The sequence below is a fragment of the Rutidosis leptorrhynchoides genome, chromosome 11 (assembly GCF_046630445.1).
Source record: "Rutidosis leptorrhynchoides isolate AG116_Rl617_1_P2 chromosome 11, CSIRO_AGI_Rlap_v1, whole genome shotgun sequence".
Classification (NCBI taxonomy): domain Eukaryota; kingdom Viridiplantae; phylum Streptophyta; class Magnoliopsida; order Asterales; family Asteraceae; genus Rutidosis; species Rutidosis leptorrhynchoides.
In genome coordinates this window covers 156,125,303-156,197,391 of record NC_092343.1, presented here as the reverse complement: position 1 = coordinate 156,197,391, position 72,089 = coordinate 156,125,303, and the positions used below count along the sequence as shown (strand labels likewise).

The following is a 72,089-nucleotide window of genomic DNA, read 5'->3' as shown; positions in this document are numbered from 1 at the left end:
TGGTTATTGAATGTTTAAGCTGATCTACAGTGTATGAAATGGTCTGTTCGTTACGTTATGCAGTAACAAAGTTGTTGTTTTGACTGGAGCTGGGATAAGCACAAAATTGTTAGAAATAGGAGGTTATGTGTATATTATTTATGGAAGAGAGGATTGATAATTTAGAAGTTTGATTGATCTTGAAAACTCTTCTTTTATTGCTTATTGAATTGCTTTGTTGCTTGATTACAAATGAGGGGTGAAGCCCTCTATTTATACTACTCAATGGAGTAGTCTAGATCACTCCATCATCTACTACTATCTAGATATTTTCTAGTATTTCTAGACCTAGATATTTTACAAGATTATTCTACACACATTCTAGACACTTTCACTACTACATATTACAAGAAGTTTCTACATAATGGGCTATAATCTTGATCCAAAATAGTTGTATACTTGCAAGCCCAAATCCAAAACAAATAGCCCACAATCAAGTTTAGTTTCCAACAGCCCCCCTTAAACTTGATTTCGTTACTCCGAGCATTTTCCGTAATCTCTGAAACGTCTCGTGTTTTAGAGGCTTTGTGAAAATATCAGCAACTTGGCGTGTTTTAGAGGCTTTGTGAAAATATCAGCAACTTGGTCAAGTGACTTCGCGTACTTTATCTGCATCTCTTTATTTGTAACACACTCCCTGATGTAATGGTATTTAGTATCGATGTGCTTGCTTCGATCATGGAAGACTGGATTCTTTGCTAGAGCAATCGCAGACTTGTTATCCACATATATCTCTGTAGCTTCCTTTTGAAAAAACTTAAGCTCATTTAGTAACTTCCTGAGCCATATTGCATGACAGGTGCACGATGTTGCTGCTACAAACTCGGCTTCACACGTTGACAGAGTCACAATGGGTTGCTTCTTCGAGCTCCATGTGAACGCCGTATCTCCCATATAGAACATGAAACCACTCGTACTCTTACGATCATCTATGTCTCCAGCCCAATCACTATCACTGTATCCAACTAGCTTGAAGTGCTCAGAAGGCGAATAAAACAGGCCATAGTCAATCGTACCTTTGGTGTAGCGAAGTATCCTCTTGGCTGCCTTCAAGTGATTTATTGTAGGTGCTTCCATGTATCGACTTACTAGTCCAACTCCGTAGAGAATATCTGGCCTCGTGCACGTTAGGTACCTCAGACTTCCAACCAAACTCTTGTATTGTGTTGGATCCACCAAGTATCCTTCATCATCTTTTGACAATTTGAGATTGCAATCCACCGGTGTGTTCATTGACTTGCAGTCATTCATCTTAAACTTCTTGAGCACCTCATTCGTATAACCTTCTTGGGATATGAATATTCCTTCTTTCTTTTGTTTTACCTCGATCCCAAGATAGTAAGCCATAAGTCCAATGTCGGTCATCTCGAACTCCCGAACCATTGCTTTCTTGAACTCCTCAAACATTTTGGGATTACTACCGGTGAATATCAAGTCATCCACATATAGGCACACAATCATAACATCTCCTTCCTTGCTTACTTTGGTATATAGAGCATGCTCATGTGGGCATTTTGTAAAGCCATTCTGTTGGAAATACTTGTCTATCCTGCTATTCCATGCTCGAGGCCCTTGCTTTAACCCATATAAGGCCCTTTTCAATTTCAGCACCTTATTCTCTTGGCCTTTCACGATGTATCCCAAAGGTTGTTCTATATAGACTTCTTCTTCTAAGTAGCCATTAAGGAAGTCGGATTTGACATCCATTTGATAAATCTTCCAATTATGCTGAGCCGCAAGTGAGATTATTAATCTTATAGTTTCTAGACGAGCGACGGGAGCAAATACTTCTTCATATTCTATGCTAGCTCGTTGACTATATCCTTTCGCCACCAACCTTGCCTTGTATCTTTCAACTTCACCTTTGGAATTCTTCTTGGCCTTGTACACCCACTTTACACCAATAGCCTTATGCCCTTTTGGTAGTGTAGCAAGATCCCACGTATCATTCTTCTCGATTGTTTGAATCTCCTCGTCCATGGCACGTTTCCACTTTTGGCTTTTTACTGCATCTACGTAACTTATTGGCTCACAATCGGCAAGAAGGCAGAACAATGATAGATCCTCCATAGGCTGGGTTACCTCGTACAACTCCCTAATGCTCCTTATGTGATGTTGTAGCCTACTTGATTCTCCTCCTGATGTTGGTGTCACTTCATTAGGTGTAGTGGTTGGAGTACGTGGAGAGTGCGGAGATGGTGTACTAGAAGGTTCTTGAACTTCTAGATATTCTTCATTCCTTGCAGTACTTTCGAATGGATAAGGGAGAAAGTCGTAGTTCTCCTTTTCGGGAACATTCCAATCCCATGTTTCTTCTTCATCGAACACCACATCTCGACTTGAGATTACTTTACCGGTCTTGGGATTGTATAACTTGTAACCCTTCGAACTTGAGTCATAGCCCACGAATATGAGTTTCTCGCTTTTATCATCGAGCTTCGTCCTCTTCTGATCTGGCACATGAGCATATGCCACACTTCCGAACACTCGAAGGTGTAAGATGCCGGGCTTCCTTCCACTCCAAGCTTCAATGGGTGTTTTGTTCTTGACGCTTCTAGTGGGCGAGCGATTTGCTAGATAGATCGCACAGTCCACTGCCTCAGCCCAAAACTCCTTAGGCATCCTTTTGCTCTTTAACATACTCCGGGCCATATCAAGAATGGTCCTATTTTTTCTTTCCGCAACACCATTTTGTTGAGGTGAATACGGAAGAGTTAGAGGACGTCGTAAGCCATTGTTGTCGCAAAATTCCTTGAATTCCTTGGATGTGAACTCTCCTCCACTATCGGATCTCAACGCCTTTATGGTGAGACCACTTTGATTCCCCACAAATGCTTTAAACTTCTTGAACATTCCAAAAGCTTCCGACTTCTCTTTTAGAAAATAGACCCATGTTTTTCGACTAAAATCATTAATGAATAGAAGAAAATATCTATTTTTACCAAAAGATGGTGGGCTGATGGGTCCACACACATCCGTGTGAATAAGTTCTAGAGGTTTCTTCGCTCTACTAGAAGCTTCTGTTGGAAAACTGTTTCGAAAGTGCTTTCCTAGAAGGCATCCCTCACATATTTGATCCGGATGATTAATTGGAGGCAAACCCTTCACCATTCCTTTACTTGATAATAATTTTAAGCCTCCAAAATTTAAGTGCCCGTATCTCATGTGCCAAAGTCAAGAATTATCTTTGAAACATGCTTTTAAACTTCTTGGAATGTCATGTTGAATATTTAGCATGAACATCCTATTCGTTGACATTGGCACCTTAGTAATCAAACCTCCTTTTTGGTCTCTTAAAGAAAGGGTACGATTTATCATGTGAATATCATAGCCTTTCTCCAAGAGTTGTCCAATACTCAGTATATTCGTCTTCATATTGGGCACATAATACACGTTAGAGATAAATTGATGCCTTCCATTTTTCAAGCGGATGAGAATCTTACCTTTGCCTTTAACCGGGACTTTAGAGGAATCTCCGAAGGTGATATTTCCACTAATTACCTCGTCTAACTCCACAAACATGTTTTTCTCACCGCACATATGGTTGCTTGCACCCGTGTCGAGATACCATAAATTTGATTCTCCGTTATCTTCACCTTTGCATGCTAGTAACAAAGTGTTTTCCACGGCTTCAGTATCTTCTTGTGCAAAATTTGCTCTTTCTTGCACGTAATTGTTTGACTTCTCGCATTCCGAAGCATAGTGGCCAAATTTATGACAATTATAGCATTTGGTTTGAGAATTGTCATACCTTGGCTTTCTACTTGTGTAGCCTCTCCCGCGACCTCTTGTCGGGTGAAAATCTTGACTTCTTTCTTCATTTTTTGTAAGAACTATAACCTCCACATTTGATATATCCTTGCCCTCGTCCTCGGCCACGTACTTGACCACGGCCTCGTTGACTCGTTTGATGAGTCTTTTCACTGTTCTCTTCCTTGAAAGAGAGTTTTGCTTGTAAAGCTTGCTCCAAAGGCTCCTTATTTTTCTTATTGAACCTCTCTTCATGGGCTTGTAGTGAACCCATGAGTTCATCGATAGTCATTGATTCTAGATCTTTAGATTCTTCAATGGCTACGACTATATAGTCGAATTTTGAATCTAATGATCTAAGAATTTTCTCAATGACCCTCACATCACTTAAAGTTTCGCCATTCCTCTTTAATTGATTGAAAACCGCCAAGACTCTTGTAAAATAATCAGAAATTGATTCTGAGTCTTTCTTATTTAAGGATTCGAACTCACCTCGTAGTGTTTGTAGTCGAACCTTTTTCACCTTATCAACTCCCTTATAAGAATTCTCAAAGATCTCCCATGCTTTCTTGGCGGTGGTTGCACTTGCAATTATCTCAAAAGCTCCATCATCTACACTTTGTTGGATGATGGAAAGAGCCTTTTGATCGTTCGTCTTCATTAATTTTTTCTCCTTGCCGAGAGGACCTTTTTTTGCAGGTTCCTCATAGCCTTCCTCCACAATCTCCCATAAGTCTTGTCCACCTAGGAAGGTCTTCATTTGGATGCTCCATCGATCATAATTATCCTTTGTGAGGCGAGGAAACGTGATGACATTGTTGGCCATCATCTTGTCGAACCAAGCTCTGATACCAATTTGTTAGAAATAGGAGGTTATGTGTATATTATTTATGGAAGAGAGGATTGATAATTTAGAAGTTTGATTGATCTTGAAAACTCTTCTTTTATTGCTTATTGAATTGCTTTGTTGCTTGATTACAAATGAGGGGTGAAGCCCTCTATTTATACTACTCAATGGAGTAGTCTAGATCACTCCATCATCTACTACTATCTAGATATTTCCTAGTATTTCTAGACCTAGATATTTTACAAGATTATTCTACACACATTCTAGACACTTTCACTACTACATATTACAAGAAGTTTCTACATAATGGGCTATAATCTTGATCCAAAATAGTTGTATACTTGCAAGCCCAAATCCAAAACAAATAGCCCACAATCAAGTTTAGTTTCCAACAAGAATGTGGTATTCCCGATTATACAAGGTAATTCATGATTGTTATGTTTTCCGTTCTGTGTTCTGTAGATGTGAGAGTTTAGATCAATTTATTTGTAACTGAATCAATTTAGGTTACATTATATTTCTCAACGGGGCAGAAGGTAGCATATCAAGTACTATCTTAATAGAGAATGGATCAAATGAGTTGAAAGACACCCAACGTGTATATTCGGTCCATAAAAACCACCTAAATCACTTTAATCAAAAAATATTACTAGTTTATTATCAAAGTCATATATTTTGGATATGATATCCTGGTTATTTACATGAAAATTTGGACATAAAGTCTTTCAGGTCAACGCAACCTCACACGTACCTAAGTTACCCACCACTTAGCTACCCTGCCCATTTTACCACCTAATAGTCTGGTTTCATAAAGGGAGTAAGGGCATATCCTGTTTAGTAGTTGTCACCTGCTGATAATCTGCATGTCTAATTATATATTCTGTAATCATATTTGATGAGCTAGTTTGTACAAAAGTTTGGTAAAAAAAGTGTTCCAGGGTAGTGCAACCTTGTACATACTTGATCAGCAACCCACCAACTACCTAACCTTCCCATTTTAACCACCTGATATTTTGGTTTACAAAGGGACATATTCTGTTTAGTGGTTGTTATCTGCTGGTAATCTGTTTGTGTTTACTCATTATATGTATCCCTGTTAGTAACATCATTCATCTCTCCTGTCTAATATCATAATTGGTGCAAAAGCCCGAATGGAGCTTACAGTACTGGTTTCAAGCCAATCACTCATCAGGTAAATTCAATACATTACATTCAGTTGATACTATCTGCATTTTTCTATTTGAGGAATCCTGATTTGTACTTCTTTTTTATAATTTTTCTGGGTGTAGCAATTTAGTTGTTCAAGCCGTGCATGAAGGCAGTATTGGGCTAGGAGTTATGCAGGATGGAGGAAATTTAACGAAGCTAACCCTAGTCCACCTCATACTGCGTTAGCTTCTTTATAATAAGCCAACCGGATTAGCTTTTTGAATACACAAAACTTTGACATGACATCCTTTTCTTCCATTTGTACGCCCATTTTTTTTTTGATAAAATGTGTGACCTCACAGCATCTTTTAGGGAGAGCGTCTCTAATCGATTCAATTAAAGTCTATGTCAAGCAACTGATTCTATACACTTCACTCCTCTCAGTATTGTTATTATGACATTACAAGTATATTAAGTATATATGTTGACTGCAGTGGGCGGCAGCAATAGAAGGTCCGGATTATGATGTTATGGACTTTACTTAATGGGCACAGGCTCTGCACGTGATGTCAAAATAACTGAAGTTGCGCAACAGTGTAAGAATTCGGTTTTGGAAATTATAGATCGGTTAATTCAATAATCAATGGATTACTTCTATTGGTTTTATGATACAATACTTATTCTTAATCTTGGGTGTTCGTCACTTTAGCTTGTGATCTTCTCCAATTAGTATTAATTCGGAAGATCCATATCATATTGAAATCGATGAAAAATTCTGGGAAGAAAATTTCCACATACCAACATGTTCAAAGTGTGACGGAATTCTCAAACCCGATGTAACCCAAATCTACTAATAACTAGTATCAATACATGAAATCCGTTATTACTGGATCTAATTGACTAATAGGTTTAGTTTGTCTCTTTTTAAAGGTTGTTTTTTTTGTGATAATGTACGAAAAGTTTGAGCGATTGTCGCTAACTAGCTATGGAAGCTTCTGCCGGGTGTGATGCTTTCCTCGTTTTTGGTTCATCGGTTATGACGATGTCTGCTTTCCGACTTGTCCGGTACAAATGTTCATGCAAATTCATTTGACGTGAATGTTACTATGTTTTGGTATTTTTGTGGGGTTTTTTTGTTTAATTGGGAAATGTACATGAATTGTACAGAGCAGCTCATGATGCTGGTACAGCTACTTCAATTATAGATATTGGCAAAACACGAGTGGATGATATTGCAGATTGAATATTAACGCAAGACTAGGATCAGCCTATTCTTAAAAAGGAGTAATTGGGGAGCGTTACAACAGTGCGTGCATGAGAATAACTATTATGGACGTTACAAATTAATTACACGAGTTGACTGCAGTGGGCAGCAGCAATAGAAAGTCTGGGTTATGACAGCAGCAATTCAGATAAGAGTTTTGGGAATAACTAGTATACCCGATGGTGATATTGAAATCCATTAAAAATTCTGAAAAGAAGATTTCCACATACCAACATGCTCAAAATGTGACTGAATTCTTAAACCCGATGTAACCCAATTCTAGTAACTAGTATCAATATTGGCAAAACACGAGCTGATGATATTGCAGATTTTAAAATTAACGCGAGACGGGGAGAGGTCTGTTGTTCCTGAAGGCCATTTAAATGTAAGTTTAGATTTACCTGAATCATGATTCCAGTTGGCTGTTACTGCAGATATTACCACGAGTTCTAAACACCACATCGCTCAGTGTTCCTGTTTTTTAAGACTACAAACAAACAATACGTACTAATTGTTTGTTGTGTGGTTGGAATCTAAAATTAATTAATCCATGATGCTGACTTCATCGACTTCTCCTAATGGGTTACTGCAAATATTGAGATCCTACTATTTGCATGCTGTATGGTACAACTTATCTGTGCCACATGTTCTTGTTTGTTAAAACTGATATATGTTCGTGTAGTAAAGTTATTTTCCCTTCACAGTAAATATGCAAAGATAAATTAATGTTTGTATAAGCACTATTTGGAAATGGGTATATTGTATTCAATCAAATCAATACCCAGTCATAAAATTGCTGTGTCTTTTATTTGGACCATTTCTAACCCTTGGCAGTGATATCACGGTCAGTTGTGCACTTTTTGGCCAAAAAGTGCAATAACGGGCAACGGGTCAGCAGAAACGAGATTGTGATTTGCTAATTTCAGTTTCTGACATTTTTTTAACCTCAACTATCAGTTTTGTTTTTAAACATTAGGTAGACACTACAACAAATTTATCAATTGTTCACGCATATTTTTACACACTTGTAAGAAAGTGTGAGCTTTTTTCCAAATTCCTCACACTTATAAATATGTATAAGTTTGTTACATTTATAAATGTTGAATGTTAAAAAAAATTCACACTTAGAATTGTAGGAAAAGTTTGTTCACACTTATCAGTGTGTACAAACACAAATTTTATGTGTGAAACTATAACGATATTCAACACTTATAAATGTATTACATTTACAAACATTTACATGTGTGAGGAATTTAATAAAAAAGTACACACTTCTTAAAAGTGTGTAAATTTATGCGTGGTTAACTAGCAAATTTGTTGTAGTGAGAGTGATGTGGTAAAATCCGATTGAAAATTGGGTGAAAAATAAATTAATTAATAAAAAAATATAATTAATGAAAAATTATGATTGGTTGGGAGAAAACAAACGCACCTTCACATTTGTGTCACTTTGGTGCCTGACGGATGGATACAAAACTAACTGACGCCTTATAACACTATAGTTACAATAACAAGAATATCCAAACATTACACTACAGATGTGATATGTATATTTTAGGGATTATAGTCAAAATGCCCACTCCCATCCATATTATTGCCCTGAAGCCCAAAAAAATATTACCAGAATGCCCTCGCAAGGTGCAAGCTTGTGACCTTGCGTCTTGCGACCGTGCGTCCTTATCTTATTAGAATTGGATTTTCTGGATAAGATTTCGTTAGATTTCCTAGATTTTTTCGGATAAGTTTTTGATCTATATATAGAATGACCCTGGAACTTTGCATTCACAGTCTCATTACATTTAAAAACATATTCAACTCAGAGATTATAGCCACTCTTTTAAGCATTTTTTTCACTAATTTTTGTATTTATGAATTGTGTTAATGATGATAAATTTGTTGTTCATATATGTCGCGGTAGTTCTTTTGAGTATATTAACAACATACCCACGTATATGCCACAAGATTGTTTTAGAATTCGGTTAAGACTCCCAATTGCGCCCGTAAGACCAATGAATCAGAGAATATTGTTAAAAATGTTCTTAAAAAGATTGAATTACCACCCAATGCAGCTGTTTCAATGAGATACGTTTTTAATAATCATGTTTTTGATATTACTGATGATGATGAAGACTTTCATGAGTTTTTACAATATGCAATTGTAAATGCTCCTATTGAGATTTATATTGTTGATAGAGTAAGAAAGCATCAGCCACAACAAAACCCAGAAACAAAAAACTCGACAAACCAGCCACAACGAAACCAAGAAACACTCCCACCAAAACCAACAAAACAACCAAAATCACCTAAACACCAGCCACAACATTTGTTACCTTTGCATGATACCGAAGAAAAATTTGCAAGTAACAATTTAGAAATGGAACAACCTGAATTGCCACCTCCAAACACAGAAGATTTTGATTTTTTTAACTATGGTCTTGAAAACGTATGTAAAATTAAAGAAGGAAACCACCCGTTTGAGGCACCTGATGTCAAAGATAGTGATTCAGATGGAGCAAAAGACGGAGAAGAAGAATTCCAATATGAAGAAGAAAAGCAAGAGCCGTTCTGGAATATGCCAACGCTTTTGAGTCAGCATGAGGAAGAGCGCGAACATACGACTGAAATACCAACCACTTATAGGGTATTAGATTTAGTTAAAGTTCATCAAACTGTTTTGAACAGAGAAGGGTTTATAAACACTCTATTTACTAAATGTCTTGAAGAAAACTTCCAAATAAAGCTTGTAAAGTCAGACAAAACTCGATACACCACTAAATGTGTGTTGCCAAATTGTGAGTGGAAATGTAGTGCTTACAGAGTACGATTCACTGAAAACTTTAAGGTAAAGAAACTGCATGACGTACACACATGCTCACGCACACTAATTATGGGAATCAATAAACATGTAACCAAAAAGGTGTTGGGTAGTATGCTTGTGGATTCATTCAAATCTGCAAACCGGGAATATAAAGCAAACGATATACGTGCGGATATAGGCAGCCGATTTGGTGTCAGCATATCTTACAATAAAGCATGGAGGGCCAAATGTCATACATTACAGATGCTTCATGGGAGTAGTGAAGACTCGTACCGAATGCTTCCCATTTACCTATATAACATTAAGATTCACAACCCGGAGAGCGTAACTAATTTGGTCACCGACAAAGAAAATAGATTTCTGATGTGTTATTATTCCCTTGGTGTAGTTGTAAGTATCACTATTACCATTTACTAAAATTATAAAGTATGAACGATGTGCAAGGGTCGCAAGGAAAAGCTTGCGTATAGGTTCAGAAGACGCAAGTATGCAAGAAGTACCTTGTGACTCGCACGTCAACTGTATGCAAGACGCAAGATTAGATCTTGCGTCCTTGCGTATTTGTTCAAATTAACATTTTTATTTAACCTTTTTCATTCCTGCAGGTTCGATCATTTATTCAACATTGTCGCCCGATAATCATCGTCGATGGAGAGCATTTGAAGGCAGGATACTTGGGTACAAATTTAGTTGTTGTTGCGATGGATGGCAATAATGGAATTTTGCCATTGGCTTATGGAATTGTTGGAGGCGAGACAAACGAGTCTTTGGATTGGTTTTTGGGAAACCTGCGAGACCATTCAATGTCTTGTGGTATGGGTGATAGTATGTCAGAGCTTACTTTTATTTCCGATCGAGGGTTGGCAATAGCACACGGTGTTTCAACCGTGTTCCCCGAAGCGTTTCACTATTTCTGCGCTCGTCATTTGCTTAGAACCATTAAAAGTAAATCTAGAAAATTCAAATATTTTGAATGGCATTATTGGAAAATGGTTAAAGCTTATCGTGCGTCGGATTTTGAGGATCATCTTAATGTATTTCGAAGAAGATTGAAAGCGTCTTACAACGTTTTAAATGAAGTTGGTTTCCACAAATGGTCCAGAAGTAGAGCTGAACATTTTAGGTATTCACACCTTACTAGCAACAGTGTAAAGTTTGTTAACGCACTATCCGTACATGCTCGAAAACTACCTGTTTGCATGTTATTGGAATTTTTTCGCGCTTCAGTAAAAGATTGGTATTTCAAACATCGCAACCAATCGGTTAGTCTTACTTCAACGGTTACTCCATATGCTGAACATAAACTAGCCAAAAGGACGAAAAAATCAAGAAGATAGCAAGCAATTCCATCGAAAAACAATCTAGTAGAAGTGCGCGATGGACGAAAAAATGGCTTCATTAATCTAACAGATAGAGTTTGTTCATGTGGGCAATGGCAGGGATTAGGCATACCTTGCAGACATGTTTTTGCAGCAGCACGACTCTTTGGAGTGGCTGATGTTACTCAATTTGTATCACATTGGTTCACGACACAAACTTATATAAATACATATTTGGGACACATCCTTCCTTTGCCCCATCGGTCTGAATGGTCGGATCCAGGGCCCGACGTCCTACAAATAGTAAACCCTCCCATTAAGCCGAAAAGACAACCCGGGCGCCCAAAATCAACAAAATGTATTCCGTCAACGGGTGAAGACGCTGAAAAAACAATAAGAACATGTACTCGTTGCAAAGAAGCAGGTCATAGTAATAGTAGGGATACGTGCAGAGCTTCAGTTGATCGAACTGGTGAACCAACTTCTAAAAGGGTAGTCATCGGCCTCAACATCAAAGTCGAAGAAGGGTAAGGAGAAACTCACAGAGGCTGAAGCGTTTCATGCTTATCAGTCTCAGTTTTATGCAACGTGCAATCTAGCGAGCGATAATTAGTAACCAATATCCAAGTTTCTGTTTATTTTCCTATTTAATGTCATATCGACTGTTGTAACAAATTCTCGAAGTTTATGTATTTTATGTGTGATTTTCTTTAAATAACCAGGACAATACGCAAAGTTTCAAGAAACACCCTGCGTACGTAAGACAATACTTACATGTAAATGCAAGGTCGTAGGAACAACCTTGCATCCGTTCATGAACCGATACGCAAGGTCGCAAGATAAACCTTGCGACCAAAATCACAAATACGCAAGGGCGCAAGTCCAACGTTGCGCCTATTCCAGAATACAAATATGAAAAATATTTACAAAAATACACAACTAACAACTTAATGTAATACAAAATAATTAATATTTAAATAGGAATAACAATCATACAATCTGCTTCTCTATTGGAGCATCCTTTTGAGCATCGTTTTCCTATGGTGGATTAGGTGGCGGCGGCGGTAGTGTATCAAAACGTGCACGGAAGAACGTCCTTGCCATTTTGTTCCTATATTCCTGTGCAGCCTTTTTAGGATCTCCAAGGTCATCACGCCCCTCCTGTGCAAACACCAGCGTCTCTATATGGATGCACACCCAAACCCCATAGTCACCGGTTTCACCTATTTGCACCGGCACATTACCAGCACTTTCAACCATCAACTCCAAAGTCTCATTGTTTTGGTAGTAATCAACAATTTGTAACTCTGGCATCTTGTTATAGTAGTCAATCGCATGTAAGTAGACGTGAAAGTTTTTACACAACATTGTAACAACATGTTGGAGTGCTGCACTGGCAATACCGGGTAAACTGTCGTACACATAAAACTTCATTTCTTCTAACTTTAAACATAGTAGCAGGAAATGTTATGGTTCTGTAAAGAGTACTGGGATCAAGATCTGAAACAGATAGAATGTTTAGTCACACAACTAACCATACACAAGGACGCAAATTTAACCTTACGTCCAAACATGTAACAATACGCAAGGACACAAAATAAACCTTGCGTCCAGAAAGTCATTAAGACGCAAGGACGCAAGAGTGACTTTGCGTCCAAACACCTAACAAGACGCAAGGTCGCAAGAGTGACCTTGCGCCTGTTCCAACTTTTAAAAACCTGTTCTAATTATAAACAATACCAGATTCAAAGTTTTAAGAGTGTACGTACACAGACCAAGATGGATAAAGTTCATCACTACAATCCCCGAGAGAAATTATATACGTGTAATTTGGTTCCTTAACGGTAGTGATTCCTTCATTTACTTGCAATTTTGGATCTTTGGCCTTGGCCTGCTTCAACATCTCCTCCTTCTGCTTCAACTTCTCCTCCTACTCCTTCTGAGTTAATTCATAGAAATCTTTAAAATTTGCAAGCTGAGAAAGGAATGCCGATGGCATAATCGTCCATCTAGAACTTGCTTTAACCACCTCATGTGGAAACACAGGAGTGTTAAACATCTGGCTTCTTCTGGGGAGAAATCTCTGACGATATCTCAAAAGAAATGTAGCCCAACCATCAATGTGCTACAAAAATAAGAAGATCAGGTTAAGATATTAACGCAAATTAATGATTCATGACATAAACACAAAATTAAGAAGATCACTCACCAAGTTCTCCAAATACCCAGCATCTCCTAATCCCAGCAGGCGAATCCAAAAGTTCGTACTAAGGTAAATGAACTGATCACTTTGAAAGATGAACATGCAACGGGTCTCTTGCTTGCTCTGTATAATTGACTTGGGATCTCTTGCAGGGGGTTCATGCTTTCTCTTATCTCTCCAGGCTCCCGTTGGTGGTCGTTGAAGACAACCTTGATCATTTATAAGTTTGTCGATCATGGCCCAGATTTCTTCCTCACTAGCCCAGTCCTTTTCCTTCCTTTTTCTCTTATTACTTACCTTCACAAGAGGCTTACCATCCTACAATAATTCAACATAAAAAGCCAACATTAGAATTTTAAAATAAGACATAAGGATGCAAGACACACCTTGCGTAAAGGTTTTTTACGAGACGCAAAGGCGCAAGATGGGTTTTTCTACCGACCAACAAGCATACGCAAGGACGCAAGACCTTATTTGCGACAGAATTACAACTTACCTTCTATGGTCCTTCTGTTTCAGGTACCACATTATCAACTACCATAGCATCAGGTTGGCCATCAACAGCTTCCTGATCAACAACTTGCGCATCAAAAGCTTGCTCTTCTGTATCAAGGTTGACAACGTTCATGTTTTCCACTTTCTCAATGACATGTCTGGACAACTGTGGAAAACATGAAATCTAGTTAAGAAAAACACAAACATTAGATGCAAGGACGCAAGACAACCTTGCGAACACTAGATGCAAGGACGCAAGAAGAACCTTGCGTCCACATAACACAAGGACGCAAGGTTGTATCTTGCGTCCACATCAGATCGACCATCACCGACCATCAGTAAAAACCACAATTTAGCACAAACATAATTTAGTCATTTGAAATAAAACTAATATAATAGTTACGTACCTTCTCAAGGGGTTTTCTATATCCAGGTGAAGTAAACGGGGACCTTAATGCACGCGTGGGCCTTCTTTCTCTTATTCCACGTCATATTTGCATATGAGAAGGCTTGATAATCTCATTGTCAGACAAAGATTTATCAAAATACGTATCGTCCTAAGCAAATAAAAAATAAAAATATATAAAATCAATAGAGAACTATTTAAAATATTCAAATGCAAAAAATATATAAATTCAAGGTAAATTCAAAATATACCTGATACTCTTGCTCTGAAAAACCCTTTTCGCATTCCGATAATTTACTTTTACATTCTCTTAATTCATTTTCAACTTTTTCCATCCGCTTGCTAAATTCATCTTCACTTTTGTCTATCCACTCGGTCAACAACGCTACCAAACGATGTAATTCTCGTACATCCGGATTTTGATGTTTTTGTGTCTGCTCTGCAGTTTCCGGAACTTCTTCGGGATCATCATCTTTCAGGATCTCCTCTTCAACTAATGTTCCAACAAAGAACGCGTCACTATCAATCCACCATTGACAACCCTTCTCAGTATCACTGGGGAACTTACCACGTAGAGGTTTCTTGTTCTTGGGATAATCATCCTGCATAATTAAACATAATATTAAACGCAAAATTACAAGAAAAATCTTGCGACTATTCTGGTCAGCGAGACGCAAGGACGCAAATCTAGATTTGCGTCTCCTATGCAGCTAGTACGTAAAGACGCAAGTTCAACCTTGCGTCCAAGCTTAAGGATAGAACGCAAGGTCGCAAGAATGGTCTTGCGCCCTTACCATATCCTCTCTGTTAATAGCAGTTAAATATGAATTTAATTTAGTTTAAAAAAAATTAATGCAACTAACCATAATATCTAGGAGTTTAATGTACTCAGAGATTCCAAAAATCTCCGCTGATGACCACTTCAAAAAAAGAGCCATCGGTACTCCATTCTTGTCCGTTTTTTAGCAAAGGCATTAATGGTACGACGGTAAGCCTCGAGTATCCAAATCTACAAATCATTTGTTTTAACAATATCAAATATATATTTAATAATACAAGTATTTAAAATCAAACATGTTGTTACCTTAAATGCCCACATAAACCCCGCCAAAGTGTACGCCTTTCCGCTCTCTAATTGGCTTTCCCATATACGAGACCCCCATGAGTACTTATTAACACTTGAAAAATCTTCGACTAAATATAAAAACTTCTTGTTCACCACATGGGCGGATTGTTTACCCATAAAAGCTCTCTACAACCAAGATGATTGCTAGTCGCACCACATCATCATTCGAAATACCAACCCGACTAGTTTTTAGAAGCATCTTTTCAATATCACCAAACAAAATGTTTGTGCTATCTTTAATGGTCGAAAATAAATGTCGTCTAATTGGTGCGGTCTCATTTTCATAATTTTTAGGGATATAATGTGCCATGTCCGTACGGGTACCAAACAAAAACCCCGTTACTAGACAAAATTCACGCCGACCAAATCTAATTGAACAATTAGGCTTAAAAGTAAACCAAATGTCATCACGCTCTTTGGGGTACTTAGCAGCATCTATTCCTTCCGGCTTTACGTTGGAGCATAGCATGTACAAGTCCGGGATCATTACCCACGTATTCAAGATCTAACCATGGACCAAAACACGTTTCTTTAAACTTTTTATTTGATTCTCTGTCATAACTTTCTTCACATCACTTATAACACTAAATTTATTCTTCATCGTCAATTTACCTTCAACCCATCCCAGTAAAAGTAAGAAGAACATCAGCAAACGGAACGCAAGGACGCAAGAAACTACTTGCGTGTTAAACCATCGGGATGCAAGGGTGCAAATTTGGTCTTGCGACCTCTTTTTTTTTCAGTACGCAAGGACGCAAGATGATTCTTGCGCCTATACAGTGAAGTTAATTTGATGAGCAACAAAGAGTTGTTTCACCATCATCATATACAAAAAAAACATAACATATACTCCATTATTCAAAAAAAAAAAAAAAAAAAAAACCAATTATAGTGTTAACTGTTGATGATTATCATAGAGACATTTCATCAAACAGTTGGTGTGCACATAAACACATTTATATACGAACATAAGAAATATATATATATATATATATATATATATATATATATATATATATATATATATATATATATATATATATATATATATATACCATTTTTATAACTAACATATCTAGTGAAGGAAGAACTAACATGTGGATTTGCCATCGTTATTAGCTTGATTTCTTGATTTTTTTGGTTGGTGTATTACTTGAAAACTGACGGAGACGAAGAGTAGGTGGGTTGGTGGTGACGGAGATGAAGCGTATGTGGCGGTGGTGGTGAAGACGATTAACCGGTGCTAGTGGAGGTGGTGAAGGTGGTTACGAACTAGTTTGCGTACGAAGGAGAAGATGATCTTGCGTTTTTGCATTTGCAAAATAACAGCGTTTTGTGCGATCTTGCGTGTGGGGTTGTGTGTGTGTGTCAAGTGAGTGGTCGAAAAAGGGTTATAAACTAAATTAAATACCAAGCACAAATACGCAAGGACGCAAGGTCGCAAGTCCACTTGCGCCTTGCGTGTTGTCTAATTTGTAGACGCAAGACATGATTTGCGTATTTGCGTCTTGTTGATAAAATATGATTTAAAGAAGGTAGAATAAAGGTAGAATAAAATTACAATAACATTTAAGTAATTCGAATTACATAGTTTATTACAAAAGGCCATACGACCTAGTTAATTACATGACCAACCGAATTAAAACATATAAGCAGCAATCAGAACCTCAGCAACTCCAATCGATCAGAAGGATACATCAACTCATATTCATAAAGAAAGAAGTTGTTCAATAACAAGCCATAGGGTAATCCTCTCCCAGCAGCCGCTGGCAATCCCACCATTCGATTAGCAACCACATATGCAAGATTAATTTGGATTTGTTCGATCAAACACATCAAAATCAAAACTTTAGTTACATATAGCTCCACATCATCATCATCTCGAAATATTACATTCTTCTCGACGACCCTCATCATCAGGTCCTAAATATGTTCTTCCCTGATAATGATAGGACCACTGTTTGGAAAGACAAAATCAGGTTTGCACAGTCCATAACATAACCAGAAGTTGAGAACAAATTTCTCGCAGGTGACCTCCTTGGGCCACTTTTCACATCCTTGATGAGACTGAAAAACTTGAAATTCCCCACGGGGATATCCAGGTTCTCGGCAAACTCCTCCAATGTCTAATTGTATGGATAACCAAACATGTTCAAGTGAACACATTTCACCTTACATGGATCAAATACATAGTTTGCATAAAATTCCCTAACAAGTTTGGGATAGTTCGCATTATATTGAGGTTGATTGAGAAAAGCTCCACCACTAATTCCCCGCTAGTACGCAGAAAAGTTAGGTTGAGCAGCAACATAACAACCAGAAAGAATACGATCAGCCACTAGTCGTCGTCTATCATCAACCTAGTTGTGATGACTATCCTTGTGAAACTCGTCGTGAAGCTCTTCCTGGCATGGATATTAACTGAAATGAACAACACACTAAAATTAATCATCATTAGCACAATTCATAAATACTAAAATTAGTGAAAAAATGCTTTAAACAGTACCTTAACGTGGCTATAATCTTTGAATTGAATATGTTTTCAAATGTAATGAGACTGTGAATGCAAAGTTCCAGGGTCATTCTATATATAGGGTAAAAATCTTATCCGAAAAAATCTAGGAAATCTGACGAAATCTTATCCAGAAAATCCAATTCTGATAAGATAAGGACACAAGGTCGCAAGACGCAAGCTTGCACCTTGAGCGGGCAAGACACAAAGCTCCTTGCATCTTGAGAGGGCAATCTTGTAGTGACCCGAACTTTTCCATGTTTATATATATTAATTGAGATTGATATTTACATGATTAAATGTTTCCAACATGTTAAGCAATCAAACTTGTTAAGACTTGATTAATTGAAATATGTTTCATATAGATAATTGACCACCCAAGTTGACCGGTGATTCACGAACGTTAAAACTTGTAAAAACTATATGATGACATATATATGGATATATATATAGTTAACATGATACTATGATAAGTAAATATATCATTAAGTATATTAACAATGAACTACATATGTAAAAACAAGACTATTAACTTAATGATTTTTAAACGAGACATATATGTAACGATTATCGTTGTAAAGACATTTAATGTATATATATCATATTAAGAGATATTCATACATGATAATATCATGATAATATAATAATTTAAAATCTCATTTGATATTATAAACATTGGGTTAACAACATTTAACAAGATCGTTAACCTAAAGGTTTCAAAACAACACTTACATGTAACGACTAACGATGACTTAACGACTCAGTTAAAATGTATATACATGTAGTGTTTTAATATGTATTTATACACTTTTGAAAGACTTCAATACACTTATCAAAATACTTCTACTTAACAAAAATGCTTACAATTACATCCTCGTTCAGTTTCATCAACAATTCTACTCGTATGCACCCGTATTCGTACTCGTACAATACACAGCTTTTAGATGTATGTACTATTGGTATATACACTCCAATGATCAGCTCTTAGCAGCCCATGTGAGTCACCTAAAACATGTGGGAACCATCATTTGGCAACTAGCATGAAATATCTCATAAAATTACAAAAATATGAGTAATCATTCATGACTTATTTACATGAAAACAAAATTACATATCCTTTATATCTAATCCATACACCAACGACCAAAAACACCTACAAACACTTTCATTCTTCAATTTTCTTCATCTAATTAATCTCTCTCAAGTTCTATCTTCAAGTTCTAAGTGTTCTTCATAAATTCCAAAAGTTCTAGTTTCATAAAATCAAGAATACTTTCAAGTTTGCTAGCTCACTTCCAATCTTGTAAGGTGATCATCCAACCTCAAGAAATCTTTGTTTCTTACAGTAGGTTATCATTCTAATACATGGTAATAATCATATTCAAACTTTGGTTCAATTTCTATAACTATAACAATCTTATTTCAAGTGATGATCTTACTTGAACTTGTTTTCGTGTCATGATTCTGCTTCAAGAACTTCGAGCCATCCAAGGATCCATTGAAGCTAGATCCATTTTTCTCTTTTCCAGTAGGTTTATCCAAGGAACTTAAGGTAGTAATGATGTTCATAACATTATTCGATTCATACATATAAAGCTATCTTATTCGAAGGTTTAAACTTGTAATCACTAGAACATAGTTTAGTTAATTCTAAACTTGTTCGCAAACAAAAGTTAATCCTTATAACTTGACTTTTAAAATCAACTAAAAACATGTTCTATATCTATATTATATGCTAACTTAATGATTTAAAACCTGGAAACACGAAAAACACCGTAAAACCGGATTAACGCCGTCGTAGTAACACCGCGGGCTGTTTTGGGTTAGTTAATTAAAAACTATGATAAACTTTGATTTAAAAGTTGTTATTCTGAGAAAATGATTTTTATTATGAACATGAAACTATATCCAAAAATTATGGTTAAACTCAAAGTGGAAGTATGTTTTCTAAAATGGTCATCTAGACGTCGTTCTTTCGACTGAAATGACTACCTTTACAAAAACGACTTGTAACTTATTTTTCCGACTATAAACCTATACTTTTTCTGTTTAGATTCATAAAATAGAGTTCAATATGAAACCATAGCAATTTGATTCACTCAAAACGGATTTAAAATGAAGAAGTTATGGGTAAAACAAGATTGGATAATTTTTCTCATTTTAGCTACGTGAAAATTGGTAACAAATCTATTCCAACCATAACTTAATCAACTTGTATTATATATTATGTAATCTTGAGATACCATAGACACGTATACAATGTTTCGACCTATCATTTCGACACATCTATATATATTTCGGAACAACCATAGACACTCTATATGTGAATGTTGGAGTTAGCTATACAGGGTTGAGGTTGATTCCAAAATATATATAGTTTGAGTTGTGATCAATACTGAAATACGTATACACTGGGTCGTGGATTGATTCAAGATAATATTTATCGATTTATTTCTGTACATCTAACTGTGGACAACTAGTTGTAGGTTACTAACGAGGACAGCTGACTTAATAAACTTAAAACATCAAAATATATTAAAAGTGTTGTAAATATATTTTGAACATACTTTGATATATATGTATATATTGTTATAGGTTCGTGAATCAACCAGTGGCCAAGTCTTACTTCCCGACGAAGTAAAAATCCGTGAAAGTGAGTTATAGTCCCACTTTTAAAATCTAATATTTTTGGGATGAGAATACATGCAGGTTTTATAAATGATTTACAAAATAGACACAAGTACGTGAAACTACATTCTATGGTTGAATTATCGAAATCGAATATGCCCCTTTTTATTAAGTGTGGTAATCTAAGAATTAGGGAACAGACACCCTAATTGACGCGAATCCTAAAGATAGATCTATTGGGCCTAACAAACCCCATCCAAAGTACCGGATGCTTTAGTACTTCGAAATTTATATCATATCCGAAGGGTGTCCTGGAATGATGGGGATATTCTTATATATGCATCTTGTTAATGTCGGTTACCAGGTGTTCACCATATGAATGATTTTTATCTCTATGTATGGGATGTGTATTGAAATATGAAATCTTGTGGTCTATTATTATGATTTGATATATATAGGTTAAACCTATAACTCACCAACATTTTTGTTGACGTTTTAAGCATGTTTATTCTCAGGTGATTATTAAGAGCTTCCGCTGTCGCATACTTAAATAAGGACGAGATTTGGAGTCCATGCTTGTATGATATTGTGTAAAAACTGCATTCAAGAAACTTATTTTGTTGTAACATATTTGTATTGTAAACCATTATGTAATGGTCGTGTGTAAACAGGATATTTTAGATTATCATTATTTGATAATCTACGTAAAGCTTTTTAAAACCTTTATCTATGAAATAAAGGTTATGGTTTGCTTTAAAAATGAATGCAGTCTTTGAAAAATGTCTCATATAGAGGTCAAAACCTCGCAACGAAATCAATTAATATGGAACGTTTTTAATCAATAAGAACGGGACATTTCAGTTGGTATCCGAGCGTTGGTCTTAGAGAACCAGAATTTTGCATTAGTGTGTCTTATCAAGTTTGTTAGGATGCATTAGTGAGTCTGGACTTCGACCGTGTTTACTTGAAAAATGATTGCTTAACAAATTTTGTTGGAAACTATATATTTTTAACATGTGAATATTATGTGATATATTAATCTCTTAACGCGTTTGATATTATGTGATAGATGTCTACCTCTAGAACAAGTCCCATTGACTCACCTAATAATAATGAAGAGTCAAATGTAAATTGGAATGATTCGTGGACTGATTCACAAGTTCCCGAAGAGGAACCGGAAGAAGAGTCGGAACCGGAAGAAGAATCGGAACCGGATGAAGAAATAGAACCGGTGGGGAAAATAATAAAATGGTTAAGTAAAAGAAAATCCTCAACCAACCGACCAAGGTTAATTATGGTCAATGGTGTTTCCGCCAAGGAAGCAAAATATTGGGAGGATTACCAATTCTCCATTGAATCGGATTCCGACGAGAATTTCGATGATGTTATAGAAATTACCCCAACTGAATTTAAAAAGGCAAAAGAAAATAATAAGGGAAAGGGCATAAAAATAGAGAAATCTAATTCCAACCCCGATGAACTTTATATGTATCGTCAACCCCCGAAGTCCTTAAGTTGTAACAATGACCCGGAAACCTCTAAACCACCAGGTTTTTCTAAACCAATGTGGATCACGACGGCTCGTATTAGGGGAACATCATATATCCCTAGAAACTTGGCAAAACGAACCAAAACTGAAGAAGAAGAAACAAGCGAGTCGGAATAAGATAGTTGTATTCGTGTGGTGTAATATATGTAATATAGTATGCTTATGCTTTATGATATATGTAAAAATTGCTTGTATTAATAAGTATTTTTTTTTATGAATCTAACTCTTTTCTATTTTACAGAATAAAAACACAAAATGGATAGACAACCCAATATTTTAAGAGAACTACCCAGAGACATGATTGATGAAATCTTGTCTAGAGTCGGTCAGAATTCTTCGGCACAACTATTTAAGGCGAGATCAGTTTGTAAGACATTCGAAGAACGTTCCAAGAATGTCTTGGTTTATAAGAGACTTTCGTTTGAAAGATGGGGGATATCACATTGGGAAACCAATAAGTTACGATGTGTTTACTTTGACGCATATATTGCGGGGAACCCAAATGCTATTTTACGCAATGGGTTAAGAAATTATTTTGACTCAATATATCCGAATATTGGACTTCGTGATTTAGAAAAAGCGGCTAACATGCAACATAAAGAAGCATGTTATGCTTACGGATTAGTAATGTTCGCTTCTCACCAAAGTGAGAACAAGAACATCGGGCTACAACTATTAAACAAAACGTTCCCACAAGTGACGGAGTCGGTAATTGGGGTAAGAAATGAGGTTTTTAGATTGTTACGGGACTGTTGGACATTACGTAACCCTCGTCCCTTTGACGACGTTACAACACGCTGTCTTATCAACGGCCATAACGGTTATGTTCCACAAGACCAAGGATGGGAAGTAATCCTAGTAAAACCAGAATGCATGACTTGTTTCTGGACGTATGAATTACGTGTCTTTATTGCCTTTGCTGAACGACTTGTGTACTAGCTAGAATTATCTTCACAACCATCTTGTATCAAATTTATTGTGTGCTATATTTCATGCTATATGTAAAATAAGCGGTATTGTAAGTTTGTAAAATATTGTGTAAAAGTTTGAACGCGAAATATTATTATAATCAGCTTTTCATATAGAATTGTAGTAGTTGAATTGTATATTAGCTACTAAGTATGAACTTAACGGGTAGGTACTACCCGAATTTAAACTTATAAAACGCTAATATGAAGAAAAAGCTTTTATAAATGAGTTCATATTATGCTACGAAATACTATTAACTACTCTTAATATTCCGTATGATTAACTTGTTCCATTTAACTATTTTGAAGGAAATGGCACCGACTACTCGACACACCGTGAATATGAATGAAGAGGAATTCCGTACTTTTCTAGCTTCAAACATAGCCGCAGTACAGGCTGCGCTACATACCAACAATAACCTTGGATCTAGCAGTACAGGAAATCGTGTAGGATGCACCTACAAAGAATTCACTGCCTGCAAACCTTTGGAATTTGATGGAACCGAAGGACCGATCGGATTGAAACGGTGGACCGAGAAGGTTGAATCGGTGTTTGCCATAAGTAAGTGTACTGAAGAGGACAAAGTGAAGTACGCTATGCATACCTTCACAGGTTCTGCGTTAACATGGTGGAATACCTATCTAGAGCAAGTGGGACAAGACGATGCGTACGCACTACCGTGGTCAGCATTCAAGCACTTGATGAACGAGAAGTACCGTCCCAGAACCGAGGTCAATAAGCTCAAGACAGAACTTAGAGGGTTACGAACCCAAGGATTTGATATTACCACGTACGAAAGACGATTCACAGAATTGTGCCTATTGTGTCCGGGAGCATTCGAAGATGAGGAAGAGAATATCGACGCGTTTGTGAAAGGATTACCGGAAAGAATCCAAGAAGATATAAGTTCACACGAGCCCGCCTCCATACAACAGGCATGTAGAATGGCTCACAAACTAGTGAACCAGATTGAAGAAAGAATTAAAGAACAGACTGCTGAAGAGGCCAATGTGAAGCAAGTCAAAAGAAAGTGGGAGGAAAACGGTGATAAGAATCACCAATACAACAACAACAGCAATTATAACAATAATCGCAACAACTATCCTAACAATCGCAACATCAATCGCAACTACAACAAACGGCCCAACAACAACAACAACAACAACAACAGCAACCACAACAATCATCTTAACAACAATAATAACTGCAACAACAACAACAATCAGAAGCAGCTATGCCAAAGGTGTGAAAAGTATCACTCGGGGTTCTGCACCAAATTTTGCAACAAGTGTAAAAGAAATGGTCATAGCGCGGCGAAGTGTGATGTCTACGGACCAGGGGTTAACAGAACGAAAGGAACAAATGGTGTCAGAACGAGTAATGGCGGAGCAAGTAGTGTCGGAGCAAGTTATGCCAATGTAGTTTGTTATAAATGTGGAAAACCGGGCCACATTATTAGAAATTGCCCGAACCAGGAGAACACGAATGGACAAGGCCGCGGAAGAGTTTTCAATATTAATGCGGCAGAGGCACAGGAAGACCCAGAGCTTGTTACGGGTACGTTTCTTATTGACAATAAATCTGCTTACGTTTTATTTGATTCGGGTGCGGATAGAAGCTATATGAGTAGAGATTTTTGTGCTAAATTAAGTTGTCCATTGACGCCTTTGGATAGTAAATTTTTACTCGAATTAGCAAATGGTAAATTAATTTCAGCAGATAATATATGTCGGAATCGAGAAATTAAACTGGTTAGCGAAACATTTAAGATTGATTTGATACCAGTAGAGTTAGGAAGTTTTGATGTGATAATCGGTATGGACTGGTTGAAAGAAGTGAAAGCAGAGATCGTTTGTTACAAAAATGCAATTCGCATTATACGAGAAAAAGGAAAACCCTTAATGGTGTACGGAGAAAAGGGCAACACGAAGCTACATCTTATTAGTAATTTGAAGGCACAAAAACTAATAAGAAAAGGTTGCTATGCTATTCTAGCACACGTCGAGAAAGTACAAACTGAAGAAAAGAGCATCAATGATGTTCCCATTGCAAAAGAATTTCCCGATGTATTTCCGAAAGAATTACCGGGATTACCCCCACATCGATCCGTTGAATTTCAAATAGATCTTGTACCAGGAGCTGCACCAATAGCTCGTGCTCCTTACAGACTGGCACCCCAGCGAGATGAAAGAACTACAAAGCCAATTACAAGAACTTTTAGAGCGTGGTTTCATTCGACCAAGCACATCACCGTGGGGAGCTCCTGTTTTGTTTGTCAAGAAGAAAGATGGTACATTCAGGTTGTGTATCGACTACCGAGAGTTGAACAAACTTACCATCAAGAACCGCTACCCACTACCGAGAATCGATGACTTATTTGATCAACTACAAGGCTCGTCTGTTTATTCAAAGATTGACTTACGTTCCGGGTATCATCAAATGCGGGTGAAAGAAGATGATATTCCAAAGACTGCTTTCAGAACATGTTACGGTCATTACGAGTTTATGGTCATGCCGTTTGGTTTAACTAATGCACCAGCTGTGTTCATGGACCTTATGAACCGAGTGTGTGGACCATACCTTGACAAGTTTGTCATTGTTTTCATTGATGACATACTTATTTACTCAAAGAATGACCAAGAACACGGTGAACATTTGAGAAAGGTGTTAGAAGTATTGAGGAAGGAAGAATTGTACGCTAAGTTTTCAAAGTGTGCATTTTGGTTGGAAGAAGTTCAATTCCTCGGTCACATAGTGAACAAAGAAGGTATTAAGGTGGATCCGGCAAAGATAGAAACTGTTGAAAAGTGGGAAACCCCGAAAACTCCGAAACACATACGCCAGTTTTTAGGACTAGCTGGTTACTACAGAAGGTTCATCCAAGACTTTTCCAGAATAGCAAAACCCTTGACTGCATTAACGCATAAAGGGAAGAAATTTGAATGGAATGATGAACAAGAGAAAGCGTTTCAGTTATTGAAGAAAAAGCTAACTACGGCACCTATATTGTCATTGCCTGAAGGGAATGATGATTTTGTGATTTATTGTGATGCATCAAAGCAAGGTCTCGGTTGTGTATTAATGCAACGAACGAAGGTGATTGCTTATGCGTCTAGACAATTGAAGATTCACGAACAAAATTATACGACGCATGATTTGGAATTAGGCGCGGTTGTTTTTGCATTAAAGACTTGGAGGCACTACTTATATGGGGTCAAAAGTATTATATATACCGACCACAAAAGTCTTCAATACATATTTAATCAGAAACAACTGAATATGAGGCAGCGTAGGTGGATTGAATTATTAAATGATTACGACTTTGAGATTCGTTACCACCCGGGGAAGGCAAATGTGGTAGCCGATGCCTTGAGCAGGAAGGACAGAGAACCCATTCGAGTAAAATCTATGAATATAATGATTCATAATAACATTACTACTCAAATAAAGGAGGCGCAACAAGGAGTTTTAAAAGAGGAAAATTTAAAGGATGAAATACCCAAAGGATCGGAGAAGCATCTTAATATTCGGGAAGACGGAACCCGGTATAGGGCTGAAAGGATTTGGGTACCAAAATTTGGAGATATGAGAGAAATGGTACTTAGAGAAGCTCATAAAACCAGATACTCAATACATCCTGGAACGGGGAAGATGTACAAGGATCTCAAGAAACATTTTTGGTGGCCGGGTATGAAAGCCGATGTTGCTAAATACGTAGGAGAATGTTTGACGTGTTCTAAGGTCAAAGCTGAGCATCAGAAACCATCAGGTCTACTTCAACAACCCGAAATCCCGGAATGGAAATGGGAAAACATTACCATGGATTTCATCACTAAATTGCCAAGGACTGCAAGTGGTTTTGATACTATTTGGGTAATAGTTGATCGTCTCACCAAATCAGCACACTTCCTACCAATAAGAGAAGATGACAAGATGGAGAAGTTAGCACGACTGTATTTGAAGGAAGTCGTCTCCAGACATGGAATACCAATCTCTATTATCTCTGATAGGGATGGCAGATTTATTTCAAGATTCTGGCAGACATTACAGCAAGCATTAGGAACTCGTCTAGACATGAGTACTGCCTATCATCCACAAACTGATGGGCAGAGCGAAAGGACAATACAAACGCTTGAAGACATGCTACGAGCATGTGTTATTGATTTCGGAAACAGTTGGGATCGACATCTACCGTTAGCAGAATTTTCCTACAACAACAGCTACCATTCAAGCATTGAGATGGCGCCGTTTGAAGCACTTTATGGTAGAAAGTGCAGGTCTCCGATTTGTTGGAGTGAAGTGGGGGATAGACAGATTACGGGTCCGGAGATTATACAAGAAACTACCGAGAAGATCATCCAAATTCAACAACGGTTGAAAACCGCCCAAAGTCGACAAAAGAGCTACGCTGACATTAAAAGAAAAGATATAGAATTTGAAATTGGAGAGATGGTCATGCTTAAAGTTGCACCTTGGAAAGGCTTGGTTCGATTTGGTAAACGAGGGAAATTAAATCCAAGGTATATTGGACCATTCAAGATTATTGATCGTGTCAGACCAGTAGCTTACCGACTTGAGTTACCTCAACAACTCGCGGCTGTACATAACACTTTCCACGTCTCGAATTTGAAGAAATGTTTTGCTAAAGAAGATCTCACTATTCCGTTAGATGAAATCCAAATTAACGAAAAACTTCAATTTATCGAAGAACCCGTCGAAATAATGGATCGTGAGGTTAAAAGACTTAAGCAAAACAAGATACCAATTGTTAAGGTTCGATGGAATGCTCGTAGAGGACCCGAGTTCACATGGGAGCGTGAAGATCAGATGAATAAGAAATACCCGCATCTATTTCCAGAAGATTCGTCAACACCTTCAACAGCTTAAAATTTCGGGACGAAATTTATTTAACGGGTAGGTACTGTAGTGACCCGAACTTTTCCATGTTTATGTATATTAATTGAGATTGATATTTACATGATTAAATGTTTCCAACATGTTAAGCAATCAAACTTGTTAAGACTTGATTAACTGAAATATGTTTCATATAGATAATTGACCACCCAAGTTGACCGGTGATTCACGAACGTTAAAACTTGTAAAAACTATATGATGACATATATATGGATATATATATAGTTAACATGATACTATGATAAGTAAATATATCATTAAGTATATTAACAATGAACTACATATGTAAAAACAAGACTATTAACTTAATGATTTTTAAACGAGACATATATGTAACGATTATCGTTGTAAAGACATTTAATGTATATATATCATATTAAGAGATATTCATACATGATAATATCATGATAATATAATAATTTAAAATCACATTTGATATTATAAACATTGGATTAACAACATTTAACAAGATCGTTAACCTAAAGGTTTCAAAACAACACTTACATGTAACGACTAACGATGACTTAACGACTCAGTTAAAATGTATATACATGTAGTGTTTTAATATGTATTTATACACTTTTGAAAGACTTCAATACACTTATCAAAATACTTCTACTTAACAAAAATGCTTACAATTACATCCTCGTTCAGTTTCATCAACAATTCTACTCGTATGCACCCGTATTCGTACTCGTACAATACACAGCTTTTAGATGTATGTACTATTGGTATATACACTCCAATGATCAGCTCTTAGCAGCCCATGTGAGTCACCTAAAACATGTGGGAACCATCATTTGGCAACTAGCATGAAATATCTCATAAAATTACAAAAATATGAGTAATCATTCATGACTTATTTACATGAAAACAAAATTACATATCCTTTATATCTAATCCATACACCAACGACCAAAAACACCTACAAACACTTTCATTCTTCAATTTTCTTCATCTAATTAATCTCTCTCAAGTTCTATCTTCAAGTTCTAAGTGTTCTTCATAAATTCCAAAAGTTCTAGTTTCATAAAATCAAGAATACTTTCAAGTTTGCTAGCTCACTTCCAATCTTGTAAGGTGATCATCCAACCTCAAGAAATCTTTGTTTCTTACAGTAGGTTATCATTCTAATACAAGGTAATAATCATATTCAAACTTTGGTTCAATTTCTATAACTATAACAATCTTATTTCAAGTGATGATCTTACTTGAACTTGTTTTCGTGTCATGATTCTGCTTCAAGAACTTCGAGCCATCCAAGGATCCATTGAAGCTAGATCCATTTTTCTCTTTTCCAGTAGGTTTATCCAAGGAACTTAAGGTAGTAATGATGTTCATAACATCATTCGATTCATACATATAAAGCTATCCTATTCGAAGGTTTAAACTTGTAATCACTAGAACATAGTTTAGTTAATTCTAAACTTGTTCGCAAACAAAAGTTAATCCTTCTAACTTGACTTTTAAAATCAACTAAAAACATGTTCTATATCTATATTATATGCTAACTTAATGATTTAAAACCTGGAAACACGAAAAACACCGTAAAACCGGATTTACGCCGTCGTAGTAACACCGCGGGCTGTTTTGGGTTAGTTAATTAAAAACTATGATAAACTTTGATTTAAAAGTTGTTATTCTGAGAAAACGATTTTTATTATGAACATGAAACTATATCCAAAAATTATGGTTAAACTCAAAGTGGAAGTATGTTTTCTAAAATGGTCATCTAGACGTCGTTCTTTCGACTGAAATGACTACCTTTACAAAAACGACTTGTAACTTATTTTTCTGACTATAAACCTATACTTTTTCTGTTTAGATTCATAAAATAGAGTTCAATATGAAACCATAGCAATTTGATTCACTCAAAACGGATTTAAAATGAAGAAGTTATGGGTAAAACAAGATTGGATAATTTTTCTCATTTTAGCTACGTGAAAATTGGTAACAAATCTATTCCAACCATAACTTAATCAACTTGTATTATATATTATGTAATCTTGAGATACCATAGACACGTATACAATGTTTCGACCTATCATTTCGACACATCTATATATATTTCGGAACAACCATAGACACTCTATATGTGAATGTTGGAGTTAGCTATACAGGGTTGAGGTTGATTCCAAAATATATATAGTTTGAGTTGTGATCAATACTGAGATACGTATACACTGGGTCGTGGATTGATTCAAGATAATATTTATCGATTTATTTCTGTACATCTAACTGTGGACAACTAGTTGTAGGTTACTAACGAGGACAGCTGACTTAATAAACTTAAAACATCAAAATATATTAAAAGTGTTGTAAATATATTTTGAACATACTTTGATATATATGTATATATTGTTGAATCAACCAGTGGCCAAGTCTTACTTCCCGACGAAGTAAAAATCTGTGAAAGTGAGTTATAGTCCCACTTTTAAAATCTAATATTTTTGGGATGAGAATACATGCAGGTTTTATAAATGATTTACAAAATAGACACAAGTACGTGAAACTACATTCTATGGTTGAATTATCGAAATCGAATATGCCCCTTTTTATTAAGTCTGGTAATCTAAGAATTAGGGAACAGACACCCTAATTGACGCGAATCCTAAAGATAGATCTATTGGGCCTAACAAACCCCATCCAAAGTACCGGATGCTTTAGTACTTCGAAATTTATATCATATCCGAAGGGTGTCCCGAAATGATGGGGATATTCTTATATATGCATCTTGTTAATGTCGGTTACCAGGTGTTCACCATATGAATGATTTTTATCTCTATGTATGGGATGTGTATTGAAATATGAAATCTTGTGGTCTATTATTATGATTTGATATATATAGGTTAAACCTATAACTCACCAACATTTTTGTTGACGTTTTAAGCATGTTTATTCTCAGGTGATTATTAAGAGCTTCCGCTATCGCATACTTAAATAAGGACGAGATTTGGAGTCCATGCTTGTATGATATTGTGTAAAAACTGCATTCAAGAAACTTATTTTGTTGTAACATATTTGTATTGTAAACCATTATGTAATGGTCGTGTGTAAACAGGATATTTTAGATTATCATTATTTGATAATCTACGTAAAGCTTTTTAAAACCTTTATCTATGAAATAAAGGTTATGGTTTGCTTTAAAAATGAATGCAGTCTTTGAAAAATGTCTCATATAGAGGTCAAAACCTCGCAACGAAATCAATTAATATGGAAAGTTTTTAATCAATAAGAACGGGACATTTCAAATCTGGGGAAAAAAAATTTGGGCTCCAGGGCAATAAACTTGATAAGATTGGGCATTTTGACTATAATCCCCTATATTTTATCCAAACAAATCAATCTGTGAATTTTCTTTTTTCAAAGATGCGTGTTACAGAACTATCGCGTAAGGAACACTTGATCTAGTTTTTATTAAACTGAACCGACTGCTAGCCGCTCGCAAAGTATAAATAAATACCAGCAGGGTTATCGGTTTTATAGGGTACCACCCAACAAGTTAAAGAACCAGATTGAATAACTTGAAGATATGACGCTCATGACCATGGGGAAGGTGCAAAATTCAGTTAAGGGTCACTGTAACCATAAATTTATTATTGCCAATAATTGGGTTTATCAAACAGTATATACATACAGAAAAATAATATTAGAATTTTGCAATAACCATATTTCCAATTTTAAGTATTACAATACTCAAGTCCTACAGCATACAAAATATAAAAAATGAAAACCCATAACATATATGCATACAATCAGAACACAACAAATTATAAAGTAATTTAAAGTTATTAGTGGATTGTAGTTACGGATCCAAGTAGTGAAGCTCTGCTTTCGAGGAAGCTCGTGGGAACCGCGTAACATCCTTAGAGAAGTTGTACTTTTCCTGAGCATCAGCAGTTGCATGTGGTCGGATTGATATTTTTTCAAGTGTGGGAGAATGTTCAAGTAAAAGCTTTATAAAGAGCAACAAGGGCTTTGATCTTTCTACATCCATGATATTTATAGTTTTCAAGCAGTTCAATGTCTGGTCCAAACAGTCAGAAGCTTCCAAATAAGTTAATGCTGGTTTCACATCCAAATGCACATGTGGAAGATCCTGGAAATACATTAAAAGTGAGACTGACTGTGTATAAATGGAACCCACATTAAATTACTATAAAAAGCACACACAGCACAAAAACACAAGAGAAACGTTTAGCACTCTTTACCTGATTGTACACATCGAGTTGTCTCAAGTTAGGTGAGTTCCGAAGGATACATAAAACACCTTGAAGTTGATACAAATCACCAAATTTGAAGTCTCGTAAGTAGAGAAGCTTTAGACTATTAGTTGGGTGTGGAAGCCACTTGGAAATATTTTCCGCAATAGAAAACTGTGAGGGTGAAAGTAAGATTATAAGTTAACAAAGAAGATATGGCTGGAAGATGATACGAAATAATATATGAGAACTAACTATACACAAGAGTTGAATGGTATTCACTTGCTCAAACGCAAAAAGATGAAGAGCAAAATTTAAATATTAGAATTTAAAATTCAACTCGTACCTGGAGAAAATACCAGTCGATAACAAAATACCCAACACATGGCATATTACTTAACAAGCTTGCCAAATTAACTCTTTCAACTCCCTGAATAGGTTTTTTGATAAATATACCAAACTCACTAAGACATTTACTATGCAACAAGTGGAGCAAAGTTGCATCGGGGCAACTCCTGATCACTAACTGAAACAACTTTGTAGACTTGATCTTGAAATTGTAAACGTTGGTGCATGCAACCAGTTTCAACATCTTGAGCTGTGGTAAGTTGATAATAGTTCCATGTAAGTTAGCCCCAAATTCAATATTCCTAAGCGTAAGTTTTTCGAGATATAGATATCCTTGAAACTCAAGTGGTGGCTTAATGATACAGTTGTCAAGTTCTAGCATTCTCAATTCTAGACAATGAAAAAAATAATATGGAAGTTGATAAGGTTGGTTTGAATTTGTAAGGACGAGTTCTCTAACACCATCTCTTGCCAATGATGAAATCCATTGATTGACTTCTTGGAAACTATCAAGAAACATTTTTGGTATGTGGAGATGTAACTTTAGGCGAGGACCCTTGAGATAGTTAAAGATATAGTTTGTGATCCTAATAAATCCATTATGACCAAAACTTCCATTTTTGGCAAACTTTCTTGAGAAATGTTTATCAAGAACCAGTGACGTCATTGAGGTCCATCTGTACCTCCATTTTTTTGACAGAACATGTGTCCTCACAGCATCTTGAACAGGTAGCTTCTCTAAAAGCAAGTCTATCAAATTCTCTGGCAAATTACTGATTCTATCCACTTCGGTACAAGTTACAAACCTCCTCTTAGTATTGTTATCTGTCATTACATTCAAGAAAACAAGACTGGTTTATCTAATTACTATATAATACTCTTTATTTTTATTTTTATTAATTTGTTTTTCCTTCAATCAAAATCGATGAAGATTTCCACATACCAAGATGCGCAAAATGTGATGTAGTTCTTAGGCCGATGTTATATCAGTTTACTTATGAATTATGAATGGAAGTTAGATCAATTTACTTATAAATGGGTTGATTTGGGTTATGATATATCTCTCAATGGGACAAAAAGTAAAATAGAAAAACTGCTTGATAAACAACGGATCTAATGAACTGAAAGTTTCCCAATGTGTATCTTCGATCCATAAAACCTCCCAAATCATTTTTTTTCAAAGTTTTAGTTTATTATCAAAGTAGTATATATATGTATTTGATAATCATATTTGATACACTAGTTATTTGTATAAAAGTTTGGACGAGAAGTGTTTCAGGTCAACAAAACCTCACATGTATCTAGTTAACAACCATTCATGAACTAACCTGCCTATTTTACCACCTATGGTTTCATTAAGGGACTTATCTTTTTTAGTAGAGAAAATTAGATAAATGGTCCCTGTGTTTTACATGAAAAGGGTAAATGGTCCTGATGTTCATTTTCGGGGTTCGTGATATTGTGTTTACTAAACGCATGTGGGTAGTCCCTGCACATAAACTTAAAATATATAAGAACTTAAAAAACCCTAATCGATCTAACTCTCTTTTATTCCAAATACAAACCCACACACAAAAATCAAAAGCAAATCAACCAAATTACAGAAACCTTTCACTAAAACAAAATCAGATGCACCTCACGTCGAATCAAAACAAACGAAAATTAGCGAAAGGAGCAGAGCTTTAATCAGAGGTTAGACAGAGCTTGAATCATCGTCAGTTGAAAATTGTACACCCTCGCTTTCAGTTGCAAATCGTACACCCACACTTTCAGTTGCAAATCATCGTACACCCACGATTTCAGTACAACAATCTTCGATTTGGTATTGGTAGATCTGATTCTCACTTTGGGTTTATGGGTCGGGATGAAATCGACGGTGGCGGCACGCCGGAAAAGGCTGCTAAATTGGGGGAAATGGAATATTTTGATTATTCTACTAGTAAGATCTAAACAATTATATTTATATTCAATGTATACAGGAACTGGTCGTGGACAAGGCAGGATATTGGATCACGAAACCTTCTTTTGCTTGAAAATATGCTGGACGAAATTAAAAATATCACGTTTCTCAATCGCCTGATATTTGGTGTTGGAAATATTACTAAATCCATTTATATTAAAAACGGTTTAGTTTGATTCTTGATGTAAAGGTAAAAATTTTTGTTTCATTTAATTTTTTAGAACTCATTCATGAAATAAAATAGAGATTGTGGTTAACTGTTCCACTAAGGAATCGTGTAAGTGATTATGAATTAATTATATGTATATAATCTTGATTCGTTTCACTGCGTTTTAGCTTTTTGGTATGTGCAGGTATGTGTTTTCATTTAAAGGCATTTTGTTAAAGGAATGAAGAATGGGAAGAAGAAGAAGAAGAAGAAGATAAAATAAGGAATGAAAAAAATATTAAATTATGTAAACGGACGATTTTACCCATCACGTGTTTGGCACGTGATTACACTTGACGGATGAAATAAACGTCCGTCAGAAATTGGGACCATTTACACCGGCTGTGTAAACCACAAGGACCACGAACCTCGAAAATGAACATCAGGGACCATTTACCCATTTTCATGTAAACCACAGGGACCATTTATCCAATTTTCTCTTTTTAGTAGATGTTAAATATTTTTCTGTTGTGCTTATGTTACTTTCATGTCATCTCCCAATAAGTAACATCATTAATGTTTCTTTTTCAATATTTTCTGCAGCCCATATGAAGCTTACAGTACGGGTTTCAAGCCAATCATTCATCACTCATCAGGTAATCTGAATACACTTAGTTGATACTATCTGCATTTGTCTATTTGTTGATTAGTCGTCTTTATAATGCTTTTAGTTCAAAAGGTTATTAAGGGTAACAATGAGGGCTATGAAATCTTAAACGGTTGTAATAGTATCCTAAAGCAATATTACTATACAAAAGCAAGCTGCAGGCCAAGCATACATGAAACTAAGTATAGAGTGCAATTTGTCTTATCAGCTCTTCATGTTAAAAAAGCTTGTTCTGCCTCTCTTTGTCTTTTAAAAATTTTCAACACATTAAAGTTTCACTTACACTATGTCACATCTTTTAATCCTAGACCAGCTTAGCTTAACTGATGCAAATATGTAAGCATTATATAATTGTGTGAATAGCTAAAGCAATCTATTCATACTTGCTGCTTTATTCTTTAGGGATTCTAATAAGTACCTAGGTTAAATTTCGGTCTGTTGAATATGTTAATCTAAGAATAAATCGCTAATTAGGTTATAACAATTACAAATAACTCTAATTGTTAAATCAGAAACTACGAATTCATATGGAATAAACGATGAATGTGCGACAGCATTAAATTGAGGAAAATAAAAAGTCGAATAGAAATTACAACGTGAATCAAGTTTTTCACACATAAGTACGTTTATTTGAAAATCTTAAATCAAATTATGAGGGAGAAATAAACTTACCGATATTCAAAATAAAAGATGAATCCATTGGATTACCGATTAGAGTTTAGCGCCGAAACTTGCAGTCCCTCTCGTTTTAAGTTTTTTCTGACTTTCAGGTTTTTAGGGTTTAGGTCACTGTGGCTTAAGTAAACATCCCTCGAATTTTGTCTTGTGTGTACGCTCCAAAACCAAAAGTTTTTATTTAGAGAATAGGTCCTTGTTCAATTAAAATTAGTACGGAGTTAAATACTCTTTATTTAAACTGTAATTAAATTAATTAATTTAATTAAGTAATTAATTTGTCTTTCTTTCAATTGAAGTCGATCATCTTTCCATGTACCAAGATGCGCAAATGTGATAGACTTCTTAAACCAATGAAAACCTATCATTTAAACAGCATAATGAAAACTAACTAATTGTGTGCGGTTGGTATCTCGCTGATGTTGACATCAACTTCTCTTCATAGTTAGAGTAAAATATTAATTCCATATGTCGGTACGACGACATTAAGGTAGTACAATGTGTGTTGTATAAGGAATTATAATACCAAATTTTATCGAGTAGTATTTTGTTTCTGGAAGTTGATCTTTTTTTTTTGTGCCAAAAATAACAAAAACTTCTATAAAATCGAAAACGTTTTCTAAAAGAAAACGTCTTTAACCAACTATACAATATATATACAAGAGATGATCCGATGACGCTCGTACCTAAAAAGCAGCCTACAAACTAACTATTCATACTGAGTCTCATCTATCTACATTAAATCAAACCAAACTACACCAAAAGGAGAATCGAAACAAAAAACATAACAAAACATCAAACTAACATCCAACAGTAGACCTTAAGGAAAAACTACAAAATGTAACAAGCATCGAATCTACGGTTCGACCTTTTTTAACTTGCCATGTAAAATCTCTCGACGGATATTTTTCGGAGGAATTCTCGATCTTAAAGAACAAAGCATTAGAAGATCAATCACCAATCATAGTACCCGGAGAAGGAGGGGAAAAACCACGGTTAGCCAAGTTTTGAAAGGCATCTTTATTCGAAGTTCTTAAAATTCGCACCCGACGATCCAACCTTGTTACCATCTTGAGGAGCCATATCAAAATTTAGATTGCTTGCTTCTCTGTAAACCAAATCTTCATCATAATCCATGAGTTTTAAAGATCCCAGGGTATGTATCTCTTTCGCATTTTTTCTTGTCTTCAAATTAACGCTATTCATTTGAACTTTTGATAAATGCCTATTAAAGACATGCCAAAATTTACAAAATCTTTCACACGAGAGCACCTCACAGTCGCAATATATTCTCCCGCTTCGCCCAATTAAAATCGGGGTAGGTTTTTCTTCATTCTTGCCTTCAAGATCCTTCCTTCTCCATCCCATTCTCGGTTTTTTTTTTTTTTTTTTTTTTTTGTTTTTTGTTTTTTTGTTTTTTCAATGTTTCGACGAAAGTGGAATTTGCAGGCCAACATTCAGCCCCAACAGGCAGCCCTGCATTCAGCGCATCAGAGGGCCCTACAACCAAGCCAATGGACTTTAAAATGGACTCGTCCACGGTACGATCAACCTTTAAAAACTACAGTTCATTACAATTATCAAGCGCATCAGAAGCTCTGTTACCTTCTTCCAATGCAAAGAAGAGGTAGAAACATAAATTCCATACGTGTCTCCAAAATCATCTCCATCATTTGTAGCTTGGAGATCAAATTCATCAATTGAACCAAACTTGAAAGGAAAAACACTGGATTAAGGAATCGATTTCTCATCACAGTTTATGGAAGATGTTGCCCCTACATCACCTTCTTCCACTACCCAACCTTCAAACCCAACCCCGCCACATGGGCCGACTCATCCCATGACCACCCCCGTTCCCGTGCTGGCATTACTAAACTTGATCAACGTCTAAACCGTCACATCTCCACTACCTCACCCCTCCCAAAATCATACTCTCAAGCCTTCTCTTATCTTGGTTGTCTGCCGCAGTGCTATGAACGATGGATATAATGCTTTGATTAATAACCGTACTTGAACTCTTGTGCCCCGACTTCGGGACACGATCATAATTAGGAAAAGAACAACAATATCTACAATACCAAATCTTGTCGAGGCAAGAATTTAGCTGGAGATAAGTCTTCAAATAAACATGAAGTGTTTGAGGAGATTAGAAGGAAACTTCATCATTTCTTATCACTACAAGAAAAATGGTCGTTTGTGACGATTTTTAGTGACGACTTATTATTTGGTCACTATTAATGCTATTTAGTTAACATTAAAAAGGCCGTCACTAAATTTTGTCACTATATCATATTAGTGACCAAACAAATAGTCATTTTAGTGACTAATTTTAGTATTTTGCCCTCAAATAATGTTTTGTGACGGATCTATATTGACGAAAATTGACCAACTTATTTTGGTAACTAACTCGATTTGGTGACCAATTTAGCGTTATTAGTGATGAATCGCTCTCGTCAATAAAGCTCATTTTTCTTGTAGTATATGTACATCATATCATACCTAACTAAACGGCTACTTACCAAGTTTATGGTGTTCTTTAAATATATTCCCTAAACGTTATTGGCTCCCTTCCTAATTTAACCATATAGCCATTTCAGACAAAGTAGGATAGTATAGATAAGTAATAGTTAGCTTTGTCAATAATAATAACCAATAATGTAATTTTCAAAATGTAACCAAAAAATTCATCATCAATTCAAATGCAAATAAACTTAAATACTTCTCATTTCAAAATCAATATTCCAATTTCGGCTTACAACATAATATGCAAGCAAAAAGAAAAATATTTTATCAAGATTTATGATTGTTGTCTTAAACCTCAACGAGTTTAATCCAAATACATACCAAAGCATCCAGCCAGAGAGCAACAGCAACCTACAGAGTGAAACATGTAAGAATCCTAAAATGTTGAAATGGGTAGATATAATATTACAAATAATACAGCTGCAATGTCTTCAAGATATCTTTTTTGACAAAATTCTGTAGCAGATTTGACCAGCAAGGGAGGGGGACCCTCTTGATCACCCTATTGCATTTCATCACGAGCTGTTTGAAGTTTTGAACCTTCAACGAGAGAAATAATGCAATGGTTTTTTTTTTTTTTTTTTTGTGAAAAACAACGGAAACTCATACAAACGAAATTGTTTTCCATAGGAAAACATCCTCAACGGAGAATACAAAGAAACGGGGAAACGGGGAAGCTCACACCTAGAAAGCAACCAACTAAACGAAAACTATCATTAAATGAGTCTTCCTTAAGAACCCAGAAAACATTAAAACAAATTAACCAATACTAAACCGCATACTACACACTAATAACAGGTACCAAACCAAACGAACTAAGTGAAATCAAAAAACTTAAAAAATATACGAAAAAACACGAGACGAACCCAATCAATTAACCTCTAGGTCCCGCTCTTTTCAACTTACCATTAACCCTCCCTTTCAAAGTGTTCTTCCCGGACCGATTCACTATCTTGTAAGCTAACACATTGGCGGATTCATCACCAAGTTCGCTCTCCTCCGGCAAAGTACCCTTCATCTCCCATTTCATTTTTCATTATAAGATTAAAACGAGATGTTATTGACTAAAATTCAAGCCTATTTAAGAAGGTCTTGTAAAAAAAAAATTTCCTTTGAAGTTGGTGTTAGCCCATATTATATATTGTATTATGATGTAAGCCCATCTTTATAAGGGCCATATTCTAGTATATTCTAGTGATTAGCCTTATGTTTGGTGTGATCTTTATATATGTGGCATGGATTCTCATTTGTACGAAATTCAGTTAATATCAATATCAATATATCAATTATGATTAATATGGTATCAGTAGCTATCTCCCTATAGCACAGAACCACCACGAAACCCTAACACACAAACACATCTTTACAGCAGCTTCCATCTTCTTCTGTTTTCTTTTTTTTCACACATATCTACATCCGGCAAGTACGATAAGATCTACACGGTCACTTCCGTCACTCATTTAATTCCCATTAAACTAGATCTAAACAAACACAACTACATCCATTAGAGCAAGTTGTTTAGCAATCATTGTGCGGCCTTCAATGTTGATTCGTTCTTGACCGAATCAACGACGTCCGACGCACCATCGGACGATTGGAAAAAGGCCGATGCGTTCGTCATGGGATGGATGTTCTTAACCATCTCGGAAACACTCCTTGAACGTCTCTTGAACTCACAACCAAAGACATCTTATCAAGCATGGGAGTTTTTGAAGAATATTTTCCAAGACAATAAACGATCCAAGATCGTCGAACTCACGGCTGAACTACGTTCTATTACCATTGGAGACCTCACGGCAGAAGCTTATTTTCAAAAGATTGATTCGATTGCATCTATGCTCCAGAACCTCGGATCTACCATGAAGGATGAAGAGTTAGTAACTTATGCGATCAATGGCTTAAATAATCGATTTCCTTATGCTACTCACATTATTCTACATAGCGAACCATTCCCGAATCTAAACACCGTTCGGTCCATGATCACCCTTGAAGAGATGCAACTTCAACGACAACTTCGCGGTTCAATTGATTCACCAGGAACCCCTTCGGCACCCACTGCTCTCATGGCTCAGATTCCCGCAAATGCTCCGTCTCGATCAACGATCACATCACCTCAGGTTTGTCGCAATTTTAGTCGTGGTCACTGTCGATTTGGTGAGAAGTGTCGCTATATTCACCAAGGAAATCATGCTTCACGTTCTGGTAATCATATGCAAAATACCTCAGGTAATCGGACAACAGGAAATAACCAAACTCAGCTCTTAAACATCATAGCAGCCCAACAGCATCTGTTAGCCCAACATCATCTAAATCGGTCCAGTGTTCCATCTATTCCAGGATATGGGCCGCGAACTCCCCTGGCCCAATTTTCTGGCCCGCCAGGATTCCCTGCATCTCCACAGGCCCACTACATTGGTTTGCCAGCTTCTGTCGGGTCTGGTTATTTAACAGGCCCTCTTATGCCCAGTCCACAATTTAATGGCTATCTTCAAACTGGGCCTGCTCAAATTAATACAGGTCAGGTCTCTGGCCCAGCTGCTCACACGGTCAATGGGCCTGCACAGATTACACCTGGCCCATCTCAGTTCACTGTTGGCCCCACTGGTCACACCCCATTTGCTCTTACAGCTCAGCCTAGTCAGGAAACTTTGATTCCGAATGCTTTCGCGGCCACGACACTACCTGATTACGGTAATTCGGGTTGGACTATGGATACTGGTGCGTCCACCCACCTTACCTCTAGCATTAATAATTTAAGTACTGTTTTTAATCATTGCATTTATCCATCGGTCGCCGTTGGCGACGGGAATTCTATTCCCGTCACCAATACCGGCTATAGCATGTTGCTTAATATCCACCGACCCCTCCATTTATCTAATGTCCTTGTTACCCTCAATATTGTTAAAAACCTTATTTCCGTACGTAGATTTACTCGTGATAACAAAGTTTCTGTTACATTTGACGAATTTGGTTTTTATGTGAAGGATTACTTGACACGCGGTCTACTACTCCGATGTGATAGCACCAGAGATCTTTACCCGCTCACTCCTCAGTCACCACCTACAGCTCATCAAGCTCTTGTAACCACACCCAGCATTTGGCATCAGCGACTTGGTCACCCGAGTACTGATACTTTTCGTCGTCTTATTTCAAATAATTCTATTGTTTGTAATAATACGAAGTCTCCCGTTCTTTGTCATGCTTGCCAACTTGGCAAACACGTGAGACTTCCATTTAGTAGTTCTGTTTCGCATTTTACTTCATTATTTGACATTGTTCACTCGGACTTATGGACGTCTCCCATACCGAGTCTTAGCGGATACAAATACTATGTTCTATTTTTTTTTTTTTTTTTTTTTTTTTTGAAAAGCTACTATGTTCTATTTTTGGATCATTACTCGCATTATTTATGGATTTTCCCTTTACATAATAAGTCTGAAGTATTTGACAAATTTTTACAATTTCGTACATATGTTAAAACTCAATTCAATACTGAAATAAAAGCCTTTCAATGTGATAATGGTGGTGAATTTGATAACAAACAATTCCAGTAACTTTTTCAAACCAACGGTATTCAAATACGTTTCTCTTGCCCCCACACCTCTCAACAAAACGGCAAGTCCGAACGCATGATCCGCACCATAAACAATCTCATCCGCACTTTACTCTTTCAAGCTAACCTCCCACCTACCTTCTGGGTCGAGGCTCTACACATGGCCACTTACCTCATAAATCTCCTACCCTCCTCCGCCATCAACCACGAAATTCCCCACACCCGCCTATACAAGTACAAACCTAACTACTTCTCCCTCCGAGTTTTTGGATGTCTCTGCTATCCTCACTTACACACCACTCACAAACTTGCTCCTCGCTCCACTCCATGCATATTCCTTGGCTATCTGACTAATCACCGCGGGTATCGCTGTTATGACCTATCCACTCACAAAATCATCCTTTCTCGACACGTCACTTTTGACGAGACATCCTTTCCATACAGCTCTACCACGCCCTCAACACCACCATCATATGGATTCCTGGACCACCCCACCACCCAATCTCCTATCAAGAAACCTCTCCGACCCTCCAGATACAAATCCTCCCGAAATCACCCTTCCCACTTCTCCCACTCCACCTACCCCTCTTACACCTCCCACACCACCATTACCATAAAACCCTATTCCCGATCCACAACCAGCTGCCCCCACTAAACCCACCACTTCCACTCACCCTATGGTCACCCGTCACCGTGTCGGTACCACCAAACCTGTCCAACGGCTCAATCTTCATGTAGCCACCCCTTCTCCCATACCTAAAACATACTCACATGCCTTTCAAGACCCCAACTGGCAACATGCTATGACCGATGAATATAATGTTTTACTTAAAAACGGTACTTGGACTCTTGTGCCTCGCCCATCGGACACGGACGTAGTTCGCTCCATGTGGCTCTTTAAGCACAAGTTTAATACAGATGGTACTTTAAGCAGGTATAAGGCTCGCCTCGTTGCTAACGGACGTAGCCAACAGGTTGGTATTGACTGCGATGAGACCTTCAGTCCGGTTGTCAAACCGGCCACTATCAGGACTGTTCTCAGCTTAACCATTTCTCGACATTGGTCGGTCCATCAGCTGGATGTCAAGAATGCCTTTCTTCACGACAATCTATTCGAGACTGTTTACATGCATCAGCCGCCTGGTTTCCGGGATCCCACTCGCGCTAACCATGTGTGCCTCTTACATAAGTCCCTCTACGGACTTAAGCAGGCACCTCGCGCTTGGTTTCAGCGATTCGCCAGTTATGCCCAGCGAGTTGGTTTTCTGCACAGCAGATGTGATCCTTCCCTGTTTATCTATAAACATGGTGCTGACACCGCATACTTACTATTATATGTTGATGATATTGTCTTGACTGCATCGACTCCGGCTTTCCTTCAGCGGATTATTGCCTCGCTTCACACGGAATTTTCGATGATCGATCTTGGCCCACTGAATTACTTCCTCGGCATTTCTGTCACTCGCACCACTTCTGGGATGTTTCTCTCTAAGAAGAATTATGCCACTGAAATCCTTGAGCGTGCAGACATGGCTGGTTACAATCCCAGCAGAACACCCGTCGACACCTGCACCAAACTCACAGCATCCGGACCTCGTGTCAAGGATCCCACATTATACCGTAGCCTCGTCGGAGTTCTTCAGTACCTCACATTTACTCACCTTGCTGCTCTACAACGTATATTACGGTATGTCCAGGGTACTATTGATCTCGGCCTTCAGCTACATGCCTCTCCTGCTACATCTCTGACTGCATACTCCGATGCCGACTGGGCTGGTTGCCCGACTACTCGCCGCTCCACCTCAGGCTATTGTGTATTCCTTGGTGATAATCTTTTGTCCTGGTCCTCCAAGCGACAACAGACTCCATCCCGCTCCAGTGCTGAAGCGGAATATCGCGGTGTCGCAAACGCCGTGGCCGAGACATGTTAGATTCTCAACCTTCTCCGTGAGTTGCACTGTCCATTATTTTCTGCCACTCTGGTCTACTGTGACAATGTCAGTGCTGTTTATATGTCTAGTAACCCGGTTCAGCATCAGTGAACCAAGCATATCGAGATTCACTACTAACATTTATCCTCATTTAGACCCCCATATATAGACGTGTTAGTAAATTAACATGTCTATATAAACAAATGGACACGTCTAATTAGAAAAAAAGGGCGGATTAATATATTATTTAGACATGTTGACATGTCTAATTAAAATATTTAGACGTGTTGTTGATAAAAAGAGCGGAACACCTCTAATTAACATGTTATTTAGACGTGTTGACACGTTTATTTGATCAAATTGGAGGAACACGTCTAAACGTGTTATTATTTAGACGTGTTCTAATTAACATTTAGACGTGTTTAGACATGTTGTTGATTAAAGTGGTGGAACACCTCTAATTAATATATTATATAGACTTATTAACACGTCTAGGTAAGCCAAACACGTCTAGTTAGAAACCATTTAGCTATTAGGGTTCCCTGACCCTTAAAAGTAAAAAAGCAGTATTTTCCTCTACAACCTTCATCTTCTTTACTTCTAACCTCAAATATTACATCTCAATCTCAATTTCATAGGTCTAACCTCTTCTTCACTACACCATGCTCTAATCTTCAAATACCTAATTCTTATATGTGGTTCCTCTATTAACCTAATTCTTTACCCGAACTACATTCGTCACTCCTCTGTTCTGCCACCAATTTTTGTGTCCGCTTATATACACCAAACGAAAATGGCGAAAGTCTAGGGTTTCGTTCGTCATCATTTTTTTTGCAATTAACATATTTAATGGTTTGATTTGCATATTTTTCGGTGTTTGACGCCGAGTTCTTGCGATAGGGTTGATGAAAGTTTTTTCCCCGTTAGAAGCGTTCGATAATGGCGAAAGGTTAGGTTTAATTTCTATTCCTTTTATGTTTAACAGTTTCCATTGTTCGAAATTTTGTTCTTAGTCATTACTAATTACTAATTAGTTATTTGAACAGATAGTACCAGAAAGGAAGCATTGGTTTTGCTATCATAGTTTGTCTTCATAAGTTAACTTTTTTTTTTTCAAAAGATTGTTGTTACTCTGTCGTGATATATATCTTCAATTCATTAATCTGTATTATTGTGTCTTCATTTACGGTTTATGCGCTTTTTTTTTTTTTTCCTTTATTTTTGAATTTTTGTGACATCATCTTAATGGTTCGATTGTTTATCAGTGTTTTTGGCGATTTCTTTATACATCGATCATTTCTGCCATTTCCAGGTACTGTGGGATTTAAATTTCCGCTCTTACTTTTTTTTTTAATCTTCGATGTTCCTGTTTTTGTGTTTCGTTTTCGTCGATGTGGTCATTTGGGTGGCCTGTTATCATTTGCGTTGGTATCTCCATGTCTTTAGTATATTCAGAAATTTATTAGTATTGTCTTATTGAATTTATTAACAAATTTCAGTAACTTGAAATATATAGTATCAAGTTCGGTAACTGAGGTATGTAATAATTCAATATTGCTTTTGGGTCCTCGCGGATGTGGTAAAATCGCGCTATGATATTTTGTTTTTTCTCTAATTTGTTCATGTTATCTATAATGTAATCTGAATTTATTAATAATATAATTGTTAAATTTAGGTTTTTAGCTTTGATATAAGTAGATGTAATATCAGTATTATTTAGTTAATTGTTAGATCTACGTTTATCTGTTTATTTATTATTTATTTTTGTTTTTGTAAACTAGTTTTATTGGTTTTGGGTGTGTGTTTGGGTATAGGTTTTAGAGTTGGCTGGGAATGCAGCAAGGGATAACAAGAAGAGCAGAATTATTCCAAGGCACGTGCTGCTAGCAATCAGGAATGATGATGAACTTGGAAAGCTATTGGCTGGAGTAACAATTGCTCATGGTGGTGTTTTGCCTAACATTAACCCTGTTCTATTGCCTAAGAAGACTGCTGCTGCTGCCACAAAAGAGCCTAAATCTCCATCAAAGGCTGCAAAGTCTCCCAAGAAAGCTTGATTAGTTAAGTTGCTGTTTGGTAGTAAATGTAGCTTATTATCCTAAAAGTACTTGTCCGTTGTTTGGGTTGGTTGGTTTAGCAAGTAGAGTATATTGGATGTGCTAAGATGTATCTGATCGCTATGAATGAAATTTGCTTGTTTTGTTCTACTGTTAAGCTTGTTCTCCTCGAATTCAAAAGGTTTCAAATTAAACAGTTAGCTTTAGTTGTTACATTAAATTTACAATAATTATAGTGAAACTGACCCTAGTTCAAAAACAAAACTCCAATGTTATGAAAGAACTAGATCACGTATGTTTAACAATTAGCTTCAATGTTTACAGAAGAACCAAATAGGAAAACTAGTAATGTTTATATAGAATGCAACTGACTTATTGGATTCAATACTGGTATTAGACATGCATTTCTACAAAAAGATGATACAACCAAACATAATCATGTTGTACTAACTCCCTAAACACAAAATATGTGTTGAATAAGTGATCTGCAAATGATAGTGATTTTTTTTTTCTTTTTTGTTATGTATGATAGTTTGAATGATTAAAATTACGGTGTACTAAATTAACCAACCGCATCAGGCAAATCCCCCCATTTCTATCTCATCAAAAGAAAATACTCATTTGCAGCTGTATAAATATGGGTGTCTCATGTTTATCATCGTTGCCTAACCATTTCTAACAACCTACATGTTTTTTCTGACAAATCAAACTAACCGTAAATGAAGCCTGTACAAGTACCGGATTTCATCATGCACGCGTGCCTGATTCCAGCCCCGCTAGGGGTGTGATTGCAGCCTGTTACACGCTCCGTGCGTTACAGACGTACCTGATTGCAGCTCACACACGTGCCTTAATTGTCTGCAATATTAATAGCTTTTGTTGAGGTTTCATTCATGAAATATAACTGCAAGTTTTTTAATGAATTCTAACTGAAACTTTTGTCTTCGTATACCTAATGGACGTTTCATTTGTTGCAGGTGTTTTGGATATCTTCAAATTTTGCCCAAGTAGAGTAAGATTCTTCATTTATTCTTTATATGTATATGTATTAATGCATTAATGTTTGCAGTTACACGTATGCCTTTTATATGTGTTCATAGTGTGCAATTGTTTAAACGCAAAATGTTCTATATGTTATTGTTTTTCCTGCACCAAGTTCTCTATTAATTTACTAAATGTTGCAGGACGGTAACCAAATTCCTAATTTTGGTCCTTTAATATGTGCAGCTGCAACTGCTCCTTCGTTCGAACAGTTTCGTTCACATGGATGATAGCCTCAAGACAATTTAAGGTACATATTTACACTTCTAAACAAGACTTTTTTATAGCCATAAACTGTTTCAAGTAAATGTCTGTTTGGAATCTTGGAGGACTGCCCATTGTTTGTTATGCTCAACTTTCTCAACACATGTAGTGATACTCATTTACTTCCACTACCTGATGGAATAGTTCATTAGCTATACAAACATTAGGATGTCCTTACTAACAATACTAACTATAATAAAATACCCTTTTCAGATTGGAGCAGCAGGTTCGGATGCAGCAATTGTGAGGTTGCATGATTTCACACCACCGTTGGCACTCACATGGAGGAACAACTGCATGCTTGACATTTATTTCACCCGCTGGAGGGGACTGATTGCAGAGGGATGACATGTTGGATGGCTACCATTAGCTACCGTTTTTAGTTTAGAGTTCCTCCATTGTAAATTACATTCATGACCTTTTTGTAAATACTTTAAAGATATGTATATATATGATATTTATATATAAAGTTTGGTTCTGTAGTAAATTTAATTTCGTATATTTGGTGCATTTGGTATTTGGCGGGTATTATTTAAAATATTTGAGATTTTAATTTATCTGGCGCCGGAGAGATTGAAATATCTCTGGTATTTGGCGGGTATTATTTAAAATATCTAAGATTTTAACCAGGGTTAACATTTACCGGAACACGTTTAATTGATAACACGTCTAATCGATAACACGTCTAATTGTTACCCGTAACACGTCTAATTATCAATTAGACGTGTTAATTTAACCAATTAGACGTGTTCCTGGAACACGTCTAATTGACAAAAAAGAGGAACACGTCTAAATACACTACTTTTTAGACGTGTTGACACGTCTAATTGAGTTTTTTAGACGTGTTCACGGACCGCACTATATGTCATAAGCAATTAGTGCTGTCACATCTAGACGTGTTGAAAAACACGTCTAATAAGCCTTTTTAACACGTCTAGTTAACGATTTTTGTAGTGATTGACATACACTTTGTTCGCGATCTTGTTACGAAAGGTCACGTTCGTGTCCTCCACGTGCCCTCGCGCTACCAGTATGCCGATATCTTCACCAAAGGCTTACCTGCTGCTCTGTTTGATGACTTTCGCGCCAGTTTGAGCGTTCGTTCGACTCCCGCTCCAACTGCGGGGGATGTTAGTCCATATTATATCTTGTATTATGATGTAAACCCATCTTTATAAGGGCCATATTCTAGTATATTCTAGTGATTAGCCTTATGTTTGGTGTGATCTTTATATATGTGGCAAGGATTCTCATTTGTACGCAATTCAGTTAATATCAATATCAATATATCAATTATGATTAATAGCTGGCAAGGTCCAGGAGTATGTATACGGCGAAGAAATATTAATTCCTGCTGTTCCAAAAAAAAAAAAAAAAAAAAAAAAAAATTAAGATTGAAGATATAAATATCATAAGTCAAATAAATGAACTGTTAAACCCAACCCTTTTATAAACCAGGAACTATCATGAATAAAGACGGAGTGTTAAGCACATGATTACCCTAGGGTCCAGCAATGTAAAAACAGATTTACAACTTATGTTACATTGTCTAGGCAGTTAGGGGTAAACCACAGTTAAATTTTCCTTGTTCAGGCTACCGGGAGGATGGGTTTTGTTGCTTAGATGTACGCGGTTAAGTTGATAGTATAATGCATTAATGTTTAGTTAGGGGTAAATATGGGTAAACTGGTGATGGAATAAAAACGAGATATATCAGAACCATTATTGAGCTGTATTACTTTGCATTAATGTATGGATTTTTAGATAAATCATCCAATACCTCTCAACCATTTTAAGCACACATAAGGTAAGTTTGAGGACCATCAATATTGGTATACATGGTTTATGCTTGAAAACAGTGTATGTTTGTTTATCTTATGAAAATATAACTAATTTAGTTCTTTTTTTCAATCTGTATCTACACTGTTAGCATATGTGTATTTATATATTATAGTTTGTAGTATATTATAGGCCCATTCCACATTGTATACTATGTAATCTGCTCAGCCCATCATTGTACTATATATATGTGATAATACAATGGAATATATGACTGGAATATATCATGGGAAAATATATGTCCTCAACTTATTTCCTTCTTTTTTTCTCTCATTCTAGGAAACTATTCTTCTCCTTCCATCATTCTCGGCTCTACTTCCTGCCATCTCTCTTCCACTAAAAAAAAAAATTCTTGATTTCTTACTATGCTTTTTTTTTTTTTTTTTTTTTTTTTTTTTTTTTTTTTTTTTTCCTTTTTCTCTCTGTTGATCTCCACCATCAACATGACAAGCGGAAGCTCTACCCCACCAACTTCCGCTACACCTCTCCACAAAGCATATAGCGTTACTAATATCAACTCTCACATTCTGCTTATTTTAAATCTTGATCATCTCAACTATGATGCATGGAACGTTCTATTTGAAACTCATTGTATCGGTTTTGACGTGATCGATCACATGACATCGATAGTACATATGAGAATAGCAGCCTTCCCACCGATCCCGAATGGGTCAAACTTGACTCTATTGTTAGGATGTGGATATATAGCACTATTTCTCCTGAAATTCTTGAAAACATTCATGAAAAGAAAACCACCGCTCGTGCCACGTGGTTAAATCTCGAAACACTCTTTCGAACCAACAAAGATTCAACCGCATTTCAACTTGAAAACGAACTCTGAACACTCACTCTCGGTGACATGTCTATTAAGGATTATTGCACGAAAATTAAGTCAATGGCTGATCTTTTGGAAAATATTGGTGAACCCGTTTCCTATAAAAACCTCGTTGCGTATACACTGCAAGGATTGCCACGTAAATGGAATGGTGTCACCCGCGCCATACGTCTTCGGGAGACTCAACCTACGTGGGTTCAAACCCGGGCTATTTTACTAAGTGAAGAATCAAAGCTCGACGACACCCGATTATCCAATTCAAACTCGTCTTCTCCAAATTTACTTGCTTCATCGGGACCCGAAAACCATTATTCGGGACGTCGTGCAGGTTGTCGTGGTGGTGGCCGTCAGAGTGACCGCCGTCAACAGCCCATCGGTCAGTATGGATGGGTTTACATCCCACCGCCGCCACGTACTCAAAATAACCGGTCTTCCTACAATACGTATGCTTCCAATCAACAAAATGTTAGACCATTTTCTCGTACAGGAAACTCACAAAATGGATTGCTTGGTATTGGCCCAACAAATAATTCTTTTAATTATACAAGCTCAACAGGTCAAGCACATGTTTTAAATGGGCCCAACAATTCAGTTTTTTCAGCAGGCAACTTAAATCAGACGCAACAAATTAACTCACTAGCTGCTGGACAGAATTTTGGACCATCTTTTGGTGGTGGACAGCGCACGAATCAGTAGACTTGGGCTAATAATTATGATCAGCCTACCACTTTACCATATTTATTCAGTACTATGACATTGCAGGAACCCAACACTTCAGGTTGGATCATGGATACCGCGGGAGCCACGGATCACGTTCACTCAGATTCAGGTATACTTAAGTCCATCTCTAATAATCATGGTACTCGTTCTATTTTTGTTGGTGATGGTTCTTCAAATCCTGTATTGACTACTGGGTACACTGACCTACCAAACCCATATCGCCCACTTCATTTTCACAATGTACTTATCACCCCGGCAATCATTAAGAATCTTATTTCTGTTCGCAATTTACAACTGAAAACTGATAACTACTGTTCTATTGACTTTGACCCCTTTGGTTTTACTGTGAAGGATTATCGCACCCATCAGCCTCTAATCCGATGTGACAGCACCGGGCCTCTCTATCTCGTGACACAATCCACCTCTCAAGTCTTCTCTACATATAGCTCATCACTTTGGCATCAACGTCTTGGCCTTCCCGATGACAAAGAACTACAATATTTAATTTCCCGCCAATTTATTTCTTGTAACAAAGATAAGTCACGTGTTTTGTGTCAACCATGTCAACTTGGCAAACACGTCCAACTTCCATTTAGTACTTCTAATTCTTTTGTGTGGTCTCCATGTGATATTATTGTTGGTCCCTTGATAAATAACAGGAGTATTGTAGAGGAGGAGGGGGGGGGGGGGTGAATACAATTTCTTTTATTTAAAAACACGATTTAGTATTCAAGCAAGTAAATTAAGTAGAGTCACAGGTAAGTTTTCAACGGTTTATTCTTTATTGATTAAATCACAAAGAATTACAACTATCATTGGCGGAATGATAGTTGGTTGATACAGATTTACCAAGATTATAGCTATGAGGATAACTTAAAGTTATTACACGTTTTGGACTCTAAATAATAAAACCCACACCACTAGTTTTTACAATAGTGGATACATCAATTTATAGTAGTCCTATTATCCGTGTAATTGTTTCATTATCCACTGGTACATAGGATGTCTGTACTTGTGGGGACAATTGTGTCAGAGAGCGTGCTCCCTTCTTTCCTCTTTGGTAGCTATTTGCAGGAACACCCCAATTCGGTTTGGTACCACTATTTGTTTAAACAAATAGAATGTTGTGTTCCCTAGGCGTTGACAAAGGATAACCCATGTCTGCACATGCGTTAAACTTCTGCATTCCCACGTGGTCTTGTAAGGTCACTTGTCAGCCGCCGACGCGTTTCCTTTTCTGTTCAACTTTGTCTTTGACTTCTGTTGAATAGTACGATTGATGTAGACCACTCAGGAAACCACTATGCTTGTAATGGAGCATAGCTGTCTTGTGTTGTATGCTGCTTACCAGGTATACTGGTTCTTCTCATGCTGAGTCACTTGATATTCTTGAATTGCTGGGTACACATCATGTGGTGATTCGAAGAATACTCTCTACCTTGTGTTGGTAGACTAGGCAGCATACTAAACACATGACATAACAATATTTGCTGTCTATACATAAACAAACTTGTGTTGGCTGCACATAATATTTTAGTGCCAATAAATTCTGTTTTGTCATAATTAAATCCTTAATTACTTTGGGGACTCAACAATCTCCCCCTATTTGATGATGACAAAACCCATGACATAAAGAGAAAACACTAAAGTCAGCACTAAGGGACCTAATGAAAAATACGCAGTAAATCTGTCCATTTAAAGTTGGTTTTGGGATCTTTTGCTAAGTTATCTATATCTTATATATTGATATGATTTTGAAGATAAACCCATTTCTTTTTCATTACAGCACAGTATATACAAACATTTACAAGATAGTATAATGAAAAATGAAATAACAAAAAATACAATTAAATCACTAGAAGGTTATCTGTCTTTATCTTTATCTTTCTCTTGTTCATCACCAGATAGCTCTTATTCCTTCACTTTCAAGGCTGCCCAGGCTTCAGGAAATAAATAAGGCACTTCGGCAGGATCGAATACTAGAATGTGAGGGGGTAGAATGATGGGATCTCTCCTTTGTGGACCTTCACCAACAGACTTCTTCCTTTTAGGCTTTTGAGAAAGGATCTCTTCTACATTTACTGCTGGTGCATTCCCATATCTAACTGCTTTGTTGAAAAGTTCTTGAAGATCACATTTCTGTGTGTCTTTAAGAGCACTTTTACCTTTATTAATGAAGTACTCTAGGATCTCCATCCATTCACTATACCCAAAAGATCTGAGTTCAGTGTAGTCTACCCTCTCATAAACATTGTTTTCTCTGCTGACAGAGAAAGCTCTTTTTGTGCCTTTGTGCACCTTGATGATCTTGCTAGGATTTGATCTTCTGGTTAGCACATCACCATATTTGCTCCTATAGTAATGATCAGATAACTCAATTGTTCGTTCAGTTTCTATAAGGGTGCTTTCTCAGCAGCTTCCAGTTCATCGAATGCCTTATCTTGTTCCTTAACAATGGCTTTGGCTAACTTGAGGGACTCAGCCTCTTGCTTTCTATCAGCAGCCAACTTAGCCTCTTCTTCCCGGAGCCTCAGCCTCTCAGCATATTCAGCATCAACATCCTCCCTTCTTTGCCTTTCAATTTGAAGACCCAAAAGATAGTCATTGGCAGTAATGTTCAAGGACTTTGCTGTTGCAATCAATTGCATGCCCTCATCAGTTTTAAGGGCATCACGATATTGCCTTAAATCCATATCCAGTTTCACAGCCTCATAAAAGAGAGCTTTCTCTTCATCAGTATGTAGCCTTTGACCACTGTTATATAGATACACGCCAACCTCAATGCCATAAGTGAAAGCATTAATATAGAATTGCTGATCAAGTGGGTGATGCAGCAATCTAATCTGGCGTATCCTTTCAGGAATAGCTGCTTGTCTTTGTTCAAGCAGTTCATGTACAGTGATCTCCAGCCTGTAAGCCTCTCTTTTGTCAGGATTCATCTTTCTTATATCAGGCTCACGTTGTGCAACTGGATCATCTTCCCAAGTAGTTTGCTTACCATTACGTTTAGGGGAAGATTCAGCATAATTGAAGAGTGATTCTGCTTTGCCGGAAGGGCCCACTCTTTCAAATTCAGGCTCCTCACGTATCCTATCAAAATAAGCAAGGGTCCGGGCAGGGATTGGTGATTGAATGAATGTTGAACTCCCCCTGCCCCAGACTGTAAACTCAGCAGGATCAACAGAATCAGCATCTTGGTTAGCACCCAGCTCATCCACCTTTGCTGGGTCTTCAACACTTGTTACACCCAGCAGCACACTACTGGCTGGGTCTTCAATCACAGCACTCCTTGCTGTGTCTTCAGTACCAGCTGACTGATTAGTATCAGCTGACACAACTACCACAGTATCTTCACCAGCTGCCTCAAATAAGGGCTCTTTCCTTAGGGGACGATTGGCCCCAGGGGCAGATTTTACCCTCTGTTTATCGATAGGATTGGGTTCAGCTGGTGGTTCTTGTGTTGTTACTGGTTCTTGTGGAGGCACATAGGGAGTAATAGCAAGATACTCCCCCTGAACATCATCATCATCATCATCAAGGTTGATTATTTCTGCTGGCTGTTGTTGTGCATCTGGCTGAGCAGAGAAGATGCTGGTCGAGAGGATTGGCTGGTTTCTAACATTGCATCTAGCCATTTCATGAACACATCAGCTCTAACTCCTCCCGACTCAGTAGTTTTCAAATAATCTTGCATCTCTTCAGGTATCATTCTTTTAATCCTGTATGCTCGCTCAGCATACAGCTTTGCCCTTTTCTTGTCATATTTCACCATGAACTTAGCATTTCTTTTTCGAGCATCTCTTTTGTATTTGTTAATGCTGAGCAGTTCATCATGAATATCCATCTTTTCAGGGACTAGGCTTCTTCATGCTGTCTCTTTTTGTGTCTCTCTAGTTTTCTTTTCATTTTCCTTTCAATAGTTTGAAAAACGACAAAAGATTCAGCAACAGCCAGTTCAGAAACATCATTGGGCTTACTGCCATAACCAATATCATCCACAGATGTGGCAGACATACTGGGTTGAGATTCACCAGCTCTCTTGACACCAGCTTCAGTATGAGCGTTGCTGGGCTTAGTGCTAGTACCTTAACCAGTAACATCACCACCATCATCACCATCTCTCCTTTGCTGCTTTGGAGCCTTTTCATGCTCATGCTCTCCCTCAAATTGTTTTTTCTTTTTAGATTTCTTTTTAGATTTCATCTCCCCCTTTTTGTCATCAGTAGGGGCAGAAGGATGGTCTGGGGAAACTTGTGCATCAAGGTCACTATCTGACTCAGGAACAGAATAGGCAAAGTTGTTCCAGTCAGCATTAGCAGGAGATAGATGGGCACCAGGATCTACGCCATATTGTCTGAGACATAGGTTTGAAGTTCTGACTTCATTCCTTGCAACACCCATAGCCATCTGATCAACAGTTTCCCTAACATCAGCTTGTAAGGCAGCCATACGTTGCATAGTCTCCACCATTTGAACATAAGCAGAGACAGGAACCATTGTAGCCATTTGATGTTCCTGCGAATCCAACCTCTCTTCCAATACCCTATTCTCCTCATTAAGAAAAAGAATCCTGCGATTAGCAGCATCAAGGTCAGCTTAAAGACGGGCAATATGATCAGCATATTCATTGTGAGAGATGATTCACCTTTTAAGGTCCTCCTCTTCTTCATGGTGTTGGACAATGGCATCCACCTCGAGATCAGCAAAAGCACATACTTGTTTGAGCTGGGATTCAATAGTGGAAGTTGTAACATCCCCAGCTCTGCGTATGGCTTCAGTCATTCGATCAACAAGAGTAGTGAGGATGGTTCTTTGGATGTCCGGTGTGATTCTGGCTACAGTACGATAGACAGCTAGAGTATAAATGGCAACCACCTCGGTAGAATCAAAACTACTGGTTGAGGGGCGATCAATAGCAGCTAGAACAGGAGTACCTCCATGGGGTGGTGGAGGTAGAAGGTCAGAATATAACTCATCACCATGATCACCATCATTTTTACCTTCACCCGAAGGTTTGGAACCACTAGTATCCTTGTCAGCATCATTATCAGCATCATCGGTAAGATCCACTGTTATGTCTTTGGAACCAGCCACATTATCATGAGTGACTAGCTCATCCTTACCAGTACCTTTATCAGCATCACCATCAGATGAAGAGGATAATGAGGAAGAAGCTGATGAATCAGAAGGTACTGGTAAATCAGGAACATTCTGCATCACACACTTTTTAGTGACATGATCTATGATGAATTTGAGAGGCCTCCAAGTACCAGGCCATGGTGAAGCAGCTGGAGCCATGCCAAACACATGGTAGTAAGTGTGACAACCCGGAAATTTCCGACCAAATTTAAACTTTATCTTTATATTATTTCGACACGATAAGCAAAGTTTATTAAGTTGAATTTAAAAACTTTAAACTGTGTTCATACATTTATTTAACCTCGACCGAGTTCCAACGATTCACGAACCATTATATAAATGGATATGATTATATATATATATATATATATATATATATATATATATATATATATATATATATATATATATATATATATATATATATATATATTATAACTTGAAAACATTAACAAGGTATTAAATGTATAATACTTTACATTAATGTATTTGTTTCAATATATGTTAAATGTTTATTGACGGAATTAAAAGATAATTCAATTGATTGAATTATCAGAGTCATTATGATATGATTTACATGTCTCTATTGAGAGGTCCACTTAGATTTAGGAAACCTTTCCTTTTTAACGATATTCGGAATAATTGGTAAAGTGATTTTACAAATTGGAATAAAGTATCATTAACGAGAGTTAGTCAAAAGTTAGTGGAGATTCCAGTCTAAATTTCAAAAGTGTGCTTTACTTTGATTGTCTCGTGTCCCTTGATAAATTAATTATTTAGTTTTCATATTATTAAAAACATTATTTGATATAATAACTCCTATTATTTAAAACGAGTTTAAATTATATAAAACGAACTTTGAAATATAATTTAGTTTTAAAAAACTAAATATTATATTAAATTAATATTCCAGTTATATATACATAAATTATATTCCTAAATAAAGATATATATATATATATATATCTTTATATATTTTACAATATTAATATAGTTATAAAACATTTCTATTTAAGAAACACTTTAAATATATTATTAAATATATTTTAATAAACAAACGAGAAGTTGATTTACATAAATAAATAACCAAAACACTCAAATATATAAGTTACACTTTGTGTAATACGATTTATCAATGGTTTTAGCCTATATTTTGACAAGGGTACGAGTCACTAATTGTAAAGTACAAGTTTTATAAGCGTACGAAACTTCGTTTGAAAAAACCGGAACCGAGACATTAGTTGAGTGACAACGTACGAGTCATTGGAACTAATTTTACATGTCATCTATACTCGTAAATATAATATAATATATATATAATTATATAAATTAATAATATAAATAAATAAATAATAAAAATGAGTGTCGGCAGCTTTGATTGCTCGAAGGTGAGCTGGCTGGAGAGCCCATACGATTGCATGGCCCTCAAGCACAATCCCCATGTGATCGCATGGGGAGTAGTTGGCTGAAACATCTATAAATCGAGCTCGTTTGCAGTTTTGATTCATTCACTCATTCACTCCGTAGTATTACATATATATATTTATTATTATTATTATTATTATTATTATTATTATTATTATTATTATTATTATTATTATTATTATTATTATTATTATTATTATTATTATTATTATTATTATTATTAAGATTAATATTATTATTAATCTTATTATTATTAGTAGTATTAGTATTAGTATTATTATTATTTATATATAAAATACTACGACGAGGTTCTGCTCGCATGTTTTCAAAACGGGTTTTATGAGCGGGATAGAGCTAAGGAAATTATGGGTTATAACTATGGAGGTGATGGGTACTGTTCGGGGGTATGCTCAATAGGTCAAACTAGTTTTTATCATCTCCGTTGCGTCTACGTACTTTCCTGCAATATTGAATCTCAAAATTGATACGTTCGTGAATCCGAGGCCAACCCTGCACTTGTTCAGTGCCGTCATTTGCATTATGGCTACGAATTACAGTATTGTGAGTTCATTTGATTCCATTTTACTCTTTATATTTTTGGGACTGAGAATACATGCGCTATTTTTATAACTATTTTATTAAATGCTTTTGAGATATATTTTTGAACTGAGAATACATGAATTACTTTTATAAATGTTTGACGAAATAGACACAAGAACTCGAAACTACATTCTATGATAGAATCATTTGGATTATGTGGTTCGATTTCTATAATGATTTTTTAAGGTGAGATAGTTTTACATTGCACGCTGCATTAGCTCACGTTGTTGAAATTGTTTACGATGAGAGAGTTTTGCATTGCACGTTGCATTAGTTCCCGTTGGTGAGATTGTTTTGCATACCTATCGGTGTTCTTCATAAGAATGATTTTTACAGCAGTGAGCAGACCTGCATAGATTGTTTTCGAAATATAAAGTATCTTGTGGTCTATTATATAATTGGAAATGATTGATTATGATAAACTCATGAACTCAAAAACATTTTGGTTGACACTTTAAAGCATGTTTATTCTCAGGTATTAAGGAAATCTTCCACTGTGCATTAGCTCATTTTAAGTATATTACTTGGAGTCATTCATGGCATATTTCGAAAGACGTTTCATTCGAGTCGTTGAGTTCATCAAGATTATTATTAAGTCAATTATAGTTGGTTGTATTATGAAATGGTATGCATGTTGTCAACTTTCGATGTAAAGAAAGTTTGTATTTTAAAAACGAATGCAATGTAGTTTGTATTTTAAAAACGAATGCAATGTTTGTAAAATGTATCATATAGAGGTCAAATACCTCACGATGTATCCATATGTTATTGTATTCGTCCTTATGGATTAGGACGGGTTATGACAGTGAGGTTGTTCATTGATTTGCTCCAGTGTGGCCAGCCTCTCATACACTTCTTCACGTGCTGGTCGATCTAGTTGAGATAGCAGTTTAGTCAGCTCCTCTTCAGGTAATTTGCTGGCTGAGACAATAGCACTTTGAGGATCAATGGTCAGCTGATCCACCAACTTTAATGCCCCGTCCTAATCCATCCGGACGAAGTCCTTCTCGATTATAAACGATTCATAATAGTTGATTACATCGCGAGGTACTTGACCTCTAAATGATACATTTTACAAACATTGCATTCGTTTTTAAAAGACAAACTTTCATTACATCGAAAGTTGACAGGTATGCATACCATTTCATAATATCCAACTATAAATGACCTAATCCGTCATTTACTTAATAATCTCTAATGAACTTCAATGACTCGAATGCAACGTCTTTTGAAATATGTCATGAATGACTTCAAGTAAAATTCTTTAAATGAGCTAATGCACAGCGGAAGATTTCTTTCAAACCTGAGAATAAACATGCTTTCAAGTGTCAACCAAAAGGTTGGTGAGTTCATCAGTTTATAGTAATCATTTCATTTTCATCATTTTAATAGACCATAAGATTTTAAATATTATAAAACGTGTAGAAGTCCCATTCCAACTGCACAAAAAAAATATCTTTCATATGAAGAACACCTGGTGAGGATTCAAAATATAATAGTAACCATCTGTGCCGGTCTTTCACCCCACGGCTGAATACATGTGTCTTCAAAATATAGAACCTCTGTGCCGGTCTTTACACCCCACGACTGAACACATGTTTATAAAATATAGGACAACCGGTGCCAAAATGTCATAAATAATAAACCATCCACCCGACTCGGGAGCTCATATGCTCTAACGGAAACCGGGGGCTAATACGTGTCATAATAATCAACCCCAATCCCAGATAATTCTATCATAGAATGCAGTTAAGGTACTTGTGTCTATTGCATCAAACATTTATAAAAGCGCATGTATTCTCAGTCCCAAAAATATATATTGCAAAAGCATTTAAAAAGGGAGCAAATGAAACTTACGCATATAAATATTGTAAAACAGTTAATAAAGCATTTGCATGTATTCTCAGCCCAAAAATGTAAAGAGTAAAAAGGGCAAATGAACTCACGCATATAAATATTGTAAAATAGTTAATAAAGCATTTGCATGTATTCTCAGCCCAAAAATGTAAAGAGTAAAAAGGGCAAATGAACTCACCATACTGTATTTTGTAGTAAAAATACATAGAACGACATTGAACAAGTATAGGGTTGGCCTCAGATTCACGAACCTATATCAGGTATATATATATATATATATATATATATATATATATATATCAATACATATATATGAAGTCAATTAAGGTTATATATATTTTATAATGTAATAAGATTAATATCTTTATATATAATGATATTAATACTTATAATTTGTTATAATACTTATATGATATATAATTTAATTAATGTTATATCAATATAAATAATATTATATTAGTTAATATATTAAAAGCATAATATTATGTAATATTCATATACTTATGATATATGTTATAAATATATTTTTATATAGATATCTTTCGTTTGTAAAATACTAATTATAATAATATTAAAATAATGATAATAATAATAATAATGATATTGATATTAAATTATACCTTTGTAGCATTAAAACAAATTAAACTACCCGAGACGGGACTCGAACCCGCGACCTCTCAATATCCCAACTCCAATCCAAACCATTTCTCTACTAGTTACCCCCTTGTAAAATCCAGTACACTTAAATATTAAATCCACAAAACTGTTTATGTACCAGTTTCAGCCCAACACGAGTATGGCCCAACAGAAGCATGGCCCAACAGAGCAACACTCAAAAAAAAATATATATATATTTCTGCAGCTTAATGGTTTTGAACTCACGACCTCTTGATAAGCAACTCACACCTCAACCATCCAACTGCTAGTTCATTTCTATTTTAATCCCAGATTAAACCTACTTAACCTATATAATTGTTTGTTCTTCTTCTTCTTAATTAACTATCTCAATTCATCATCATCTATGTTTTTCCCTATCATCTAACATAACTCTAATCATTTTTCATCATCAATTGTCATCATCTAAGTTGTAAATCTTAATATTATCATCAAATCAAATCCTCAATTATCCTAATCTAATTCGTTACTCCATCATCATTATTTTATAAAATCACGTTTTGGAATTTATGACAAAAATTGAACTAGTCGCTATCTATATCTTTACAGCCCATTTTATCGAAGTAAAAATTACAGCCCAAGCCTAAAATAAAAGAAGTTCAATCTTTTAACGTGTTATATATATATATATATATATATATATATATATATATATATATATATATATATATATATATATATATATATATATATATATATATATATATACTTATACGAACCTAAATAGCCTCAAGATTGTCATAGCTCATGCTGTGCTATATGTTCTGAAAGGACCCGTTCATATACATTATAAACGATTCACAATAGTTGATTACATCGCGAGGTATTTGACCTCTATATGATACATTTTACAAACATTGCATTCGTTTTTAAAAGACAAACTTTCTTTACATCAAAAATTGACGGCATGCATACCATTTCATATTACATCCAACTATAATTGACTTAATATTAATCTTGATGAACTCAACGACTCGAATGCAACGTCTTTCAAAGTATGTCTTGAATGACTCCAAGTAATATCCTTAAAATGAGCTAATGCACAGCGGAAGATTTCTTTAATACCTGAGAATAAACATGCTTTAAAGTGTCAACCAAAAGGTTGGTGAGTTCATTAGTTTATCATAATCCATCATTTCCGTAATAGTAATAGACCACAAGATTTCAGTTTCTATAAATATCCGTACACTGGCAAGTGTATAAAAGTATTCTATAAGTTGTAGGCACCCGGTAACAAGCCTTAACGTTCATATTTTACCCTCTGAAGTACACCAGATCAGGTGTGTTTAATATAACCTCGAAGTACTAAAGCATCCCATAGTCAGGATGGGGTTTGTCAGGCCCAATAGATCTATCTTTAGGATTCGCGCCTACCGTACATAGACAAGTAGTTTAATGTTACCAAGCTAAGGGTATATTTCTGGTTTAAACCCACGTAGAATTAGTTTTAGTACTTGTGCCTATTTCGTAAAACATTTATAAAATAGCGCATGTATTCTCAGCCCAAAAATATATATTGCAAAAGCAATTAAAAAGGGAGCAAATGAAACTCACAATACTGTATTTCGTAGCAATTATGTATATGACGGCACTGAACAAGTGCAGGGTTTGTCTCGGATTCATGAACCTATATTAAGTATATATATATTTATATGTTGGTCAATATCTGTCTAACAATTTAGGTCAGGTCGTAGTGTATCACAATCCTAATGCTCGAGACCGACATGCAAAAGTCAACAAAAGTCAACTTGACCCAAAATGACTTTCAAAATCTATACATGTTTATTATATAACTTATATATAGTAGTTTTATATATTTAAATATATTTATCAGATCTTATTATACTAAATAATACAAGTCATTTATTAATAAATAAAAATTTATATTAAAATTCATATATGATAAAAATATACTTTTATATATCTCAAGTAATAAAATTTATAAAATTCACTTAATATCATAAAAATATAGTGGTATGTATTATTAATGTAATTACATTACGTGTGGTAAAAATATCTTTGTACGCATATTTATTTGATAAAATAATATTGATAATAATAATAATGATAAAGTAATAAAATGATAGTTTCAATAAATATATTAATTTTTAGTAATAAAGATAATTTTAGTAATAACATCAACTGATAACAGTTATAATAATCGTTTTAATAATAATATTAAAATTAACGATAATTCAGTTGACCATATCTTTTAATCCGTTCATCGAAACCACACGATTTCTAAATGAAAAGTTATTAATTTTTTTCTTCAGCTTTTCAACGACATGCATATCATATAACTTATCTCAGTAGCATATGTATCAAATTCGTGATTTATCATAAACTATTTAACGACGAAACTAAGCATACAAACATGCATAATCATATATACTCGATCACTAGTCAGGGATACACTATTAATATATAAAAGATAAGATATGAATGCTCACGTATCAATATTGTGATTCAATATTGCAGGAAAGTACGTAGACGCAACGAAAATGATAAACGTTAGGTTGACCTCACGAGCAATACCCTTGATTAATACCCATAACCTTCATAGCTATAACCCATAATTTCCTTAGCTATATCCCATTTGAAAACTTATTTTAAAATCATCTGAATATAACTCCGTCGTAGTATTTTATGTATACTAATAATATCTTGAAATAGTACTAAGTAAATATATATATATATATATATGTAATTCGATTGAGAGAGTTTAGAGAAATATATTTTCAAGTTTCTATGAAATAATGAAACCTATTGAATTCTATTTATAATAGATTTTTGAATTATTAAAGTGAATTAATAAAGTATGAATTATTAAAGTGAATTATTAAAGTATGAATTATTAAAGTAAATTATTAAAGTATGAATTATTAAAGTAAATTATTAAAGTATGAATTATTAAAGTAAATTATTAAAGTATGAATTATTAAAGTGAAAGTAAAGTAAAAGTAAAGTAAAGGTAAAGTTAAAGTATAGTAAAAGTATAAAACTATGTACGTATAATACGCGTATAAAAATATATAATATTAATTTAAATCGTTATATATATTTAATAAAATAAAATATAAATATCGTTATCTTTATCATACTGGTTAAGTAATGAGTTGTCAAAAAGAATAGATTTCTTAAATCACAGTGGACCTCATAACATAGGCCCGTAATCATATCATAATGTATCTGATAATTCAATCATTTGATATTATCTCTTAATTTTGTCGATAAATATATCGAAACAAATATGTTCATGTAAAGTATCATATATCTAATACTTTGTTAATTTTTTCAGTTAATATTATATATTATATATACATATCTATATACACATAATTGTTCGTGAATCGTCGAACACGGTCAAAGGGTAATTGATTACATGAATGTAGTTCCAAACTTTTTAAGATTCAACATTACAAATTCTGCTTATCGTGTCGGAAACATATAAAGGTTAAGTTTAAATTTGGTCGGAAATTTCCGGGTCGTAACAGTACCTACCCGTTAAAGAAATTTCGTCCCGAAATTTTATCGAGGTCGTCATGGCTAACTATAAAAATGTTTTCATGATGAATATGAGTTGATAAATAGAGTTTTATCATCATTGAGTAATATAGATAAAATAATTTGATTATGCGAAGAGTATAAGTGAAGCTATCGCAAGAGAGTGAAATGAGTAAAGGTATATTCATTTTAACCGATGACGTAGTTATGATTGATTTTCGGAATTCATGGGATTTAAAGAAAATCTTTGCAATAAGATTTGGTTCTTCGGCGATTAAGGAAATCAGGATCTTCTTTGATTAAATGCGATAATCTGTCTCGATTTCTCTGTCTGATATTTTACTATAATTCCACCCCCTTCGTTTCTTTATTTCCACATCTCACACCTTCTAGTCTTTCTCCCCAATTCATACTTTAAAGCATTCGTTAATATGCTTCATCCAGTATTGATTCTTGATATACTCTTAACTTTCATATATGTCATTCTTCTTTTTCATCTACCACCGGAGGAAGTTATTTTCTTCTACCATTACCTTGGGGTTATTATGTTTTTCATTCTCCCGTGTCTTTATATTGCTATACGCATTGATATACACGGTTTGTAATTTCGGGGTTGTTATCGGGCTTTATATTCTCCATTATATTTCGGAGCTTTATGCTTTCGTTTTCTCTTTCCGACCTTAAGTCAAGCGGATAATGGTCCAGAATTCGTAGATATGAATTTTTGGATGAACATAGTTAATGTTCCAAGAAGAAAATCGTAATGGCACGATCTTGATTTGGCAAATTACCAGAATATCCGAAAATATAGAGCTATCAAGATGATATGTTCTTAATATGTTTGGAAATTGGGTAGAATGTAAGAGTCGTGTAAACAGTACATGATGACAGTATGTTCTGTGAATCATCACGTTCCATTAGAAACTCAGCATGACTTACTGTAATATAATCACGTTGATCAAGTGTCATTATATTATACTAACTCATGCTTCAGTTCCCAACACTACTTCAAAAACATTCCTATTTTAAATTCAAAATTTTTATTTTTTTTAGAATTTAGAAACTAACACAGTTTCTTTTTATGTTAAAACGCAGATATTGCGAAGAGATAAAAGATTTCAGATAAGAATAGTTGTGAAAATATCTTCAGGAATATCGAAGATATTATAATAAAAGATACGATAATATGGATGATGAAGAAGATTTGTCTGTGAAGGTTTAGAATAAGAAGTAAGTTGTTTGCTAACGATTTCAGTAGACACTGAATCATTTGGATCCTTTGAAGGCAGGTTTAGTCTTTGTGATTTGTTCACAGCCTCCTTCATGGTCTGCTCAATCCGTTTTCCAGTTTCAACCTTCTCTTTTTCTCAGCTTTACCACCATACTATTCTTTATCATCAAACTTTTGACTGTTAAAGTCGTTTACAGTTTTTGCTGCTTCATCAGCATTTTTCCAATTTCGGAGAACTAGTTCATGGTTTGGGATGTTTTTCAGAAAATTCACATTCGAAGTATGTAAGTCTAGGAGATAGACACATATAATTGTTGGTGTATACATGCTGCGAGATTTCAAAATACTGATTGCTAATTTCCGATGATTCGTATGACAATTCTCGTTACAAGATGCAGATGAGTAAATGATGTGGTTTTGATAAATATAAAGATTTTTCGGAAAGTCAAAGATCAATGAAGTTATTAATAAGTTTACTGCTAATGTGGCGAGATATGAAAGGTTCTCCGGTAATAATGATGAAGGGGTAATCATTATAATAAGGCTTATTCGAATTAACAATTGAAGTTGGTTTGCTGGTGCTGTGACAAAACCGTCTATTTTTAGAAGAGATTGAAAAGTTATTTTAGCTAGTAAATGCCAAAAGGTCTGACATGGATACATGTTAAATTATGACTTTGGTTTCAAGAGTTTTTCTGGTACGTAACTGTGGATAACATGTGGTTGGATCATCATCTCGATTGTTCATTATTTGAAGTGTCTTCAGGTATTTCGAAGGGCTTGAACACAGATTATAATCATTAATATACATACGATGTTCTAACACAGTTTTGAAGTTAAATTATAGCTTTGAAAGATGTAAGAATCTAAGAGTGATGATACCGGTTATAACTTGAATTGAATTCGGCGATTTCAAAATCAGAATATGTAATTAGATTTTTGAATGAGTATGGTTGTTTTGATTTCTATAAAAGAATGTATATTGTTGTGAAAGTATGGAATATAATGGATGATTTGCTGAATCAGATTCGAAGAATGTAACATATTAATTGTGAATTTATATATCTCTCGGGTATTACCTACCCGTTAAAAAAAATGTCACAATTAATATTTTGTACAAAAGAATTTTATTACAGTCTTTATGGAAATATATGTGTATATTTATTCAGATGTAATATAGATTTAATGAGTTAATATTAAATTAAACTCACTTGATTTATGGTTAAGGCTAGGATAGATAATTTCTAAACTTTAGAAATTACATAATCGTCGTAGAATGTTTTCCCAATGAAGTTATGAATCAATACTTCATCGTTGTGGTATTCCTTAGTATCTACAGGGCGTATGACGTCGATGCTCATGGGACAGATTGTGAAGTTAAGGTTTGCGATGCGGTTGTTGTTGGTGGTGGTAATGGTACTGTGGATGTTGTTGATGGTGGTACTGGTTATGTTGCTGGTGCTGCTGCTGGTGTTTGTAACCTTTGCACCATATTCTCCAAAGCTACTACCCGAGCGCGAAGCTCGTTGACTTCTTCTATTATACCGGGGTGATTGTCGGTTCGAACGAGCGGATAAATAAGATCTAGAATTTGGTGTAGTTTATAATTATGACGAGATACTCTGGATATGAGAGAGAAAATGGTGTTTCGGACAGGTTCGCCGGTAAGTGCTTCAGGTTCATTGCCAAGAGGGTAATGTGGTAGATGGAAAGGATCGCCTTCTTCTTGTCTCCAATGATTAAGGAGGCTACGAACCCATCCCCAATTCATCCAGAATAGATGATGGCTGATTGGTTGATCCATTCCAGTCACACTGCTTTCGGAGCTTGAGTGGGATTCCATTTCGGAATCCGAGGAACTTGAACTGATGACGAATTCCATTTCGTACGATTTAATAAAGGATTTTTCGATACGAAATGATTTTCCGGCTACCAGGTGGTATTCTAACTACATAGAATATCTATATATATATATAGATCAAAAGTTTTCATAGATTACGGAGGAATTTACGGAATATGTCAGGCAAAGTTTACGGTAATAGATACAATAAGATATGATTTAGCAGATACGCTAAGATATGAATTTTGTCTATACACTATTCATGCAGTCAATGCAGTAAGACGTGTATAGACTAAGAATGATAAGCAGGCAACTTCCGACAAAAATGATGAGCAAAACTTTTGACATGCAGACACGGTCGAAGTCCAGACTCACTAATGCATCCTAACGACTATCAGTTAGACACACTAATGCAGACCTGGTTCGCTAAGACCACCGCTCTGATACCAACTGAAAGGACCCGTTCATATATATTATAAACGATTCACAATAGTTGATTACATCGCGAGGTATTTGACCTCTATATGATACGTTTTACAAACATTGCATTCGTTTTTAAAAGACAAACTTTCTTTACATCAAAAATTGACGGCATGCATACCATTTCATATTACATCCAACTATAATTGACTTAATATTAATCTTGATGAACTCAACGACTCGAATGGAACGTCTTTCAAAGTATGTCTTGAATGACTCCAAGTAATATCCTTAAAATGAGCTAATGCACAGCGGAAGATTTCTTTAATACCTGAGAATAAACATGCTTTAAAGTGTCAACCAAAAGGTTGGTGAGTTCATTAGTTTATCATAATCCATCATTTCCGTAATAGTAATAGACCACAAGATTTCAGTTTCTATAAATATCCGTACACTCGCAAGTGTATAAAAGTATTCTATAAGTTGTAGGCACCCGGTAACAAGCCTTAACGTTCATATTTTACCCTCTGAAGTACACCAGATCAGGTGTGTTTAATATAACCTCGAAGTACTAAAGCATCCCATAGTCAGGATGGGGTTTGTCAGGCCCAATAGATCTATCTTTAGGATTCGCGCCTACCGTACATAGACAAGTAGTTTAATGTTACCAAGCTAAGGGTATATTTCTGGTTTAAACCCACGTAGAATTAGTTTTAGTACTTGTGCCTATTTCGTAAAACATTTATAAAATAGCGCATGTATTCTCAGCCCAAAAATATATATTGCAAAAGCAATTAAAAAGGGAGCAAATGAAACTCACAATACTGTATTTCGTAGCAATTATGTATATGACGGCACTGAACAAGTGCAGGGTTTGTCTCGGATTCATGAACCTATATTAAGTATATATATATTTATATGTTGGTCAATATCTGTCTAACAATTTAGGTCAGGTCGTAGTGTATCACAATCCTAATGCTCGAGACCGACATGCAAAAGTCAACAAAAGTCAACTTGACCCAAAATGACTTTCAAAATCTATACATGTTTATTATATAACTTATATATAGTAGTTTTATATATTTAAATATATTTATCAGATCTTATTATACTAAATAATACAAGTCATTTATTAATAAATAAAAATTTATATTAAAATTCATATATGATAAAAATATACTTTTATATATCTCAAGTAATAAAATTTATAAAATTCACTTAATATCATAAAAATATAGTGGTATGTATTATTAATGTAATTACATTACGTGTGGTAAAAATATCTTTGTACGCATATTTATTTGATAAAATAATATTGATAATAATAATAATGATAAAATAATAAAATGATAGTTTCAATAAATATATTAATTTTTAGTAATAAAGATAATTTTAGTAATAACATCAACTGATAACAGTTATAATAATCGTTTTAATAATAATATTAAAATTAACGATAATTCAGTTGACCATATCTTTTAATCCGTTCATCGAAACCACACGATTTCTAAATGAAAAGTTATTAATTTTTTTCTTCAGCTTTTCAACGACATGCATATCATATAACTTATCTCAGTAGCATATGTATCAAATTCGTGATTTATCATAAACTATTTAACGACGAAACTAAGCATACAAACATGCATAATCATATATACTCGATCACTAGTCAGGGATACACTATTAATATATAAAAGATAAGATATGAATGCTCACGTATCAATATTGTGATTCAATATTGCAGGAAAGTACGTAGACGCAACGAAAATGATAAACGTTAGGTTGACCTCACGAGCAATACCCTTGATTAATACCCATAACCTTCATAGCTATAACCCATAATTTCCTTAGCTATATCCCATTTGAAAACTTATTTTGAAATCGTCTGAATATAACTCCGTCGTAGTATTTTATGTATACTAATAATATCTTGAAATAGTACTAAGTAAATATATATATATATATGTAATTCGATTGAGAGAGTTTAGAGAAATATATTTTCAAGTTTCTATGAAATAATGAAACCTATTGAATTCTATTTATAATAGATTTTTGAATTATTAAAGTGAATTATTAAAGTATGAATTATTAAAGTGAATTATTAAAGTATGAATTATTAAAGTAAATTATTAAAGTATGAATTATTAAAGTAAATTATTAAAGTATGAATTATTAAAGTGAATTATTAAAGTATGAATTATTAAAGTGAAAGTAAAGTAAAAGTAAAGTAAAGGTAAAGTTAAAGTATAGTAAAAGTATAAAACTATGTACGTATAATACGCGTATAAAAATATATAATATTAATTTAAATCGTTATATATATTTAATAAAATAAAATATAAATATCGTTATCTTTATCATACTGGTTAAGTAATGAGTTGTCAAAAAGGATAGATTTCTTAAATCACAGTGGACCTCATAACATAGGCCCGTAATCATATCATAATGTATCTGATAATTCAATCATTTGATATTACCTCTTAATTCTGTCGATAAATATATCGAAACAAATATGTTCATGTAAAGTATCATATATCTAATACTTTGTTAATGTTTTCAGTTAATATTATATATTATATATACATATCTATATACACATAATTGTTCGTGAATCGTCGAACACGGTCAAAGGGTAATTGATTACATGAATGTAGTTCCAAACTTTTTAAGATTCAACATTACAAATTCTGCTTATCGTGTCGGAAACATATAAAGGTTAAGTTTAAATTTGGTCGGAAATTTCCGGGTCGTCACATGTTCCATATTTGCAATGTTTTTAAATCAAAGCCCCATAATATTTAAGTCTATTTGACCAATCATTTGCACAGTTCGATGGAAAAAAAAATGAATAACAATCCTGCCACTTTAACAAGTGGGTGGGTGTACTTACTAAATGTTGTCCACCACTTTATCAAGCCACTAGTTGAACTTGTCCTACCACTAACAAACATAATCTCATGAATATCTTTGTTATAACCGAAGCATCGAGAAAAACAGAAGACAAATCACGATTTGCAGCGGCATCATAATAGTAATGCAGTGGTGGTGTTTTAAATAATTTCGAGTGAGTTTAGTTTGTACAGGTTTGAGTCGTCGACAAGATAGTAGTAGAAGACAGTGGATTTGTGGGCTATGGGTTGTACTTGGTGGGTTTTCGTTGCAAGTGGGTTTAATGAGGGTGATTGTGGTTGTTCATTCGTATGTAGTAGGTGTTCTTGATGGTTTATTTGTTCGAACACAATAGGCAGTAGTTGTAGCAGTATACATTTAATAATTTGTGTTTGGTTCTTGTTGGGTCTGAGTAGGAATAGGAAGGGAGCAGCAGGTTGCAGCCGTAATGATTAGAAAGTTGATGGACATGATACTTGGTTGATGGGTTGTTCGAAATAGAACCCGGTACAGAAATGAGTGAGAATGAGAGAGAAAGAGTGAGGTGACGGGTAGTGATGGTTGCAGGGGTAACCGGTGGTGTTGGGTTTTACATGGTGTAGTTCACGATCAAAAGTTAGAACACAAGGTGGTGTTAGATGTTGGTTTTGTGGTTAAGGGTGGCGACAGAGAAGAAACAAGGTTGTGGCGTTTGATTCACCAAAAAAAAATATATGAAACAAAGAAGGATTATGAATAACTAAAGATTCGTGGGGATAGAAACAAGAAGTAGAAGATAGTTTGCATGTTAGGACAAGGTGATATAAAACTACACAATGTACTTTCATGAATCAACAACTTTCAATCAGTAAAGAAGAAGAAACAAAAAAAAAAAATAAAAAAAAGCAGATTTGTTGAGATTCCAATTCGTACAACTTTGAGTGAGATGCGTAACTGAATTTGGTTGTATTGGTGACTTGATTTCGATTGATAGCTAGTATTAGAGACAGGAATATAATTGGATTGTGATGTGCAGATTTGAAAGAAAATATACACAAGTTTATTCTATAATTAATTTATATTAATAATAATAATACTTTTTTTATATTTTTAATAATCATATAAGTAACTATGATAATAAATATTATTCATAGTATTATTTCCAAAACAGTAATAATAATACATTTATAATATGATGATATTAATAATAACAAAAATGATAATTTTAATAAACATATTAATAATAATATTATTCATAATAAAAATTCTATTTTTAATAATATTAATGTTATTAATGATAATAATAATAATATTACTTCTAATAATAATAATAATATAACAATTTATATATGTCAAATTTCATATTTATATCCTAATATTATTATAAATAATAATGAAAGTAATATAATAACTATATTTTTTAGAATTTAATATATTAGTATTGCATATTACTAATTATATAATATCTAATAATATATATATATATATATATATATATATATATATATATATATATATATATATATATATATATATATATATATATATATATATATATATATATATATATATATATATATATATATATATATATATATAATACATATAATATTTATATCTTTTATATATATTCTAATACCATAATACTTCTTTATAGAGATCACATATACTTATATATAATTTTAATTTAATAACCACTTTATTAACTTGTATATTACTTTATATTCTTAATTCAAATGATTAAATTCTTATTATTTCCTATTATTATTTATAATTACC

At 35.3% G+C, this 72,089-nt stretch overlaps 2 protein-coding genes, 1 long non-coding RNA gene and 1 pseudogene across 4 annotated transcripts; 3 read left to right on the top strand and 1 right to left on the bottom strand.

Annotated features, from left to right (window-relative positions):
- The first annotated feature begins 6,329 nt into the window (after positions 1-6,329).
- LOC139875105 (NAD-dependent protein deacylase SRT2-like) lies at positions 6,330-7,534 on the top strand (annotated as a pseudogene).
- A 24,150-nt stretch (positions 7,535-31,684) lies between these two features.
- Positions 31,685-33,370, bottom strand: LOC139875104 (F-box/FBD/LRR-repeat protein At1g13570-like). Its single transcript, XM_071862469.1, has 4 exons — positions 32,537-33,370; positions 32,200-32,364; positions 31,798-32,087; positions 31,685-31,691 (listed from the first exon to the last, which is right to left on the bottom strand). Exons 1-4 carry the CDS (start codon positions 33,368-33,370, stop codon positions 31,685-31,687), a joined length of 1,296 nt encoding a protein of 431 aa, XP_071718570.1.
- Positions 33,371-44,934: 11,564 nt separating this feature from the next.
- Positions 44,935-46,052, top strand: LOC139875102 (histone H2A-like). The gene is made up of 3 exons (XM_071862468.1): positions 44,935-44,944; positions 45,261-45,307; positions 45,810-46,052. The coding sequence occupies exons 1-3, from the start codon at positions 44,935-44,937 to the stop codon at positions 46,050-46,052; spliced, it is 300 nt and encodes a 99-aa protein (XP_071718569.1).
- Positions 46,053-46,733: 681 nt separating this feature from the next.
- Positions 46,734-47,793, top strand: LOC139875789 (uncharacterized). 2 transcript variants are annotated; one of them, XR_011767950.1, is made up of 4 exons: positions 46,734-46,936; positions 47,030-47,064; positions 47,280-47,343; positions 47,571-47,793. It is a non-coding gene; the product is annotated as an uncharacterized lncRNA (long non-coding RNA). The 2 variants fall into 2 exon arrangements; XR_011767949.1 differs by having other exon boundaries at positions 46,734-47,064.
- The last annotated feature ends 24,296 nt before the right edge of the window (positions 47,794-72,089 follow it).

Excerpts from the sequence above, each read along its gene's own strand:
- LOC139875104 (XM_071862469.1), bottom strand. The coding sequence starts at position 33,370 with ATGACAGATAACAATACTAAGAGGAGGTTTGTAACTTGTACCGAAGTG. Across the intron at positions 32,365-32,536 it reads TCGACTGGTATTTTCTCCAG|TTTTCTATTGCGGAAAATAT; the intron begins GTACGAGTTGAA and ends TCACCCTCACAG. Across the intron at positions 32,088-32,199 it reads AACTCGATGTGTACAATCAG|GATCTTCCACATGTGCATTT; the intron begins GTAAAGAGTGCT and ends ATGTATTTCCAG.
- LOC139875102 (XM_071862468.1), top strand. Across the intron at positions 45,308-45,809 it reads ATCATTTCTGCCATTTCCAG|GTTTTAGAGTTGGCTGGGAA; the intron begins GTACTGTGGGAT and ends GTTTGGGTATAG.